This window comes from Camelus bactrianus, chromosome 19 (genome assembly GCF_048773025.1).
Source record: "Camelus bactrianus isolate YW-2024 breed Bactrian camel chromosome 19, ASM4877302v1, whole genome shotgun sequence".
Lineage (NCBI taxonomy): Eukaryota > Metazoa > Chordata > Mammalia > Artiodactyla > Camelidae > Camelus > Camelus bactrianus.
Genome location: NC_133557.1, coordinates 10,258,357 through 10,314,402, shown reverse-complemented (window position 1 = coordinate 10,314,402; position 56,046 = coordinate 10,258,357). Strand labels below are relative to the sequence as shown.

At 53.7% G+C, this 56,046-nt stretch overlaps 4 protein-coding genes across 9 annotated transcripts; 3 read left to right on the top strand and 1 right to left on the bottom strand.

Moving 5' to 3' along the window:
- Nucleotides 1-2,411: 2,411 nt before the first annotated feature.
- On the top strand, nt 2,412-10,916 carry DUSP15 (dual specificity phosphatase 15). The gene is made up of 7 exons (XM_010960889.3): nt 2,412-2,684; nt 3,381-3,414; nt 4,954-5,036; nt 7,014-7,063; nt 8,031-8,105; nt 9,263-9,434; nt 10,283-10,916. The coding sequence occupies exons 1-7, from the start codon at nt 2,664-2,666 to the stop codon at nt 10,553-10,555; spliced, it is 708 nt and encodes a 235-aa protein (XP_010959191.1). The 5' UTR covers nt 2,412-2,663; the 3' UTR covers nt 10,556-10,916.
- Nucleotides 10,917-13,351: 2,435 nt separating this feature from the next.
- Nucleotides 13,352-22,875, top strand: LOC105073638 (interferon regulatory factor 4). 5 transcript variants are annotated; one of them, XR_012500590.1, is made up of 8 exons: nt 13,352-14,081; nt 18,901-19,138; nt 19,452-19,549; nt 20,350-20,482; nt 20,602-20,667; nt 21,416-21,787; nt 22,411-22,509; nt 22,736-22,875. XR_012500590.1 is itself a non-coding variant. In XM_074347100.1 (8 exons), the coding sequence occupies exons 1-8, from the start codon at nt 13,851-13,853 to the stop codon at nt 22,844-22,846; spliced, it is 1,347 nt and encodes a 448-aa protein (XP_074203201.1). In that variant the 5' UTR covers nt 13,463-13,850; the 3' UTR covers nt 22,847-22,875. The 5 variants fall into 5 exon arrangements, 4 of the variants coding, with proteins under 4 accessions (XP_074203204.1, XP_074203201.1, XP_074203200.1 ...); XM_074347100.1 differs by having other exon boundaries at nt 13,463-14,081; nt 20,371-20,482; nt 22,391-22,509; XM_074347099.1 differs by having other exon boundaries at nt 13,475-14,081; nt 22,391-22,509.
- Nucleotides 22,789-26,695, top strand: FOXS1 (forkhead box S1). The gene is made up of 2 exons (XM_010960887.3): nt 22,789-22,982; nt 25,329-26,695. Exons 1-2 carry the CDS (start codon nt 22,933-22,935, stop codon nt 26,455-26,457), a joined length of 1,179 nt encoding a protein of 392 aa, XP_010959189.2. The 5' UTR covers nt 22,789-22,932; the 3' UTR covers nt 26,458-26,695.
- Nucleotides 26,696-35,484: 8,789 nt separating this feature from the next.
- On the bottom strand, nt 35,485-54,062 carry MYLK2 (myosin light chain kinase 2). 2 transcript variants are annotated; one of them, XM_074347098.1, is made up of 13 exons: nt 53,910-54,062; nt 48,927-49,026; nt 47,897-48,452; nt 46,743-47,044; nt 45,108-45,213; nt 44,463-44,556; nt 42,113-42,222; nt 41,886-42,027; nt 38,556-38,626; nt 38,325-38,453; nt 37,694-37,846; nt 37,415-37,547; nt 35,485-36,452 (listed from the first exon to the last, which is right to left on the bottom strand). In XM_074347098.1, exons 2-13 carry the CDS (start codon nt 48,976-48,978, stop codon nt 36,372-36,374), a joined length of 1,929 nt encoding a protein of 642 aa, XP_074203199.1. In that variant the 5' UTR covers nt 48,979-49,026; nt 53,910-54,062; the 3' UTR covers nt 35,485-36,371. The 2 variants fall into 2 exon arrangements, with proteins under 2 accessions (XP_074203199.1, XP_074203198.1); XM_074347097.1 differs by lacking the exon at nt 53,910-54,062 and adding an exon at nt 49,124-49,278.
- Between the last annotated feature and the right edge of the window lie 1,984 nt (nt 54,063-56,046).

Here is a 56,046-nt window from a genome sequence, read left to right as displayed (position 1 = left end):
CCTCTCCCCTTTAGCCTCATTCTTACCACCTCCCCTTGGCTCCCTCTCCTCCAGTCCTACTGGCTCTTCCCAAAGGCCAAGCTTTCCCACCACAGGGCCATTGCTTGTCCTGTTCCTTCTGCTGGAAATCACTCTTTAAACAGCTGCATCCCTTTTACAGGTCAGGTCTTATCTCAAATGTCACCTATTTAGAGAAGTTCTTCCTGTCCCCCGTTTTGTGTCCTCCATAGAAAATTGTGACCATTTGTAAATGCTTTGTCTATTTGCTTATTTTGTTTGCCTTCTCTCCTAGACCTGATGTCCAGTATGGAGCTACCAGCCACATATGGCTGTTAAGCATTTGACATGCGGCTAGTCTCAACTGAGATGCTCTCAAGTGTAAAATACACACTGGACTTTAAAGACTGAATACAATTAAAAGAGTGTAAAATATGCCATTAACAATGTTTAAATATTGACTGCAGACTACACATTGAAATGACAATATTTTTGGCTACATTGGGTCAAATAAAAACATCCTTAACAATCTGCTTCTTTCTAAATTTTTAATGTGGCTATTAGAAAATTTAAGATTATCCATGTGGCAAACAATTTAAATGTTCATCGACAGATGACTGGATAAAAAAGCTGTGGTATAGTTATACAATGGAATACTACTCAGCTATAAAAAAGAAAGAATAAAATAATGCCAGTTGCAGCAACATGGATGGACCTGGAGATCATTCTAAGTGAAATAAGCCAGAAAGAGAAAGAAAAATACCATATATCACTCATATGTGGAATCTAAAAAAAATGAAAAAAGAAGACACTAATGAACTCATCTTCAAAACAGAAACAGATCCACAGACATAGTAAACAAACTTATGGTGGGGGGGGAAGAGGGGAGGAAGAGATAAATTGGAAGTTTGAGGTTTGCAAATATTAACTACTATATATAAAATAGATAAACAACAAGTTTCTTCTGTATGGCACAGGGAACTATATTCAATATCTTGTAATAACCTATAATGAAAAGAATATGAAAACAAATATATGTACATATATATGTATGACTGAAACATTATTCTGTACACCAGAAATGGATACATTGTAAACTGATTATACTTCAATTAAAAAAAAAGATTATCCATGTGGCTTACATTATATTCCTATTGGGCAATGCTGGTTTAGACTGTTAGCCAACAAAGGTAGGAACCACCTTCAGCTTCCCTACCTCTGTGTCCCTAGTACCTACCATATAGTAGGTGTTCAGTATTTGTTGAATAATTTGGCTTTTATGAGAACCCTGGGCACAGAACTGAGACAGGCAGCCCAATGTGCGCTGTGAATTTGAGGAAGAAAGAAAATAGTTTTGTTTCTCCAGTCACTGCATTTCAAACAGGTTCTGTGGACTCTGTGTCCTCTGAACATTCTTCCCACAGTCACCTATTACTATAGATGGAGCAGGGCAGGTGACAGCTGAGGGAGCAAAGCTGGTTCAGCTGCTTCTATTTCAGTCCCATAGGAAGTGTCTGCTCTCAATTATTTTACATTCTCCAGCTTTGGTCCTACTAGCAGGAAGGGCTCACCTCAACACATTGAGACTTACAGTTAGGGTAGCTGCCACCCCAAGGGGACTTGCCCGGGGTCACTGCGCAGGTCAGAGGTGAATGAATAGAGCCTGGAACCTTGATCTCCAGACTCACCTCCTACTTCTTCATCCTGCTGTAGTCTCCTTTACTCCAAGGGACCCAGGTGACTCACATCCCTCTCCTCCCAAGTACTTCTAATTTATTGGGGCCCCTAAGCGGAGTTTGCCTGGTCCCAACAGAGCTGACCCAGATGGCATCATCCTCAGAGGCCAAAGTAGATGGGAGGATGGATGGATGAATGGACAGACAGACCGGTGAATGGATGGAGTGGAGGATGGGGGAACAGATTGGCTGCGTGTGTGGGGGAGGAGGATGGTTGGCTGGTAGGGTGCCTGCATGGGGAGTGGGGCAGGAGGATGTACAAAACGAAGGAATTACCCACTTTTCTCGTCTCAAACAGAATCTGAAGATCCGAGGACCCCCAGCGATCAAAGCCCACCCCCCATCACGTTTCCGCTAGAAACCCGAGACGGAAGGAGCTAGGCGTTTTGCCCCAGGGCTCGCAGGGATCTCCAGCGGAGCCGGAACTGGGATCTGAGTCTTCGAGCCCGCGTCTGGGGGGCTCTCTCCGCCCCCAACCCCCGCCCCGCCCGCGCCTGACCGTGCCAGGGTAGGGGGAGCGTCCCCGCCCCCACCTCCGGAGGTGGCGGCCCCACGCGGCCCCAACAAGCTGCCGTTGTCCCGCGGGCCCTCGGCCGGGCACACTGGGGCTTTGTCCAGCCCCCCGCCGCGACCCACGGGTAGGGGGGGCGGCCCACATGACCGAGGGGGTAGGAGGAGCCTGCGGCGGCGGTGGCGGCGGCGGCGGCGGCGGCGGCAGCGGCGACTCCATCATTTCCCTCCCTGGCCGGGGGTCGGCGGGCGGCGGCGGCGGCGGCGGCGGCTGGGCAGGCCTGGGCGGGGCCGCGGACGCCAGGCCCCCAGTTCCCCGCCAGGCTGCAGGCGCCGGGGCCGGGCCGTCAGGGCAGCTGTGACCCTTGCGCTCTCCGGGCGGCGAGCTGGGGGTGCGCCCGGTCCTTCGCCCCCAGGATCATGGGGAATGGCATGACCAAGGTAGGGGGGCGGATGGCGCAGCCCGCACCTGGCCGCCCCCGGCCGCGGCCGGGCGCCCGCCTCTGACCTTCTGGCTCTCGCTGAGTATGTTTCTTTATCTGTCTCCCTGGGACTTTGAGATCGTACTTCTCCGTCTGTCTCTCTGGGGCTGTAATCTCTCTCTGACTTTGTATCTCTGTGTTTCTGTTCATGTCTCTGTCTCCCTGGTCTCTGTCTCTGCTGTTTCTGCGACTCTATATTTTTTGCCATGTTTTTCTGTGACTCTCAGTCACCGCCAGACTCTCTTTTGGAGTTCCATTCTCTATCTCCATGTGTCTCTGTTTCCCTGGACTCTAATGCCGTTTCTGCATCCCCCAACCCCCAGTGCCTCTGCATGACCCTCCCCTGACCCTGTTTCCCACCGCCTCCTCAGAATTCCCCACCACCCACCTTGGCAAGGCCACCTCTCCCTTTGCCCTCCTCCCCCCGTCCCCTTCTCTCCTCTTTCCTCTCACCCCTACCCAAGCTGGCCTCCCTTGGTGCCCTCCTACAGCCCTCCCAGACCCTCTCAGAGTCCAGGCCTGCAAGAGGGAGGAGACTGCTCCCTGAGTCCTGAGGTCCAGATACCCTTCATGGCACTGAGAGGGGCTGCAGGCACCCCACTGGGTAGGGGTGGGTGCACCCCTACCCAACCAACCCGGCCTGTCTCTCCCGTAGGTACTTCCTGGACTCTACCTCGGAAACTTCATTGGTGAGCACTGCCCACTCTGTCCCAAGGCCATGGCATGCTCCCTGTCCCAGGCCTGCATCCACCATTCATACTCTGGCCCACACACTTGGACGCTCTCAGGAATGGGGCCGGGGGGCAGGGAAGCCGTGCCAGGCTGGGAGGGGGAAGCACTCCTGAGGACTAAGGGGTTCGTGGGTGGGGGAGTGTCCCCAGTGTGAAGGATTCAGAACTGGACACTGGACAAGTCTGCACCTGCTCTGAGCCTCAGCCTCTCCCTTAGCACAAGGCCCACTCCCACCTCTAAGAGTTTTTCCCACCTTGAGGTTCTGGGTTGAGGTCCCTTTGGAGGTGTTGCTCTAGCTGGGACACTGGGAACACTTTCCCGCACAACCTCCTCCTCAGAGAAGAGGTCTCTAGAGACTGGACTCTACCTTGGAAACTTCACTGGTGAACATTGCTCAAGGCTGTGGCACCCTGCCTGTCCCAGGCCTGTGCTAAGAAACAGGCTGGCCCCGGGCTTGGGAGACACGAGGCGGGAAAAGTCACTTCCATCTGCAGAGTATGAGAAAGCTTCAGAGAGGGAGGGGCATCTGAACTGGGGCAGGGCCTTCCCTGAGGGCTCCAGTCTCTTAAACCCTGGTCCCTTCCTCCCCGGGAGCTCCCTCGGCAGTTCACACTACATTGACTTCTGAGTATTTGGTAAGTAAGGTCTGAATCCTCTTTAAGTGTGCAGTCCCATGAGGGCAGGGGCCATGAGCTTGACCCTACAACCCCATCCCCAGCCAAGGCTGCACATGGTAAACAGTAAATGTGGTGAATGAGGAAGGGGGCATATGGAGGTAGAGGGACGTGTGTTTACTCTGATTATGAAAGGTCTGCATAGACTGGAAATCCAGCCCTGATGGCCACTGAGAGCAGTAAGGGATATATCCCTGGGTCATTTTTCATATATCTTTGTAGCTACAGGTATAATATTTAAAACAAAAATGGAAACCTATTCTGCACGCTGTTCTGTAACCTGTGTTTCCCATTTAACAATACATTGTGGACTTCCTTGCACATCAGCACAGAGAGATCTTTTTAGTGGCTGCACAGAATTCATGTATGAATATACCATTATTTATCCAGTCCCCTTTTGGGCTGTTCCCATTTTTAACTATTTCTGATGTGTTTACTGTCATAAACAGCACAGCAGAGAACACACAGCTTTCTGTGTGAGCGAACCGTTCTGCAGACAAGATTCCTAGAAGTAGAATTCCCGGGTCCAGGATATGCCAGGGAAGGGTGTTTGCGATGGGAAGAACTGTGTGGGCAAGGTTGGGAGGTGCTGGGCTGTACCTGTGGGGGCCCCAGTGGCACTACTGAAGCTGAGGGGTGTGGGAGGACCTGGCATGCTGGGAACAGGAGGTGGTGAAGGAGCAGGGAGCTGGCAGAGGGTGGGCCAAGGTGGAGAGGGGCGGATGAGGGGGAGAGCAGGGCAGTGAGCGCCCTCTTCACTTGGCCATCAGGAACACGTAAGTCGTACCTGCCAGACTAGCTCAAGCATCTTGTTTCTTTCAGATGCCAAAGACCCAGATCAACTAGGCCGGAATAAGATCACACACATCATCTCCATCCACGAGTCACCTCAGCCTCTGCTGCAGGTACTCCCTACCCCCATCCGAGGACTGCACATAGGTGGGGAGGGAGGCTTCAGACCCCACAGCACCCATGTACCAAGCACCTACTATGTGCCAAATCCTGTACTGCCTTTCTGACCCATGCTAGGTCATTTGGTTAACTGGCCTGTTTTACATTAGCATCCCTATTTGCTCCCTGTTTGGCAACTGAGGACCAGAGAGGTGAAGTAACCTGCCAAAAGTCACACATCCAGGAAGCTAAGGAGCTGGAATTTGAACACAGGCCATCTGGCCCCAGAGACCTCACACTGAACCATAAAAAGGCCCTCACAGGGGCTTCCCATTGTCCCACTGAATAGATGACTCCAAATAGATGATTCTAGGCTCTGTGTCTTGCTTGTGACCTGGGCTATGACTTCAGCTCTCTGGGCCTCCGATTCCTCGGCCCTGCCTGCACCCAGGGGCCTGCTGTGAGGATGCAGAGGGCGAAGCTGCCTTGCACACTATACAGCACGGCCGCCACCGGAAGGATTGGTGCGGTATTCTCGAATCCTGGAAGAGAAGGGGTCACGGGGGCTGGAGTTAGGAGGCCCAAGTTCACATCTTTACCACTTATTCTCTGTAACCTTGGGCACAGGACTTCACCTCTCTCAACCTCAGTTGCCTGATCTGTAAACAGGGAATTTTATAACAGTACCTACCTCACTGGGATATTGAGAGCCACATAATAGGTGCTTCACAAATTAGAGCTGATGTAATAACAGAGTTAATCATATTCTCATCCCATAAACATAGCCCCTTCTTCCTTGTCTGTTGAGGTCTATGTCATTCACTGAAGGGAAAGAACTGTGGGTGGGAAGGGGCTCTGAAGATGAGATCCAGACCAGGTTCTGTCATAGATTTGCTGTGTGACCTTGGGCAGGGTCCTCCCCCTCTCTGGGCCTTAGTTTCCCCATGTGTCAGATTTGATGGTCTCTAAGAGCAACCTCCGATAATCTGCAGCTCTCAGTGTCATTTAAAGAAGAAATTTCCAGGTCAGTGAGTCTGATTTCGCTTTATAGGGCAGGCTTGTTGTAGAGTATTTACAGTATGCAGTCACTAGAGCGCATGGGGAAGTTCTCCAGGCGTAACTATATTTGCTAATGAAATGCCTGCTGGCAAATTGAGTCCTGGCTCCAGCAGCCCGCCTTCTCACAAGCATCTCCCTCCCCATCCATCAGTGAACTTACCAGTAAGGGTTTGATAATGCCCTGCAAACCCAAGGCCAAGTGAAATTGCCAGCCTTGCAAAAGATGCAGGATTGTGTGACCTTGGGGAGAGTGAGTTACAGAGAAAGTCTGGGATCTCACATGAGGACCTGGCTGGGGGTCCCTTAGTCACTGGAAGTGGGCCAGGCCCTTGAAAAGAGCCATGTGAATATCAAAGGATTAAGAGAAGTCCTCAAGAAAAACGATTCTTGGGCTGTGGGCTGAATTCATCTTTAAAGTCTTGTTTGAAGGTTGGGCACGAATTAAAGGATGTTATAGCACGTTTGTGGGAGCAATTGCTGACAATTCGTTCCTTGATTATTTTAGTAATTAGCACATTGTTTTATAACCATAATTCATGAACTAAAACTTATCTTCATAGTTTTTGTTTCTTTTCAATCTGCGTTGCCCTTCTTACTGTGTAATTTTGTAATTCTCATATGGAGGGGAGTCACTCTAAGTGGCCCTTTCCCAAGCATTAAATAAAAGTCCCCTGGATCCATTTTGGCAAGCCCTTGTGACCCAGTCACCTATAGGGTTAGGATACCATCTTCTCAGAAGGTTCTGAAACCAGACGGTCAGAGCTGGGAGGCTCTTAGAGATGGTGTCTACCCTTTTTGGACAGAGAGGACAATAGTGGCCCAAAGAGGGGCAGGAACTGGCCTAGGGTCACAAGGTGCTAGGGAGGCCCAGGCCTGGGTCAGGGGGTACAGGCCAGGGCCCCCCACTGCCCATGTGTGTTTTGTACTTGCAGGACATAACCTACCTTCGCATCCCAGTGGCTGACACCCCTGAGGTGCCCATGTAAGTCCCCCTGGATGGGCTGACAGATGGACAGACAGCTGCCTCCTGTGGTGGTAGGAGGAGAGTGGAGGCGGTCTAAGGGAGGACAGAGAGGACTCAGGCCACAAAGCTCTCCTGGGGACCCCGGCACAGGTGGTCACCCAGATCACTTTGACTCTGTCCCAGCCATGCCCTTGCCTTTGCCCCTGGCCAAGACTCCTAACCTCCAGAGCTCAGTCTCTTCAGCTATGAAATGGAGAAAGTACTCTGTCCCTCAGGATCAGATGCCCTGGCAGGCTTGAAAGGGTCAGGCTCAGCCTGTTCCTGGCCTTGGAATTAAGGCATCTGGATTTGGGCCAGGCTTTGCCATTTTCTTGCTGTGTGACCTTGGACAAATCACTTCCCTTCTCTGAGAGAGAAAATGGGTATATGTTGGGTAGGGGGCTATCAACATCAAGGAGGCTTTCAAGGATCAGAAGGCACGGGTTGAGGATCGAAGACAGAGGCTGGCACATAATGGGGGCTCAGAAAGCAGGATTTTTGTTGGTGTTATTAGCAGCAGCACCTCCCAGCCTGGGAGGGACCCAAGCACACACTCCTGCCCTTGGGAATTTTTGCTCCCAATCCCAACGCTGACCCTTATTGTCCCCAGGCGCTCTGATTGCAGACCTCAGAGGGGTGGCACTCCTCCCACCCATTTCCTTGAAAGGTCAAGATAAACCCCCCATGAAAATGGGATCCGTTGGAGAGGTGCCCCTCCCCTGTGGTGGGATTTGCCATTATTGGCCCCTCTCCCCACCGGAAATGCCACCATTGTTGCTTCACACACGTGTCCACCTGTACAGCAGCACTGGCTCCTATTCACTGCATATGCTGGGTGACCTGAGGTCCCCAGGCTCTTTGTCTCTTGCCATCCTATAAATGGGGAGGGGGACGACTCCTAGGACCCCATCCCCCAGTGCTCTGTACCTATTGCTTTCTTCTCTAGCAAAAAGCACTTCAAAGAATGTATCAACTTCATCCACTGTTGTCGTCTCAATGGAGGAAACTGCCTTGTGCACTGGTGAGTTACGTGGGGAGTCGGGGGAGGAGGGGAAGTAAGTGGCTGTTCTCCATCCTCAACACCCCCTCATCCTACGGGGAATGCAGAATCTTCTGCAGCCTGTCAAAGTGCCTGACAGTCCACCATCCACCTAATGGAAGGCTCAGATCCAGACTCTGTCCCTTACAGCTGTGTGGCCTTGGCCAAATAACTGTTTCTTCCTCGGATTCAATTTCCTGATCTGTAAAATGGGGAAAAGAATATTGACCTGGCAGGCTATTGGGAGAAACAGGTGAGGTCATGCAGGTAGCCCAGCACTCTCCAATGGTTCCAACTCCTTCTCCTTCTCCTCCCCTCTGGCCTTTGAGGCAATAGTATAAGGCAGTGAGGAGCCCCAGCCTGGGAGACAGGACCCCTAGGTTTTCCCAGGGGCCCTTGGCCCAGTTGATTTCATTCATCCCATAACTTCTGACAATGCCCGGCTCAGGGCTGCTCTGCCTGAGCCCCAGCCACAGGGACAGCTCCTCCAGCCTTGTCTCCCACCCTCTCTCCTCCCTTTCCTTGCTCTAGCTGTGCTGGCCAACTCCCTGTTCTTCCAGTCCACCAGGAGCCCACCCACGTGGTCTTCATATACTGCCCAGAACATTCTTGACAATCCTTACCCATCTTTCAGGATTCAGCTTGATGTCATTTCCTTAGTAACCCCTTTCCTAATCCTCCACATCCCCTCCACCAGATTAATACCTCTTCCTATACAATCTCCTGGCCCCTGGACTCATCTTCAGAGCAATTATCACCACCTGAAATTGATTCCCTGGTCAGTGACTCTCCCCCAACCACACTGTAAGCCCCAGGATGGCAGAGACCATGTCTGTTTTATCCCCCAGCTATATCCCCAGTACCTAAAAAATCACAGATGATCAGGAAACGTGTGTTGAATGATAGAGTGGAGCAGTGTTTCACTCAGGCCTGTGATGTGGGAGAATGCTGGGGGGGGGGGGTGCTCCAGGCAGAGGGAACAAGAGCAAAGGCCTGGAGATGGAAGACAGGTCCTGGCAGGTTCCTTGTGGTTGGAACTCAGGATGGCAAGGGTGGGAAAACTGAAGTGGGAATGGGGTGCCTGGAGGGCAGCGGGAAGACTGGGCCTTATCTGAACCCTTGGGCGTGGGGTGTCCCAGCTTTGCAGGCATCTCCCGAAGCACCACCATCGTGACAGCGTATGTGATGACTGTGACGGGGCTAAGCTGGCGGGATGTGCTTGAAGCCATCAAGGCCACCCGGCCCATCGCCAACCCCAACCCAGGCTTTAGGCAGCAGCTGGAAGAGTTTGGCTGGGGCAGTTCCCGAAAGGTAGGGGCTGGGGCAGGGGCTGGAGACTCTTCTTATCTGAACTGAGCACTGATTGGAAAGCATGTAGCCTGTGCTTAAGACTTGGCAGAAGATTTTTCTGTGGTCTTAAACTCATGCCCCTTGAGCTAATCTAGCCCCTAGGTGTACTTGGTTTGGGTGGCCAGGTGTTTTCTTTTCCTTTTGATTTAGCACTTGAATACCTGTAGGCCAGATTATGAACCCTTTAGTTTGGCCAGGTCCCAGCACTGCCTGCTTTACCTGCCTGGAACCTAAAGGCATCTGAGCATTTGGCTCCTCTGGGAGAAATGTCCATTCCCTACTCCACCCCTGGGTCCTTGATGAGGCCAAAGCAGCTCCTTCTCTTATGCCCACTGGGCAGATAGCACATGGAGATGTCAGGAACTGAGGCCCCCCCAGGGAACAAGAGATGAAAGACAGAAAAAGCAGCAGCAAGTGCAGGAAGGTGGGCTGCTGGCCAGAGGTTTATCTGCAAGGCTGCTTTGGGAAAGAGGCAGGCAAGGAAGACGCCCTGCATGAGTGGAGTTGTTGAGCAGGGTGGGAAGGGTTTAATGTGGTCCCACCGTGCGGTCCTTGGTGGGGGGTGGGGGGAGGTCACTGTATTAGGTCTGGAAGATGGAGTGCCAAAGGGGATTCAGGGAAAGGGAAGGGACTCAGAGTGGGAGGGGCTCAATGAGGGGGATGGAGACTTGGAAGGGAAGCTAAGAGGATGCTCAGGAAAGGGAGGGGCTTACTGAGGTGTGGGAAGCTCGCCTAAGCAAGGAAGCTCTGAGGATGGGGAAGGGACCCGGCGGGTGGCCGGGCACCGACCGCACCCCTCCCCGCCCCAGCTTCTCCGACAGCTGGAGGAGCGGTTTGGAGAGAGCCCCTTCCGCGACGAGGAGGAGATGCGCGCGCTGCTGCCGCTGTGCAAGCGCTGCCGGCAGGGCTCTGCGAGCTCAGCCGCCTCCCCCGTGCCCAGCTCCTCGGCCTCCGAGGGGACCTTGCAGCGCCTGGTGCCGCGGACGCCCCGGGAAGTCCACCGGCCGCTGCCGCTGCTGGTGCGCGTCAAGCAGACTTTCTCTTGCCTCCCGCGGTGTCTGTCCCGCAAAGGCGGCAAGTGAGGATCCCGCCCCGCTGCGGCGCCCCTCGTCCTCCTGACTGGTCCCCTATGGGGGCTGTCTGGGCCTCCCACGGCCTTCAGGACGGGCCCCGAGCCTGTGGGAGCCCCGCAGCGACCTGATCCCGGCCCCTGCCCCTCTTCCTGCCTCGCTTGTCTTCGTCTGCAGTCAGTGTGTCCTCCATCTGTGTGTGTATTTCTGTGTCTGGGCCGGCCTGCTGCAGCCACCTGGTGCCTTAGTCCTTGGGCTGGGGGAGGGTGCACCCGGGCCTCCTCATTAAAGGCGGAGGGAGTGGGAATGGGTGGGTAGGGGTTGGATGGGCCTGGAGGATATTAAAGAGACACAGAAGCTGCCTGTCTGATCGTCTCCCAGTCATTCAGCAAAGGCCTGGCTGCAGGACTCTGCCTGGGGCAGGAGCCTGCCGGAAACAGGAATGGGAGAGGGTTTGCGTCCCCAGGGGCCTGAGGAGCCTGCCCGGCTCTGGGAATTGTGGTCGGGAATTGCTGTCCACTGGGCTGAATCTCACTTCCCTGACCCTCGCCCCCATCTCACCCTGGAGCCCTGGTCTCCTGAAAGAGCCCCCAGCCCCTCCTTCTCTCTGAACCCCTCTCCCCCTGGCTGAGCCCCTGTCCTCCCTGAGCCCCCTCCTCCTCCCCAGCTCCCTTCCTTTCCCTATTCACAAACCCTAGCCGGTAAAGTAGTAGTATCTCTCTCATGCCTGACTTTTTACTTGAATGAGTTCACTTAATCCTCAGGGAGGACACTGAGGCTCAGAGAGGTCAGGCAGCTTGCCCAAGGAAGACACAGCTAGACCAGGGAAGGCTGAATTTGAACCTAGGTGGCCTGGGTCCTATGACGGTTGTTAGAAAGCAACTCCTTCTAGTCTTGAAGGTTATTGGCAAGGAGGATCCACCCCCAGCTAGAGGGAATGACCCTTCCCACCTACCGTTTAAAGGGCAGCCACTGAGGAGGGAGGGTCTCAAGGCAGCCCAATAAAGCAGCAGACTGACTCCGAAGATGAACAGAGGTCATTAGAGCTGGATTTTCCTAAAGTCAAATTAACTCAGAGTTAAGAATGGTCTGAAATCACATTCATCTAATAGCCACCTGTGTGGGGTTCTTACTATGCACCGAGATTCCAGCATTGAGGGTAGAAGGATGGACGAAATAGCCTTCACCTGCTGCCCAACTTCCTGCTCTGCATTCATGCAACACATGTTCATAGAGTACCTACTGTGTGTCAGGCACTGTGCTGGGCACTGAAGATGCAGCAGTAAGCAGAACCTCTGCCCTCGGTTGCTGACATTCTGGGGGAAAGACACCAGATCAACAGATAAACAAAAGAAAAAATATATCCGGTAGTGAGGGAGTGGACCATTTTGCTATCTGGGGGGAGGCATTCCAGGCAGGGGGAACAGTGAGTGAAGAGGCCCTGAGGTAGGACCATGTGTGAAGAGCAAGGTGAGCAGGGAGCCTGTGGTCCTTCTGGCTGGTTAGTGCTGCCACCAGCCACTGGGTTTAAAATGTCTCTGTTTCTGCTGGTGTGTCTCTGTATTTAAAAACCTATCATCTCTAGGACAAAGCGAAACACCTTGAGTTGATGTTCCAGGTCCATCATGGTGCCCCACCTCGCCTTCTGTCATTGCTTTCACCACACCCTGACTCAACAGCAGCAACAATAGTAATACCGCTCTTTTACTGAGCACTCACTAGGGGCGGGGCCAAGTGCCAAACACTTCACCGGCATCTCATTTAATCCTCAAGCCACCCTATGAAGTCGGTGTTGCTATTTAGCAGATGCAGAAACCAAGGTTGGCGCCCAAAGTGGTCAGCTAGTGAGTGGTGGGGCGGAGATCTGAATCCAGGCAGCCTGGCTGTGGACCCCATCTTCATTACTATGACTCTGCCCTCCAGAAAAATGAAGAGATTGCCTGACACAATCGAGACCTTTGCTTAGATGTAATTATTACTCTTGTATTTAATAGTATGAAATTCTTCATGCCCCATTGTTGAAGTGTCAGAACTGGGTGGCTGCTAGCATATGAGGACAGAAGATGGCGAGCATGAAGGTACACCCCCTGACAGGCACACATGAGGGTTGGTGCTCCTAGCCTCTGGTCAACACTGGCTGGATTTCCAGCTCTGTGCTGGTTGCAGTGAGGGGTGGTTTCTCTCTCTTTCTGAGCCTCAGTTTCCCCCAAGTACATAGCAAGGGGTGAACAGTCTGAGCTACTTGACCTCTTTCATAACACAACCCTCCTTTGACAATTTAATGAAAGATACAAACCCTAGAAAAATGCATAAATGTGGAAAAAAATTGCATACACTTCCCTGGTGGGGAGGGGCAGTCTGTGAAATCCAAAAACTCCAGATAGAGGTGTTGGGAGGCAGTGAGGGGCACTGTTTAGGCTCTGGGGGCAGAGTCACAGGTTCAGAGCCTGGCTCTCCATGCACTAGTTCTGTGACCTTGTTATAGACCCTCAGTCTTAACAGTAAAATAGATAATCATACTCATCTCACAGGCTGTTGTGAGAACCAATGGAGGCTGCAGGAAAGGCTTTAGCCAGGCCCAGTACTGTGGTGAATGGTCAGGAAAAGGGGACTCCCTACATTTAAGGAAATATTTCTCCAAGTGTGACTCGTGGACCACCTGGATCAGAATTCCATGGGAAAACTTGCTGAAATGCTTGTACCTTGGCTTCTTGCCCAGAAAATCTGATTCTGCAGGTCTGGCATGGAGGCTAGGAGTGTGCGTTTTGTTTGTTTGTTTGTTTTTTTAACTTTTTATTGATTTATAATCATTTTACAGGAGTGTGCGTTTTAAATCAGTCTCTGCCTCCCAGTTCTGCTGGTAGCTTGTTTGAGAAGGACTATGCCTTTCCAACCTCTGTAGTCCAGGACTTGGAAAGAGACTAAGTTTCCAGTCGGCTAGGAAGAGCAGAAAACAGGTGCAGGGGTGGGGCAAATGGCGCCTCTGCCTGCCCACAGGGACTCCCCTCCAGGGACAGGCAGAACCCGGGCTACCCAACCCCTTACCCGCCAGTGGTTCTTGGCGTCCCACAGTGCTGCTTCCTACGCAAGGCCCCACGCCCTCCAGGCCATTTGACATGGGGAGGGGCGAAAGGAAAGGGCCCCCGGGGATAAGGAGCGGAAAAGAAAGCGAAACTGTCAGTCCAGACTTTCGCTTTCGCCACCTCCGCGCGCCATCCAGGTGGCCCCGCGATCCCCTGTCGCCCTGGGGTCCGGTCGCCGGGTGGCCCAGACCTGTTTCCTCCACCCCCACCCCACCGCGTCCCCGATGGCCTGCGACCCCTGGCGGAGGGACGAAGGGAAGGTCCCCGACAGCAGGCGGCCCATGGCGGGGGCCGGGGGTCCCCTGCGCCTCCGCGACTGGCTGGTGGCGCAGATTGAGAGCGGGCGCTACGCCGGGCTGCGCTGGGAGGACGCGGGCAAGACCCTCTTCCGCATCCCCTGGAAGCACGCAGCCAAGCAGGGCTACCGGGCGCAGAAGGACGCGGCGCTCTTCAGGGTAAGGGGGCGGGGGCCGAGGGTCGCCGGCCCGGGTCCCAAAGGGCTCTGCTTGCGCACGGTCGCAGCGCTCCGACCGACCGACCGACAGACGACCGACGCCCTGTCACCTCAGCCCCTCGCTCAGCTCTTAACCTCAGTCGTCTCTAGGTCGAGGGTAGAATTCTCCTTAAGGGAGACCCTCCCAGACCCTCTTAAAACAGATCAGCCAGGACTGCATGACCTGCACCATCCCCACCCCACAGGGAACTACTCCTCCCTTCTCTCTGGGGAAATTAGACCCAGCCACCGCCACCGCTGGGAATTCCCTCCACTTCTCAGCTCGAAACTGCCAACCTCTCGAGGCTTGGGGACATTGTCTGTGCTTCCCAACACCAGCCCTTCTCAGGGACTTCCTCCAGGAATACCCCAATCACCATTAACTTTCTCCAGACTGGCTCTTTCCCAACAAGATTTAAACTCAGGAATGTCTCCCAAGAGCAATAAGCAACCAACTGCATACCAGGCCACCGCCACCATCCCAAACACCGTGGCTGCCTCCAGCTCCACTACTCTGGCCTCCCCTCTCTCTTCCCAGGGTGAAGCACCTAGAAAAGGTCTTCTGGTCATCAACTCCCTCACTCATAGCCCCCTAGTTGCTCCTCCTCACCCCCACCCCCCAACAGTCTGGTTTCTCTCCCTCCTGCTAATGCCTCTAATTGCCAAGTCCAAGGATGCCATCACTGTCATCTTCTCCGACCCCTGGGTGAGTCTGTCTAGTGGACCCTCCCTCCTCCTTGAAACGCTCTCACCTGGTTCCCAGAATCTCTGTCTCCCCACCCACTCCAACCCTGACCTGTTTTCCTCCTACCTTCCTGGTCCCTACTTCTCAGCCTCCATCCCCTCTCCTCCTCTTTTGGGGCTCTATGCAATCACTCCTGGACCTCCTCCCTCATATTTCACTCTCTCCTTCCACAGCCTCAGCATGGAGCCCAATAGTTCCGACCCTTCTCTCCAAACCTCAGGCCTGCTAGTCTAAGTCTAGTGACCCCAGACCTCTCAAATTCAGCACCTCCTCCATACCACACTCGTTGGCTCCCCTCTACACACGGCTGCGTTTCCCAAAATGGGAGATGGCAGTGACTGCCACCCAGACCCTAGAGCCAGGCACCTGAACCTTAGCTACTCCCTTCTCTTCCAATCTTATTCTAATCCATTACCGAGGCCTGCTAGGCTTTTCCTCTTCTGTCCATCCACCTGGACCCATTCCCACCATCTCTTACCAGAACAATGAGTTTCCTGCTTCCCCTATCCCTCAGCTCTCCCCTCAGACCTCCGGAGGGTTCTTTCTAAATGTAAATCCTGCCTTGGCACTCCCCTACTCCAAATCCTTCCATGGCTTCCCATTGCTCTTGTGAGAAAGTCCCAACACGTTACCATGACCTCAAAGCCCTACATGAACTGCTCTTCCCTGGCCTCTCGCCATCTCTCTCGACTCCCTCCCCAACTATAGAACTGACCAGACAGTTCTTTCAGTTTCTAAATGCTTCGTGTCTCTCTCACCATGAGACTTTTGTACCGTCCATTCACCCTGCCCGGAACACCCTCTCTCCTCCACCTTCACTGGTCAACTTCCATCATGCTCAGCTTAAACTTCTCAAGACAGCCTTCCCTGATGCATTCACTTGTTCAATGCATTTATGAAGCTCTAACTTAGTGCTTCTCCCCAAGTCATCCCTAATTCCTTCTGCTTTCTCCATTGGAACAACTTTTCCTATGAATTATGAGTGCTTTGTATGAGTCTTTCTCCTCCAGCTCCCTGGGGGTGGTGACCCTGAGCACAGAGCCCGGCCCACAGAAGGAGCTCAAAAAGTATTGAAGAGGTGGTTACCTGGCCTGTCCTTTAAGTTCAGAAGTGGGAGATTCTGGGGGCTGGTCCTCCTTGTCTCTCTTTGGGGATGCTTTGATTCATCCCTCAACCCACCACTGACACATACGTGTGACGCCCTGGCCTTCCAGGACATTCATGATCCAGCTTCAACCTGTCTCTTCTTCCTTAATTCCTCTTCTCCTTCCTCCACCATATTCAGTTAATCCTCATTATTCACAGATTCCACATTTGCAAATTTGCTTACTCGCTAAAATTATTTATAATCTCCAAATCAATACTCAAGGCACTTTTGCAGCCATTCACAGTCATGTGCAGAATGGCAAAAAAGATGAGTCATCAACGTACACATTCTGACCTGAGATTGAACAAGGCGACAACTCTAGTTTCAGCTCTTCTACTGTAAATGGATGTCCTTTTGCAGCCTCTTTAGTGCCTTGTTTTTAATATTTTTGTGCTTTTTGTTGGTGATTCCACTGTTTAAAGTGGCCCCCAAGCCTATACAGTGCTGTAGTGCTGTCCACTGTTCTAAACACAAGAAGGCTGTGATGTGCCTTTCAGAGAAAATCCGCATGTCAGAGAAGTTTCTTTCAGATGTGAGTTATAGTGCTGCTGGCCATCAGTTCACTGTTAATGAATCAACAGTTTACATTAAATAAGGTGTCCTTAAACAGAAACACACATACAAGGATGTGTATTGATCAGCTGATAAAAATGGTGTGACCAGAGCCTCGCAGGAACCTAGCCTTGTATGTCCCCTAAGAGCAATGGTTCAGGGTTCGCTAACTCAGTGTTTGTGTCAATTTTATAGAACACAACTACCATGAATAACAAGAATCAACTATACATGTACCCTCACACACACACCAGCTCCAGCCACACCAGGCTGCTCACTGTCTCCTGAATGCACCATGCTCTTCCATGCCTTTGCTCAAGCTGTTCCCCTGTCAAGAACATCACTCCACCTGGCAACTTCCTACTCATCCTTCGAGAGCCAGTTTGATTTATTCCACAAATATTTATTGAGCATCTCCTGTGTGCCAAGTGCCACTCTAAGTGCTTGGGGACATAGCAGTGTCTCCAAAGATCCCTCTCTCATCGAGGTGACAGCACCCTGTGCCTTGAGTCCAGGTTACCTTTGAGTTAGAGCATCCTTAATACAGTGAATAAGTACTGCAATAAATGAGCACTGACTGTATGCCAGGTACCATGCTAAGCACAAAACACCACTCACCTTACACCCACCACAACCATGTGAGGTTAAGTATTATCAGCACAGTTTACAGACAACAAAATCAAGCCTTAAAGGTCTCACCACTTAAGTGGCACCAATATAGGATCTGTGGCTTTTCTGTTCAGTGTCCTGGGATCTCTGAGGGCAATAACTGAATGTGATTTATCAGTTAAATCCCCGCCAGCCCTGAATGTGATCAATGCGAGCAATACATCTCCAATTGTCCTCCCCTTTGACTACTCTGCTCCAGGCACACTGGACTTCCTTGAACCTATCCCACCTCAGGACCTTTGCACTTGCTGTTCCTTCTACCCAGAACAGCCTTCTCCCAGCTCTTTGTTGGACTCCATCCTTCTTTTCAATCAGACTTCAGCCCAAATGCCACTTCCTCCAAGAGGCCTTTTCTGATCACCCTCTGTAAAGCAGCCCCTCATATTTCTTATTTATGTATTTAGTCCTGCTACCACAACAGTTATTCTAATGTACTTAATGAATACCTTTGGTTTGTATGTTTTCTTGCAAAGTGGGCCATTGCTGTTTTGTGCGTATTTTTACCCTATAAGCATCATATTGTGTGATAGACTCATTCTGTGTCTTACTTTTATTTCACTCAGGGTCACGCTCTGCAAATCTACTCTTCTTCCCTGTCCATCTAAGTTGTTGCTCCTGGATGCTTCTAGATATTGCATAGACTCTATATTGGGCATCTATTACATGCACACCCCTATCTACTTTCCCAGGGACGGACACAGTTTGCTTTCCAGACCACAAATAACATCTTCTTGCCCCGGTCCCTTCCTAAGCCTCTGTGAGAATTCCTTTGTTACTGGAATCTCTGCTCCCAAGGGATGCTTATACTTATTTGGACGAGGCATGCCAGATTACCATCCAGAAGCTCTGCACCCATTCCACCCGTACCCACCAACAGTGTCCACATCCCAACTGGTTTATCCAACTGGCTAAAATTTGTAAGCTTCCAGGTGATGTCTCATATTTTTATTTCTCTGGCATTAATGAGTTTCCGCACCTCCTCCTATGCTCAACAGCTCCTGGTTTCCTCTAAACTACCCATTCTTGTCCTTTGATAAGAATTTTTTCTTTAGGGGATGCTCCCTGTTTCTTGTGGATTTGCAGAAGTTCCTGTATGTTCTAGATCTTAGCCCCTTGCTGGTTTCAGCCATTGCAGTTTTTCCTGCCTTATGGTTCATGCCTTTGAAGTTTTGTTTAAGAAGCATTCTCTGCCCCCTAGGTTTTCTCCTACATTATCTTCTATTACGTTTACGGTTTTACCTCTTACTTTTGTTTTTTTTTAAGCAACTGGAGTCCACTTTGTATGTAGCAGTAGTTAGGGATTTCGTTTTATGGCTCTCCAGGGAGCAAATCCCTGCCATCATTCTATAGTCCCTCGTCCTATTTATTTTTTATTTATCACAACCCATAATTTGAAACAGAATTATGTCCTATTAACTGTTTGCAGTGTCCTCTCCCATTAGACTTGAGCTCCTTGAAAGCAGGGACCATGTCGGTCTGGTTCCCCATTCAGTCCCTACCTTAGGCCTGGTCCATAGCAGGAGCTCAAGGAATATGTGTTGGCTGAAGGGAGGAAGGAAGAGAAGGAAGGATAGAGAGGTGGAGGGGTGGGGGGCAGAGGGGCAGAGGGGCAGAGGGAGGGAGAGGGGTAGGAGGCAAGGCAGCCCTCATCCCTTTGCATGGCATCAGCCCCCTCTCCCAGGCTCTTCCTCCCCAAATGCCCCTGCTCACTCCCAGGCCTGGGCCATATACAAGGGCAAGCACCTGGAGGGCATTGACAAGGAGGACCCCTCCACCTGGAAGACGCGGCTCCGCTGTGCCCTCAACAAGAGTGCCGACTTCTGTGAGGTGCGTGAGCGCAGCCAGCTGGACATCTCCAACCCCTACAAGGTCTACCGGCTCATGTCCAGTGGTGCCAATGGCCCAGGTACTATCCTTCCCCTGGAGGTAGTAGCTGAGGCTCTCTGGGCAATAAGGACCTCACTTTGCCCATCTCTAAAATGGGAAATGGTGGGCTTTATTGGGCTTAAACCCATGGGCTGGAAACAAAGAAGGACCCTTAAACCACCCAGTTTATCTCCCTATTCAAAAAGGAGGAAACTGAGGCCCAGAGAGGGAAGCCTTGCCTGAGATCATGTAGTGAGCTAGGGTACTCTTGCCTGGGGTCATTATCTCAGACAAGATTGACGGGGTTCCCCCTGGGGCCCAGGAAACAAGCAGCTATTTCTTATCCCACCCAGTTACCAGGGCTTGTGCTTCCCATAAAGAGGAAGACATTCTCCAGAGCCAGCAAAAGCCCCCTGGAGAAGTGACAGAGCCGGCCTGCAGGACAAACCAGGTCAGTGTCTTCCAGCCCCTGCAGCCTTGCCAGCCCAGCCACCTTGCACCCAAACCGCCCCCTATGATCTCCAGCACCCTCATCTCATCCCTCCGTCAGCTCCTGCCCAGCCTTGTCCCTCTATCAGCTCTACCTCCTACCGCTACGCTACCTCTGCCATCATTTTCAGCTCCTTCATTCTAATCTCCTTGCCTCCATCATTTCTATCTCATCACCTCTATCATCTTCATCTCTATCGCTCTGTCTGCATCAATCCTATTTTCTCACAATTCACCCTCTCTCCCCTGTCATCCCTGGGTCCATCACTCTGTCCCCACTCACCCACTCAGATCCAGTCCCCTCACTGTATCCCCTTCACCTTCATCACCTCTAGCTCTCTCACCATTGCTATCACGCCATCACCTCTATCTCCATCACTGTCTGTATCACTCCACTATCTCCACTCCATCACCTATCCCCATTCACTCATGGTTCATTGCTCTGTTCCCATCCCCCCATCAGCCTAGTTCATCCCACTGTCCCTACTACCCCCGCCATCACTCTGTCCCCACCTCTCTAACACCTCTGTCTCCTCGTTCACTCCTAGTGCTTTGCTCCCTATCACAATGAGCTTCATCTCTGACGCCATCACCCCCCACAACTCTCTCTGTGCCTTCACGGGGGAAAAGATCTTGAGCTCTGAAACCTTCAAGTCCCTATCAACCCCAGCTGGCCTTCAGTCTGCCCAGACCTCCCTCTGCCCCAGTGCAGACTGTCTGGGAACTCCCATGGCCCACAGGTATCCTCTCCCACCCTCACAGACCCTTTCTCCTGATGCTCAGGATGGCTCCAGATTAGCAACAGAGGATAAGAACGAGAAGCGGCCCCCCAGGCTGGCCCAGCAGGGCTCCCTGCCGCCAGCTGCCCTGCTCTCAGGCCCCTTGGCTGACCACAGTAAGGACTGGGTCTCCTCACCCACCCCTGCCTCCTCCCCGGTCTCTTCTGGGACCTTGATCTAGGGGTCGAGGGACCCAGGGTGAGGTGATGTCTTACTGCTTCCCTTCCTTCCCCAGGGTACCAGGCCCAGGAACCTGCACACCCTTGGGACCCCTTACCCTCTGACGACTTCAGCAACCCTGGTAAGGAATCTGAAGGCCCTCTCCTCTGACCACCATGCAGAACTGGGGAGGGCCCAGGGTTGGGGCCAGATAGCCTCTGTCTCCCACCCTGCCCAAACTCCAGATAACAACACCAGCTAACCTTTGTTGAGGGCTTAGCTTATGCCAGGCATCCTTCTAAGTTTTGCACATAGCCCTGTGAGATATACTGCCATTATCCCCATTTTAGAGTTGCAGAAACCAGACACAGAGGTTAAGAACCCTGCCCAAGATTACGCAGTTAATAATCCTGAGTAAGTTATCAGCAGGTCACAGCTCCTAAGTGGCAGTGAGAGATTAGACCCCAGAAGCCTGGCTGCAGAGCCACAGCCCTAACCATTGAGCATTTTGCTGGCTCTTTATCTGGGAGGCTGCTGTTTGTTGTTGCTGTTGCCATTGTTACTTTTTTTTTTTAATTTCTATCAGTATTAAAATATTTGCTGGGAAGAAGCTCCTACAGTCCCAAAAGTTGGAGCCTCAGTGTCATGTGTCATGCCCCCATTGTACCGATGGCCCCAGACCCTATGCTTTTGAAGCTCAACTACCAGTCCGTTTATACTGGAAGTTGCTGTTGTTTACTACCATCACCACCACCACTACTAGTAGTAGTAGTAGTATCGCTTCTCCGAAGGGAGCGCCACAAATTCCCTAGGTGGGTGCCCGGCCCCGTCGTGGGGGAGGGGAGCAGGCGCCACCAACGCCAGGCGCGCTCCCCCTCCCCTTCCCGCAGATTGCTGGCTGCACGTGCGGCTCTTCTACGGCGCGGAGCTGGTGCGTGAAGCCACGGCGCGCACGGCTGAGGGCTGCCGCCTGAGCCCGCGCGCAGCCGCCGCGGCCGCCGAGCGCCTGCTGGGGCCGCCGCCGCGCGTCGCGCAGGTTCGCTTCCCGGAGCCGCCGCCCGAAGCCCGAGTGCTGCAGCGCCTGCTGCCCCACCTGGAGCGCGGCGTGCTGCTGTGGGTGGCGCCCGAGGGCGTCTTCGCCAAGCGCCTGTGCCAGGGCCGCGTGTACTGGCGCGGCCCGCTCGCCCCGCACCGAGCGCGGCCCAACAAACTGGAACGCGAGCACACCTGCCAGCTGCTCGACACGCGCCGCTTCCTCGCGGGTAAGAGCGCGACTGCGGGGTGGCTGGCGGCGCCGGGAAGAGTGGCCGGGCACAGGGGTGGGCAAAGGGACGCGGACAGAGGATAGTGGCCACAGAGTGATGGGCTTGAGGATGCTGGGCATGAGGTGGGCATGAGAACAAAGGACATGACACAGAAGCACTGGGAGTGGGAGTGAATATGGGCATCAGGAGGGCTGGGTACAGATATGGACTTCGGGGTATGGGAGGTGTAGGCACGGGGCAGGCTTGGGGTATGGGGTGTGGAGCATAAGCATAGGACTTGGGCACGTGTGTTGTAATAGGGCCTTAAGCATAGCATGGGCATCAGAGGCACTGGGCACAAGATAGGCATAGGTGAATGGCAGTGGGCATGGGATGGGCATAAAGGCGTGGTAGTGAGCATAGGGGCTTGAGGCATGGAGTATGAGGGCCAGAAGTGGGAGCAGATGTGGGACATGAGACAGGCACAGGGACGTGAATGTGGGTGTAGGACACAGTCACACAATGGGGATGTGGGCTTACAGGATGTGGGTTCACAGGACATGGGCATAGGATGTGAGCACAAGGTAGGCACCAGGTGGGACGCCCCATCTTGGCTCGTAGAACTGCGCGCCCACCTGCAGGATGGTCGCCCAGAGCCTGAGTACCAGATCCGGCTGTGCTTTGGCGAGGAATACCCGGGGCCCCCGGACCAGCCCGAAGAGCGGCTCATCATGGCCCACGTGAGTCACCTCCCACTCCAGCAGAGAGCCACACACTCCAGTTCCCTCTAAATGGCCCCTTGCTTCTCCCTCCAGTCCCAGCTCCGCCCCTGACCTGCCGTACGACCCTCTGATCTGTAAGACCCTGCGTGTAAAATGCATGTGGGGAGGGTCTGTCACTTCCCACCGGAACAGAGGGGGCGGGTAAAGGAGAGGGTGGCTCACTGCCCCACCCCCACCTCCGCAGGTGGAGCCAGTCTTCGCCCGCGAGCTCCTCCTACATTCGAAGCGCCACGGCCAGTTGCCTCAGTGGCGGGTCCCCAGGCCCGCATCCCCGACAGCGTCACTCACCTGCTGATACAGCTGAGTCAACCCTAAGCGGCTGCTTCTTCCTGCCGTACCCTCTAAAGTCAGCCCCCAAAGGGTGCAGACCTCACCTCAGCCATGCCCCAACTGAGCAGGGAACTTGCAGTCTCGCCCCGCCCATCGCCCAGGTAGGTGGGGACAGCGGAAGCCAATCACGGCCCTTCAACTACTTAGCTGCGGAGATGGAGCCCAGAAACTTGGCGCCTAGGCAGACAACGGAGCAGCTGGGCCTGGGACCTCAGGCTTGAGAACCAAACTTGACCTTGAGGTTCTAGAAGCAGCAATTAGGGCAGAAACAAGACTTAAGCTTTTTGTTGAGAGCTTGACATGCCTATAGCGGTTTACCTATAGCATACCTTACCCGCTATTGATCCGTTATAAGGTTTGCTTCAAGCTAGGTTTACCAACAGTTAGATCCTCAGCGTGCTTTAGACTGAGACCAACCAGTAACATAATTGCCTGGCCTCTGAGGGGCTCAGAGTTTCCCACCAGCCACTAGTCTCTCTTCTTTGTGGATGAGTGGGGAGTAGTGAGAGGAGGATCTTCCCAAAACAGAGCACTTGGCCTGAACCCTTGACTTTGGATGTTAACTACAACCACCACCACCAGTGGATACTGTCTTTGGAGAAACTGAGGCAGGCCCCCAAACACAAGCCTATGGCAGAAGCCAAAGTGGGAGCCAAGAGTCCAGCCCCTCCCCAAGCCCCACCAGTCTTTGCAAACTGTAAATTGTAAGGAGTGTTTGGGAATCAGGAGGGAACCCCTCAACCATGAAGGCTATGACCCTACCTTGTCAGTGAAATCACTATTTTCTACCCCAGATATCAGACCTTTTACCTTTTCTGATTTCTGATTTTATAAGAATCGTCTTACAGATGGCAACATAATAAATCTCTTTTAGTGATACATTTTATGAGGGAAACTGTATGATTCAACAAAGGACAGAAGTCAATCCAATCACTGTTAAATTCATTCAACAAATATTTCTTGAGCATCTACTCTGTTTCAGGCAGATGCTGGACACTAGGGATAGAGCAAAACATCATAGTCCTTGCACTCTTGGGGTTCACAGCCTTTTCTCCAGTGGGGGCCCAGAAACTGCCTGTCCTCTACCCCTGCCCCTCTCAGAAGAAGCAGTGTTAAGGAGTTACAGAATCCTGAGTTGAAATCACAGCTTTCTCACTCACTAGCTTGCAAGTCATTTAACTTCCCTGAGCCTCAGATTCCTCAGCTATTCAAAAGAAGCTCTCAAGGCCTCTGATCACAGTTGGTCTGAGAAGTAAATGTTGAAAGCAGCAGGGAAGCTTGCCTGGCATGGAGAGGGGCACACAGTAGGTGCCTGCTGACCTGGTGACATGTGGGTGGGAGAGCATGAAGAGGCTGCCCTGTCCTTCAGAAGGCTTGACTGTCTGTTCTGGGCTTCGCTATACCCTTAGCCCAAGGCTGAAGCTATTGGGGAGCCTCAGCTCAGGGAGACAGTCATCAGCCATGCCCAAACCCCTACTCTGTGCTAGGCTCTCAAAGGGCATTGGATTCTGTGTAAGGGAGCCTGTTGACTCCCCACCATGGCCTGGACAGCTGCAGAGTCATCAGCTCCATTTTAAAGATAGGAAACTGAGGCTCAGCCTGGAATTTGGTTGAGAGCCTCTTGGGAGGGTGGGTATCTCTGTCCAGATGTCTGTCCTCCCCATGCTAGTCACTAGAGGGCGCCAGGGCTCAGCAAACGGGGTTGGGCTGGCCCTCATCACCATCCTAGGGGCTCCAACCAGCCTAGACCCCAGTGCTCGGAGGCCAGGGAATATTGTGACCTCCAGGGCTCTACACTGCAGGGAGGAGAAAGTAGACTATGGGCCTGGGAGGAGGAGAGGAGAAAAGGAGAATTAGGGGTGGGAATTCAAGAAGCCCCTGAGGCTTTTCTCTCAGGGACTCCCAGTTCTCTAGCTCAGGCACAGATTCTTCTCTCCTCTCCCACAAGTGCGTGAATGTGTCTGTGTGTCTGTGTGTCTATCTCCCTCTTTCTGTCTCTGTAGATTTCTTTCTTTTTCTTATTCAGTGATTCTAACTTTTTTCTGGACAGTGTGTATGTGTGGGGCTGGCTCTCTGTGTGTCTCTCTTTTTTCTGTCTCTGCCTCTGTCTTCTCTGTGTGTTCCTGTCTCCCCCTTATTATGTCCCTACCTCTCTTTGTTTCTGTCCCCTTGACTTTTTCACTGTCTCTGCCCATCTCTGCCTCTGTCTCTTTTTGTTTCTGTCTCTGTCTCGCTCAATTTCACATCCTGTCCCTCCTTGGCCACCACCACCCAGCACATATAGGCTGAGGGTCTCAGTCCCTTCCTTCCCATCTCCTCACCCCTGGCAGCTGCTCACAGCTTCCCAGTCCTGGCCTCTCCTGCCCGCCCCTCTTGGGCCCTGAGGGAGGGGGGCCGGGGAGGAAGGGAGGGCAGCCTGGCGGGCCCACCCCTTTTTGCCTTTCCAGGCTGGGAGGCTGGGCCAGTGGCCCTTTTAACCAGCCTGGGCAGGCTGTACCGGACACCGGCCCTGGACACCGTGCCTGGCCCCTGCGGTTCCGGCAGCCGCCAGCCTGGCCAGCCCAGTCAACCCAGTCGGTCAGCATGCAGCAGCAGCCCCCAGCCGGGCCCCTAGCCCCAACAGCCGAGCCGACCAAGCCACCCTACAGCTACATCGCCCTGATTGCCATGGCCATCCAGAGCTCGCCGGGGCAGCGGGCCACGCTCAGCGGTATCTATCGCTACATCATGGGCCGCTTTGCTTTCTACCGCCACAACCGGCCCGGCTGGCAGAACAGCATCCGTCACAACCTGTCACTCAACGAGTGCTTTGTCAAGGTGCCCCGCGATGATCGCAAGCCAGGCAAGGGCAGCTACTGGACGCTGGACCCCGACTGCCACGACATGTTCGAGCACGGCAGCTTCCTGCGCCGACGCCGGCGCTTCACCCGGCGGGCAGGCACCGAGGGCGCCAAGGGCCCTGCCAAGGCACGCCGCGGACCCCTCAGAGCCACCAGCCAGGACCCAGGAGCCCCCGACGCCACAACCGGCAGGCAGTGCACATTCCCGCCGGAGCTGCCGGAGCCCAAGGGCCTAAGCTTTGGGGGTCCAGGGGGGGCCTTGCCATCCAGCATGTGCTCAGCAACCCCTGATGCCAGGCCTCGGCCACCTGCAGAGCCCAAGGAGATGCCCATGCCCAAGCCTGCAGGCCCAGGGGAGCTCCCCATGGCCACCTCGTCTTCCCCGTGCCCAGCATTTGGCTTTCCTGCCAGCTTCTCTGAGGCTGAGGGGTTCAGCAAGACCCCTGCGCCCATCTTGACCTCTGAGGCGGCCATCGGGAGCAGCTACCAGTGCCGGCTGCAGGCACTGAATTTCTGCGTGGGGACTGACCCAGGCCTTGAGCACCTCTTGTCCTCAGCAGCCCCCTCCCCTGCCCCACCCACCCCTCCAGCCTCCCTCCGAGCCCCACTGCCCCTGCCAGCTGACCCCAAAGAACCCTGGGTTGCAGGCAGCTTCCCTGTCCAGGGAGGCTCTAGCTATCCACTGGGGCTGACCCCCTGTCTATACCGGACGCCAGGAATGTTCTTCTTTGAGTGAAGCCAGCCGGCCTCAGGCAGTCCCTGCGGAGCCCCTCCCAACTCCACCCTCCAGGCTGAGCCTGACTCTAGGATCTGGGGAGCGCTCAAAGGAGAAGGCCTGGCGAGGAAGCCAAGATGCGAGTGAACACTCGGCCAGCCCCCAGGACCTCTGGACAGACTTGGGGGTGCGGGGAAGCAGGGCCCCCTTGGGATTTACTCTGTGGCTCTCAGGGCCAATAAAGCCAGTGTGATGATGAGGGTCAGTTTGCTGGATGGTTGGGGGCTGAGGGCTGGAACACCTGGTTCTGTGAAGGGTGAGTGGAGTTGTGGGGTCGTGTGGCAGAGGCGGGGGACCCCGGATGGAAATATCCTACATGAGGCTTTCTCCTGCTGGGGACTTTCTCAGGGAGTTTCCCAGGAAGGCAGAGGAACGGGGGAGCAGGGGACGGGAGAGAGAGAGGAGGAATGCAATCTCACCAGGCAGGGGTGAGGATGGGCTGGGCTGAAGAGCTGAGTCTCCAGCCCGAAACTCTGTGACTCAGAAGCCCCCATTGTGAACAGTCACAATAACTGTGACCATTTGTGCCATTTATTCTGTCTCAGGCTTGTATTTATCCTCTCAGTGAATCCTATGTGCTATAGAATGTTATCCCCATTTTACAGGGGTGGAAACTGATGCCCAAAGACATTGGGCTCCCTAGCTCTGGCTCCAAATGGCCAATAAGTGGCAGAGAAGAAATTAAAACCAGGTCTGTGTGGCTCTGCCCCCCAGCCCCTGACCTGCAGTTTGAGTGCAGATGCAGGGTGGCACAGAGCTGGTGGGGGGCCTCCAGAAGGAGGAGGGCTTTTTTGGAGTCCTGGCATGCCAGGGCTAAAAAGGCATCCCTTACCCCTTGCACAGCCAGGGAACCCAAGACTCAAAGGGCGGACATCACTGCCCTTGTCTGGACTTTGCATATGACCTGAGGCTCAGGTCTCCTAGAGACTCTAAGAAAGCACTTCTCTTGTGTGGGGCAGGGGTGGCTGTGCGGGGTACAGATCAGAAGTGCCTGAGCCCTGACCGTGGCCTTCTCCAGCTGCCCTCTTGGGTGGAAGCAGGAGAAATGGATATATTCATGGCTCCCATCAGAGAAACAGACTTAGGGACCCAAAACCTCACTGTCCCTACACCTCCAACACTAGACTTGCTGAGGCAGATGGCTTTCTTCTGGAACCTCAGTCCCCTCATCTGGATCATGCGTATAGGGAGAGAAGAGAGTGGCCAGGAATACTAGGGGAACCCCATCTCTGGTCTTTGGTGTAGTAGCCTGGAGGGTCTTACGTCCCAACTGGTGACACTCAGGGGACCTGGAGACCCTTTGTGGAGCAAGCAGCCCAGTCTCCTCTAGAGGCCCCCCTCCAGCAGGCAGCCACGCTGGCTTCAGTCTCTGTGGCTCCCTCCTCCCCCAGCAGGTCCCCTGGGGCCTGGGAGGAAGCGAGCCCGGCTGGACAGCCCCAACTGTCTGGTTCCCACAGACTCCAGAGCCGGGATGGAGGGGGGAACCTGCAGGGTGGGGGCTTGCTGCGGCCGGAAGGGTTGGAAAAACGCCTGGCCAGCTGTGGAGACCCTCCCCACTGTGCGTGCCGGACCCCAGCCTGGAACCCAGAACCTGTGGAGCAGTGGGGAGAAGGAGAAGGGGTGTGTCCTGTGGCATTTGGGCTGCCTCACAGCTGAAAGGGGAGGGGAGGGAGTCGTGTGTGTGTGTGTGTGTGTGTGTGTGTGAGAGAGAGAGAGAGAGAGAGAGAGAGAGAGAGAGAGAGAGAGGGAGGGAGGGAGGGAGGGAGGGAGAGAGGGAGAGGGAGAGAGATGAGCGGAGACAAACAGTTACAGAGACAGGGACAAACGGACTGAGAGGGGCGGGGGTTCTCAGCTGGGTCAGGGAAAGAGGCCTCTGCCGGGCACTGTTCCCTGCGGTGCATTCCTGTGGAGACCTGGTGACCCTAGTCCCTTCCCAGCCTGTGTCCTGAGTTAGTGGGAGGATGGGGAGGCTGGCCCAGTGTGGGGAGCCCAAGCCTCTGCATCCTGCCCCACCCACCCCCTGAGGAGGTTTAGCATCTAACTGGGGTGGGGTCTGGGGAAAAGAAAGCTGAGCCCCCCTGCCCACCCTTTGCCATGGGGGCGAGTGAGGAAGAGTCAGCCACACCCAGCAGCACAGACTCAGCTCTCCACGCTCTCTCTGGTCCCATAAAAGAGTCAAGAAGTGAAGACAGGCCCTCAGCCACAGTCCCTAAGCTGAACCCTGGGCTCATAGCCTGCCTTGGACTTGCTGTGTGAGCCTGGACCAGTCCCCATCTTCCTGATTTCACTCCCTTTGCCCTGTGGGAAGTTTGGGGAGGGGGGAGCGGTGAGGGGAATGGGCAGCCTGACTCTTTGAATACAGATCCCAGGGAAGGTCTGACCTGTGGGATAGCCTGGAAGGGATCCCATCCCCAGAGATGCTGGACCAGGAGGCCCAGACACCATGATCTCATGTTGCCCTCCGCTTGCTGCCCAGCCCGGGGCCCCCACCCACTGGGCCTTTTGCCCTCGCATTCTTTCCATGACCAACAGACACCCTCTGGCTCCTGCCTGGCCACCCCCACCTGATGGGGTAGACAGTGCTTAGCAGAGATTCAGAATGCCTAAGCTGGGCTGACCCAGGAGAGCACCTCGGCACAGATGGGGAGACCAAGGCCAGAGAAGGTAAGTGACATGCCCAAGGTCACACAGCAAGGCAGGAGCAGGTCTCCCTCTGCTGCCTCAACTATATAGCTCATAGGGGACAGGGGCCATCCCATCTGACTCTCCTCACTGGAGGCTTGTCTGTCTCCAGGAGGGGATCCCAGCCCCCACTTCTCCTCCTCAGCAGGTTAGAGCCAAAAAGGATGTCGAGTGGCCTTGTAGCATTAAGCTAAATCAAAATCTAAAATGGTAGAATCTGTAGTATTTCAGAATATTCCAGAGTTTTTAATCACAGCAGCTCAGATTCTTGGAATATCAGACTTGAAAGGGCGTCTCCTGCCCAATTTCTGAATCCCCTCCACACCAAGCGGTGCATATCACGTGGGCTTCCAGGAAAGGGGAGCCCGCTGCCTTCAGAGCCGGCCCTTCCCACCCCAGTCTGGCAGCTTGGAAGGGCTGTCAGGAAGTTCTTCACCTGCTGGTCCTTTGGTGTCTGCTCTCTCTGCCTCCAGGGAGGCTACTCCCACCCATAGGGCTGGGCCTTCCTCAGCTGGCTCCTCCACCCTCCACATCTTATCTCCCCGAGCCTCTCCCACCCACCCGCTTCCTTCCCTGGTTTATGGCATTCCGCTGCCCAGCATGCCAAACTCCTTCCCACACCCCAGACAGCGCCTGGGCCAGGGTGGGGAGACCCTCTCCCTCGGAGGGCGGGCACTCTGAGGCCACCACAGTGATGAGGAAGACGAGGGAGTTTCTGCCAACCAGCCTGGCAGGTCGGCCTCCTGGGAGTATACAAACCCAGGAATCCAGGCGTCAGCCAAAGCATCCCCTCCCTACCCAGGCTCCCATCACCCCGAAAAGGCCAGGCTGCCAGAGGCAGTAGGTACAGCAGCTAAGAGCAGGGGATCTGGACCCCAACTGACTAGGCTGAGATCCCAGCTGTCACTTCCTACCTGTGTGACTTTGAGCAAGTTGCTCCCCCTCTCTGTTGCTTCCCTCATCTATAAAATATGGACACTAACAGTCCTGACATCCACAGGGTGGTTGTGAGGATGACGTAAATTAATACTTGTAAAGTACTTAGAACAGGGTCTGGCACATGGAAACTGCAATGTAAGTGTTTAAATTAAATAAATAAATATTTGGGCCCCAGGGGCTTGTCTCCTCAACCTGATTTACTCCCAGGGGGAAGTCCAGCTGCAGCGGTGCTGGGAGGATGCAGGGGGAGGGAAGACCATTATACACGGCATACTTTGGCTTCAATACCTGGCATCTTCACTTCCTTGCTGTGTGAGCTTGAGCAAGTAGATTCACCTCTCTGAGTACTGGTTTCTTCATCTGTAAAATGGGGTAAGGATTTCCACACCCAGAACTGGCATGCAGGAAACCTCATCTTGCATACCACGTGTACGATTCAGTCAACAAGAATGAAATTGGACACCTGAAACTAATATAATAACCTATGTCAACTATTAAAACCTAAAACAGCCCGGCTGGCGGGCCTTGTACCCTCAGTCCAGTCCTCTCTGCCCTTTTTGTTGCACGTGGCAAAACCTCTGTCCCTGCCAGTCCAGGTCCCGGGGTGCCTAATCCCCGTTCCCACTCGGCGGGTAACTAGGTGGTGACTCAGGGAGGCAGCTGGTGGGGCTGAAGGAAGTGGTTCCAGGCTAAAAAAAACCCAGAGACCTATTTCGTCCCACAGTCGGTCAGAAGCCTGCCTGTGGCCCCTGGAAAGGCCAGGGCTGCCTCCTCCAGACCACAGTCCTCAGGGTGCCCTGATCTCTTCTGGGAGACAAACAAGAGTCTGACCCTCTGGCCCTGAGTTAAGGCAATCTGACTCCGTGGTGAGTGTCTCCACCTGGAGGCCTTTGCACGTGCTGTTCCCTTCACCTAGAATGCTCACTCCCCACTAGCTGATTTCTCAGCTCCAGAGCCCGAGTTAAATATCACTTCCTCAGAGAAGCCTCCCCTCAACCCCTGGTCTGATAGAATGCCCCTAGGTTTTTCTCCACCTCTGCACCGTTTGTTTTCTGCACCCAGCACGTGTCGCCATGTGGAATGATGCATTTCTGTGTGTATGCACTTGTTCTTGTGTCTCTGCCTTAGGACACGAGCCTGGTGGTGGGGGCAGGGGCTGGATTCTGCCTTACTCACTTCATCCCCTCCCCTAGCCCGCAGGCCGGCATGTAGCAGGCCCTCAATAAAAGTTTGCTGAGTGGACAACTGGATAAATCCATTTGCCATGGATTAAATCTCAGAGAACCCCCTTGGGGCTCCCTGGCACATGCAGAGCCAAAGGCCAAGTCCTTAGAGGCCTGTGTGATCTGGCTTCGGCCCTCCGCTCCCTCACTTCAAACAGCCGTTGCACCTGCTCATCCTTCTGCTTGGAATGGTCTTCCACAAATACCCACAGGGCTTACTCCCTCTCACCCTTCAGTCTATGTTCAAATGTCCCCAGAGAAGTCTCCCTGACCATCACATCCCCCATCCGCCCCACCAACACCATCTAAATGTATTACTGCCGCCCATCCCCCAGCAGAATGAAGCTCCAGGAGTCCAGGAATTTTGGTCTATTGGCTGCTTTGTGCCCAGCACCCAGGGCAATAAGTAAGGGCTAGAAAACTTGTTGTGGACCAAACAGAAGCTCAGCAGCCCGGGCCAGGTGCTCCACCTGCACATCTCATGTCACTGTTGCCTTGACCCTGGGAGGCAGGTATTATTATCCCATTTTAAAGACAGGAAACTGAGGCTCAGAGAGGGCAACTAAGTAGACATGAACCCTATTCTGCCTGACCTGCACCCAGTCTCTCAGTCATCAGCCTGGAGGTGTGTGATCTCTACAGCTCGCTCCTCTGGTCCCCACAGTCCTCACAGCCCCTCTAGCAGACCAACTTCCACCTGGCCTCCCTGCCTCCAGTCTCCCCCTCCCACTCACCAACATCGCTGGCAGCAGGGATCCTTTTAAACCACAGATCTGACCATGTCTCTCCTTCATTCCAAACCCTTCCATGGCTCCCTATGGCCCCAGTTCAGCCTGGCATTTGAGGGTCCTGCCAACTTCTCCAGACTTATTTCCTGCTCCATCATATGCTAAAGCCCCACTGACAACCTTGTTCTCAGCTCCAAGGCTTTGGCGCTGCCTGGAACACACCCTCTTGCTCCAACTGGAAAAGACCTGCTCCTTACTTGCTCTCAGCTTGGCCATCACTCCCACTGGAGAGGAGAGAATTGGAGCTAGTGTCTTCTTCCACGCCCTTCCAGCTTTACTATGATCCTCCCATCTCTGGGGCTCCAAAGGCTGAGAACTCCCTGAAGGCCGGGACCATGACTAATTCCTCTCCAGACTCAAGGGCCAGGCCCAGAAAAGGGACTCAACACATAGCTGTGAAGTGATTGGATGTGTCTGAGGTCAGGCTGCCGGCTTTGCATCCTGACTCCACTACTTACTGGCTTGGAACCCATGGACTTACCTGTAAACTCCCTGGGCCTCAGTTTCTCTACCTGTGAAATGCTGATAATGAAAATACCCCACTAACAGGGTGGGGATGAAACACATGTATCCCTGGGAACCACATGGTACAGGGCCTGGTGCTCAGTAAATAACACCCATTAGAGTGAAGGAAGAACAGGTGTGTAGCTAGCTGTGCGAGCAGGAGTTGGGTCCAGGTGGGCACATCCTTCAGGACAGCCCTGGCTGCTTCACACCCTCGGGGCAGCCCTGTCACTGGCTGAATCTTTTCCCACAACTGCCCTGTTGGGTCCAAGGTGGCCGGTGGAATTCAAGGCCACTGGACGCCAACAGGAAAAGGCAGCGTCACCAGCCCTGGTGTAATCCAAACCAGATGCGGCCTCAGACCCATGGGGGTGGTCACTGTGGGCCTGGCCAAGGCCCAGCGGCAGGAAATAGTCTTGGAGGAACGCTCTCTGGGCTGGGACCCGTGGGGAGGAACTCTCCTATTGAGGGTGTTAACCCTTCTGAGCCCACAAGGGGGGCCCAGGACGCTGAGCAGGAGAAGCTTGTGGCCCTGGCCCCCTAACACAGAGCACCTTGCAAGGAAGTTAATGTCAGCATCGGGATGGGCACCGTGCAGGGGGAGCCCACAACACAGGCACCGTGGTGGCAGGGCACACCAAGAAGCAAGGTGCAGGGGATGCTCACAGCCTGGTACTCAGGACTTGTAGAACCCCAGATCCAGACCCAGTGCTTCTGGCTCCAGCTGGTAGGCCCAAATGAGCATGGATTTACCCCCTCCACCAGGGCGGCTCCAAGGCTGCTGGGGACGGGAGCTCTGGTGAAGGCCATGGGGCTGGACCCAGGCTTGCAGAGAGGTAAAGACAGTCCCACAGCAGGGGCTGTCACCCCAGCTTTCTCTTGGGTGGGCTCCGAGGCCCCCATCATTTCCCCCTCCATATTATCAAGTCTGTAGCCTTTACTTCCAGGGAGCAGGGGAGGCCCAAAAGGCAACTGATGAATCAAAAAGAGCTTTCTGAGATGTACTCCCAGGAGGGGATAGGAACAGAGGCAGTGATTAGCCCTGTTCCAAGGTTCCGGCGGGCTTCCTTCCCAGGACATGTTAATTTGCTGTGTAGCCTTGGGCAGGCCACTTTCCCTCTCTGAACCTGTTTCCTCACCTGTGAAATAGGGTGAATGAGCACCCTATCGCACCTCTCAAGTGTCACAGTGGCCCTCAGAGTGGCAGAAGACAGTGGGCTGAGGCTGTCATTTGCTTATCTTCAGGGAAGAAACTGAGGCTCGAGCTGGGAGTCGGGAGTCCTGGGTTCTAGTCCCAACTGTTGCTGTCTCTGTTGAGGGGCCTTCTCGCTCTGGCCTCGGTTTCCCCGGCTGGATCCAGGCCCTGTATCTCTGCACTGGCTGGAGCTCATTTCCTTACCCCCCCACGATGGTGGTGACTCATCCCTCATCATCACGCTGTGTGGCCAAGGCTCAGCCTGGGTGGGGGCCAGCAAGGGCGAGAGAACTCAGAGGAAACCACAGGCCTGGCCCAGCTAGCAGGTGGCGGGCGGGCGGGCAGGCAGGCAGGGATCCACAGCCCTAGGGGCCTTGTGCATAAGCACATCCTCCAACAAGAACCCAAACCAGGCTCCCCAGCCCCCACAAGCCCCAAATGCAAACCCAAGCAGGCTTAGACATCAAAGGCCCCTATAGCCTGCCCCATGTGACACCTGCTACAGTGGGACTCTGAACCCATCTGCTGGAACAGGGCAGGGGTCGGGTTGAGGAGCTGGCCTGGCCCTCCAGGCCAGGGTCCATGGAGGCAGGGAATAGAGGAATAAAGGATCAAGGTCTCCTTCTATGATTTCTCAGAGGCAGACAGGGTAGCGGTTAAGAGCATGGGCTCTGGGTCCAGACCGGGTAGAAATCCTGGCTCTGCACCGACTAGCTGTGTGACCCTGAGCAAGTGGCTTAACCTCCCTGAGTCTTGGCTTCCCCATCGGAGAAATGGACATAACGCCTGCCATGCAGGGTGACTATGAGCAGTCCGTGTGATCACAGAGCTGGGCCAGGGCAGGCACCCAGCAGGCACTCAGCTCAGTGCCCGTGAACTCTCATCACTGCCATTCCTGCTGGAACTGCTACGCCCCCAGCAGGCCGCCCAGCTGCCTCACTTCAGCCAGTCCACAGTCATCCTCGCAGCCGGAAAGCTGCACCCTATTAGGGTTAATCTCTCTTGCCCTCTGGGCTGCCCCGTCCAGCAGATGGCACCCCACCCCCTGCACTGCAGGCCTGGGGTGGGGCGGTCTGGGGCCCATGGGAGAAATGAGAAAACAGCTGTCTCCCACAGGACTCAGCATCGCACACCTGCCCAGACTCCTGGCTCCACCTGGAGACTCTGCTTTCGGCTTAGACACTTTGTTCTGTGAGAAGCAGGGTGGGTTCCTGGGCAGAGCCTTGCTCTGGGTGACCAGAGTTCATTCTAAGCCCCAGGTTCTGATTTGTTGACAAGCCTTCAACTTCCTTCCCCTCTCTAAGCCTCAGTTTCCCCCTCTGTAAAATAGGAATAATAATAATATCTACCTCATCACCTTGCTGTGAGGTGTAAATGAATGAATAAACACACAAGCACTTGAATAAAGCCTGGCACACAGTCATTACCCATGAACGTTGACTGGTGCTGTGACCCTCCCCCACTCCCCCAATGAGCAAACTGAGGCACAAAAGGGGGTAGCCACTTGCCCGGATTACGTGCTGGGCAGCCTGGCTCCTGAGGCTGCTTCCAGAGCGACAACACTGCATATGCAGTTCCACTAAAGTGCCTGGCCTGCAGAAGTGCTTGGGGAACAGTGGCCGACTGTGACCTCACACACACAGAGAAGGAGGCCACATACAACCTGTACATTTATTTACAAGGCACAAGCTGAGAGCAGGTTGGGGGCTGCCCCACAGCCTCCCCACTCCTCCTGGGCCTGCCAACCCTATCATCTGAGGCTGTGGGTGACCCTTGGGATGGGGGCCCAGAGTGGCTGGGTTGGGCCGGCCTGGCCCTCAGGCAAGCTCGGGGGTGGTCTCCTCTGTCCCCCAGGCCTCTCCCCTCCCCCTCCACCAGACTTGGGCTGGGCGTCCTCTCTCTCATCCTCTCTCTCACTCGCAGTTCCTGTGTGTTGGTGGTCGCTAGGAAGGTGGGCGGAGGCCGGGCCCAGGCCAGATGGTGTGTGCTAGGCCTTATCTGTTGGGAGTGGGGAGGCGGACGGGGGCATAGAGGTCCTTTTTCACAAAGGCTGCTCTGTCTCCCTTGGCAGCTGGGCCTTAGGAATCAGCCGTCTGCCTTCCTGCCCCACCAAGGGCCTCCCATCCACAAAGGCAGAAACCCCACAAGCTGGGACCCCCCCAGCCCTCCCACTCTGGCTAGGAGCAAGCCCAGGCCAGGGATGCCCCAGGTGAGGCCAAGCAGGGGTCACCGAGCAGCAGTTCTAGGAGGGGGAGCTGGGGCGGGAACCACAGGGCCTTTGGCGTCTGGGCTCTGGCTGATGGGCCAGAGCTCTGTCTGGGGAGGCATTAGCAGGATGGAGTCAGGCCACATCCGAGGCAGCTCATGTCGGGGAAGCGGTCACTGCACGGGGGCGTGGGGAGCCCCGAGCCTCCCAGCCTGGCGCTGCCTTGTCCTGGCCAGCCTGCCCTGGGGACCTGGCCCATCTGCTCCGGCTTTCTGGGCTGTGTGGCCTCAGCCCCGACCACCGTGCGGCTGCGTCCAGGCATCAGCTGCTCCAGGGGCTCAGACCCCCAGAGCCATCAGTGCCCCCGAGCTGCTGATCTTCTTGAAGCGGTTGGCAGCGCTGACAGCAATGAAGTTTTTCTGAGGGATGAAGGAGAGAGGTCCCAGTCAGCAATATGGCAGAGGAAAAGCTGTAGGGCTACTGAGTGTCTCCCAAGGTCCCCTTTGTTCCAGGAGGGCCCAACGCCAGGGTGGGTGCAGTGCCCTAAATGGCCACAGGAGGCGCCATGACACTGCAGCCTCCTGGATTCCTGCTCTCATTCAACAGATTCATCAGCCAACTTGAGCACCACTCTGCTCAAGACATTCCAGTGGTTCCTATCGCAGTCCAAGTGAAAGATAAATCCCTCACCATGGCCGAGTCCTTCCATGCCCTGCCTCATGTTCCTCTTCAACATCTCCTCTACCCTCTTGCTTATTCCAGCCTCACTGGCCTCCTACCTGTTCTCTACACTTGACAACCATGCTTCTGCCTCAGGGCCTTTGCACCAGCTGTTCCCTCTGCCTGGGACACTCTTCCCTCCAGTACCAGCGTGGCTCAGCCCTCACCTCCTTCAGGATTTTGTTCACATGCTCCTTCTTAGTGTGCCCTCCATGGCCACACTATTTAGAAGAGCAGTCTCTCCTTGGCACTCCTGAAGATCTTTATTTTTTTCTAGAGCCCTTCCTTAAGCCCTTTTAATAACTCCCCACCTCCTACTAAAAGTAAGGCCACAAAAGACTGAAATCCTTGTCTCTTTGTCCATTAGTGTATCCCCGGTGCCTAGAAGTAGTAGATGCTCAAGAAATATTTGTGAAATGAGGGAGCAAAGGCTGTGATGGAGTCAGAGACCTTTTCCTGAGCCCGAGCCACAAATGGATGCCTTTCTCAGGGTGGAGGGAGTGGGTAGAGGGCCACCACCCAGTGCAGGAGCCAGCCCAAGACAAAAAGAGAAAAACTAATTCTGTTTTCCAGACAGAACCAGCCAAGGCAGGACTGGTGGGGCCAGAGCTCTTCCTGCCCTGTACCCCCTCCCTCCTCCCCCCCACCAGCCCAGTGGTACCTTCCAGCGCCTCTTCATGAGGTATTTCTTAAGCAGGATCTGGGACTTGAGGCGTCGGTTACAGCGCTTGGCTTTCTCTGCCAGGTTGTTGAGCCAGGGATGAGCAAGGCACTGGGCAGCATTCATCCGGGCCCTGTGGGGAGGGGGCGGTCCAGTAAGGGTGGGTGGCATCCAGTAAGGCACCACCCTGCTGGCCTTCCAGCCCGGTTACCCACCCAGCTGGCACAAGCACACACTGGGCTTGCACACACGGGGTTCGTGTCCTGGGGTGAGCCTCACCGCTGGTCCTTGACGATGAGGTTGGAGACAAAGTCTTTGGCTTCATCTGACACAGCCTCGAAGGTCTCCTCATCAAAGTACCAGTTGCCCGATAGAACATTGTTCAGGGTCTCCGTGTCATCATCTCCCAGGAAGGGGGAGAGGCCACTCAGCCTGGAGGGAGAGGATGGCGGTGGGTAGGGAGGTGAAACTGGGTCAGGGATGCAGGCAGATCCTAGGAAGTAGCACGGAGTACTGAAAAGACCCCAGCCTCTCAAGTGAGACAGACCTGGGTTCAAATCTGGCTGGGTGACCTTGGGCAAGCCACTTTCCCTCTCTGAGCCTCACTCTTCTCATCTGTAAAATGGGCTTAATCATCCCAGCTTCCCAGGGTTACAGTGAAGAAGAGGAATGATGGGTGCACTGGGACATCAAAGGTCTGCTGTCCAGAGCCCTGGGCTGGGATGCTATGCCTTGGGAGGCTTTGGTTTCTCCATCTATAAAATGGGTACAAAGTTCCCTTTCGTGGTCCTCCCTAGCACTCCCAGTGCTCAGCAAACCCCTGACTGAGGGAGTGGGTAGGTGGAACCAATCTCGGCCTCAGCCGCCCACCACATACCCCCCGTAAACACCACGCTCTTTCAGGACTCACAGCATGTAGGTAATGACCCCCATACTCCACATGTCTGTCTTATCGGAGATTTGGTCGTAATTCACCACCTCAGGTGACAGGAACTCTGGGGTCCCAAAATTCACCTTCAGCTTCTCATTGGGGTTATACCTAGAGGTGAGACAAAGAGCTCAGGGAACAACTTCCAGCCATTTCCAGGCACCCTCTAAGCTTCTCCCTGTCACCCATCCTCCCTGCCCACCAGGGTGGTACCTCCGTGCCAGGCCGAAGTCAATGATCTTCACCAAATGGCCCGTGGTGTTGACACACAGGATGTTCTCTGGCTGAGAAGAAGGGGGTGGCCTGGATTGACCTCTGACCTGGCTCACCCTCCCTCCCCGTTCAAGTCCACCCAAGTCCCAGGCTCCCTGGAGCAGAAACCCAGGCCACCAGAGTGGACAGCCTATTAGGGACCCTCGGACCTGCCTGCTTCAGGCATAGAGGAGAATCCGGAGGCCTGAGAGGGGCTTTTCCAGGGAAGGAACCATCTTCTCCAGGCTTCCTTGTTCCCCACCCTCAGCATCTAACAAAGCACCCAGTAGGTTCTCAGCCAAGGCTCCCAGGAAGCCTGTGCCCCAAGCACAGGGGAGCATGAGAAGTCACTGCAAGTCTAGTCCCTCCCTCTCTGGGCCTCCATTTCCTCTTCATGTGACACAAGGACACAGGGCTAATCTGAGGTTGTAAGGCAGAAACTTTTTAAGTAGTTAACAATGTTTAAAAGGCAGATTTTACACAAAAACTCTGATTTCCTGATTTTTCAGCACCTCCTGAAATACTGGAAGCCCCAGCAACACGGCCACGCATGGCTTGAAGTGAGTTGCTGCTGACCTCTGAGACTGGCCAAAGGCCTCCACCTCCGGACCTGGCCATTTAACAGACTTTTGTTCTTCGTCTGCACTCTGTGGGCATCTTTTTAGAGGCCCCACGACAGGCTTTTGGAAGGTCCTTTCAAACTACTGTGCTCACTCAGAGCAGGACGCTAGTGACTTCAGTAGCTCTACCTGGTGTTCTACCAAAACAGGGAAGGAAAGAAAGGCCCCAGCTGGTAGGGGAAACAAGGCAGATCCAGTATACACACACACACACATACACACACACAATGGAATATTACTCAGCCATAAAAAAGAATGAAATAATGCCATGTGCAGCAATATGGATGGACCTAGAGATGCTCATATTAAGTGAAGTTAAGTCAGACAGAGAAAGACAACATACAATATCACTTACACGTGGAATCTAAAAAAAAAGATAACAAATTTTATTTACAAGCCAGGGACAGACTCACAGACATAGAAAACAAACCATAGTTACCAAAGGGGAAAGGAGGGGAGAGATTAATTAGGAGTTTAGGATTAACAGATACACACTACTATGTTAAAATAAACAACAGAGACCTACTTTATAGCACAGGGAAGTATATTCAAATTCTTGTAATAAGCTATAACGTATGACTGAAACATTATGCTGTACACCAGAAACTGAGACAATGTTGTAAACTGACTATACTTTAAACTTTTTTTTGAGGAGGGGGTAATTAGGTTTATTTATTTATTTACTTACTTAATGGAGTTACTTGGGATTGAACACAGGACCTTGAGCATGCTACCAATTGAGCTATACCCTCCCCCAAAACTGACTATACTTTAATAAAAAAAAATTTTTTTAATAAAATCTTTTTAAGCTATCATGGTCTGAAAATACATGTATCTATATGTATATATATTGAAACACTTTGCTTTACAACTGGAACTAACATTGTAATTCAACTACACTTCAATTTTTAAAAAAAGACCAAAAAAATTAAAAAATAAAAAAAGACAGACTCAGACCTCCTTCTTGGGGACACGGGACTTCCTGAGAATCCCTGCAGCTAGAGGCCTGGGCAGTGCCTTCAGGCTGTGGTTCATCCAACTTACTTGACCATGAACTCTTTTACTGATGAAAAACATTGCTGTCCTGAAAAAGGCACATTCTAGGATACAGAAACTTAATGTTGAGCTTCTTCCTAGGACACTGCAGTTTAATCGGGGTCCCTGCTCTGCCCCAAAGGAAGTGGCTTTCACGGGAGAATGGCAGGTGCCAAAGCCACCGTGCAAGCATCGGCTCTGTCCAGAAACTCAGGAGGTACCCTCACTCCTTCCTTTCCCTCTGCTCTCCCACATCTAGACCATCACAGGTCAGGCAGGCTCTATTTTCAGAATGTGTCCATCATCTGACCACTTCCCATCCCTCCCCCACTGCCATTGGTTCCAGCCCTGTCATCTGTCTCCTGGCTTATTATGACTGCCTCCTAAATTCCCTGCTGCCACGGTGGCCCCATAGATACCCATCTCCTTACCCTCCCTTGTCAGTGAGAATGGTAACAGCACACCCAACCCAGTGGGCTGTCGGAAGGAGAACCCGGAACAGCTCTGAGCAGCTCTGAGCCCTAGTAACACGGAGTAGGTGTCAAGCCCCAGCAGCAGCATCTCCTGCTCCGGTCCCAGACTGCTTCTCCAATTTCACCTCGTGCATCTCCCCATTACTCTCAGGTATTTTTCCATAACACTTTTAATGGTCTAAAATGACCTAATCATTTTGTCATTATTGTAGGGATGTCTGTTTCCCCCACTGACCTGGAGGCTCCACAGGATGGGGGTGTGTCTTCATCATCCCTATGATCTGGCTCGTGTCCAGCACTGCACCCAAGAACAGGTGCTCAGTATGTATTTGTCAAATGAATACATGAAAATTCTATGCACTTTGCTGATAGGTGCTAACCCACCTCAGTGTTCATATTCCATCTTCTCCTTGCCTTGCCACTTACCCCACAAACATTAACAACTGTTGTAAGGACGGGGGAGTACCCGGCACTCATGGGGCTCTCCGCCCTCTCCACGCCACGGCTGACGTCTCCGACAGCCACTGCCAGCTGATCAGAGTTGGGATCCATGAAATCTACTTGCTCTCCCTGAGTTGCTACGGGCAAGGTACCAAGCAAGGTCAGAAGAGGGGTATAAATATTCTTTCCCTAGAAATTTTTGTTAGCGCCTACCCTCTGCGTACGGCCACACCGATGCTGTACTTATCGATGTATCTTTTGGATTCCCCTTCCAGAGCATAATCTCCACGAGGGCAGGCATTTTTGTCTATTTTGTTCACCGCTGGATCCCCACCACCTAGAATACTGACTAGCACAGAGTAGGCCCTCAACAAATATTTGTGGAGCAAATGAACTCACGTTCACAGGGGCCTGCACTGATGTAGGCGCTTTTGCAACACTTGTCAGTAAGTTTTATCTGTGAGACACTGATTGTGAGGCTCACAGGACTTCAAGGGACCCTTTCAACAAATACTTAGCACTAAACTAGGAACTCCTGAGAGCTGGGACTATGGCTTTTTTGCTCTCTGATGTATCTCCGGCTCCTGGTACTTAGTGAGTGAGTCTACAGATGGAGGGCCAGATGCAGGAAGAGAAGGAGGGGTAGGAGGCTGGTCACAACACTGATTGCAGATGATGGGATGCTGCTCCTGACCCCTCCCAGGAGGCCCCAACCCCAGTACCTTGAGGTCCAGGTGTAGAACCCTCATCTTGTGCATGAAGAGGATCCCGTCGCAGATCTGCCTGACAAACACCATGGTGTCCACCTCAGTCAGATGATAGTCCTCATCCACAATCCTCTCGAAGAGCTCACCGCCCTCGATGCTGTGTGCACAGACCCCTCTACAGGCTTGTTTCCGGGCCCACTGTCACCCCCACCCGGCCCCCAGCCCCTGGGGCTGGCACTCACTACTCCATGAACAGGACGATCTCATGTGGGGTCTCGATGGCCGCATAAAGCTGAATCAGGTTGCGATGGTTCAGCTGGTTCATAACCTCGATCTCAAGCTTCACCATTTCCTGGGGACCAGGGAAGTCAGGGGTACCATCCGGGATCGTCACTCCCTGCCCTCCACCTGCCACACCTGCGTCCTGGACCAGACCTAAAGGACCTCGCCTAGACCACTGCCCTGTCTCCTCGTCCTCACTGGTCTCCTTGCCTCCCACTTCTCTCCACTTTCAAGCCTGTGCCCTCACCACCCCCATCATTCCTGCTGAGACATCTTTCCTTTGCTGGTTCTTCCCTCCCCCTGCTGAATATTGGGCCCCACCCTCCCCGCTCAACACTCCCCTCCCCACACTCTCTCCCTGGGCATTCTCTTGAAATGCCCTGTGACTTGAAATTCCATCCAAATGTGATTGAGTCTCAAATCAGACACCAATATCTCCAACCACCTAACTGCCATTCCCTTGGATGTCTGCCTGACAGGCATCTCAAATTTCTCGTGTCCAAAATTAAATTCTTCCCCACAATTGAGTTGCCCCAGCTTGCCCATCAGCAAAAGGAGGTCACTCTTCACCCAGGTGGGCAGGACAAAAAGGCAGGCGCTGTTCCAGACTCCTCTCTTATTCTCGCTTCCTTCCACCCCACACCCAAGCCATCAGTAAATCCTTTAACTCTGCCTTCAAACTAGATTACAAACCCAGTAATTTCTCACCTCCTCCACACTGCCTTCCTAGTCAAGGCCGTTATTATTTGTCACTTTCAAAAAGTTGGCCAGCCAGTGGTCACATTCATGGCTTGAAATCAAGCCACCGGTAGGAATATTTACACCAGGGAAATTAGCAAATGCTATAGATCAGGCGTCTCCCCAGACCTGTGCCCCCAGAGCATCACATCACTGCCTGGACTGCTCCGTTTCTCCCGTTATTCCATTCCTTTGTTCATATCCCACCTGGCACACCACTTCCTCAGGGAAGCCTAACCTCCCCACCTACCTGAGCGGCCCCATCGGCCCCATACTCCTTGTTCCTACCTGGCTTGACTTTCTTTCCTAGCACTTCTCCTCAGTTCCTGACTCCACACTTTTTCTTTTGGTTTGGTTTTAGTTGTCTGTCCCTCCTCTGTACGCCAGTCCCTGAGAGCAGGGACTTTCTGGTTCACTGACATTTCCCTAGCACACAGCACAGAAAAAGTGCCCAATAATGAATGAAGCAATAGCTGACTCCAATTCATTTACACAGCACATTTGTCTTGAGCACTGACGCTGAGCCAGGTCCATGGTAGAGGCCTGGGACCCAGCTGTCAGTAATAAGGATTCAGGCCCTGGCAAGCGGGAGCAAGAGAGAGAGACAGAGTCACATAGACAATCTGTGCTGTTCCAATGTGCTCAGAGCCACCATGAGGAATTCAGGGCTCAGCCTCCCTCCAAAGCTGCTTCTCATGCTCCTTCTGGGCTCCAAGCCTCTGCAGGTGCTGTTGTCTCTGCCAGAAGTGCCGGTCACCTCCCTTCTCAGCTCCCCCGGCCTCAGCTCAAGGGTTCGCAGCAGGCACCTGCGCTGCTGGCCCTCTGGCCTTTCTTCCACAGTCCCCTCTGCTTGGCGCTCTCTCCCCTGCCTTCCCTTCACCACTGGAAAACAGCTTCTCCTTCTTCAAAGCCTTCAGTCAGGAGACAGCTGGTCCAGGAAGCTCTCCTGACCCCAAGGGTGAGTCAGGGGCCTCCTCTGTGCCTCCTACTCCCATCCCGCCCTTTCTTGAATTACAGCTCCCACTGCACCAGGCCACTAGGTCACCACCACTCCTCGCACACCCGACTGCCTCACTCCGTGTGAGCCTCTGCCTCATTCACTCCTTCCTTCCTTCCTTCCTTCACTCCTGAGCAAACATTGCTTTCGGCCTCCTCTGAATCAGGCCCAAGCCAGTGCTAGAGGCAAAGCCCTAGAGGCCTGTTTACCCTGGGGCCCCCTGAGGGCGGGGACCACACTGGCTTCCCCTCGGGATCTCCAGCGCCCAGCACAGGGCCAGAGCCTGCGCTCTCGTCAGCGCTTGATGACTTGAACCAAACAGAGGGCATGAAGGGGAAATGGCTAGAAGGGGAGGTCCCCAAGGTAAGTTCACTAACTGAGGGGTCTGGTTTATGGCCAGAAGCGTCAGGCCCCTGTGGCAGGGCTGTCTCTCTGTCCATCTGTCTATCTGTGTGAGGTCTTCGGTGCATCCAGGTTCACACACCAGGTCCCAGATGCAGACACGTGGGTCGAGGGAGGTAAGAAGCACCCACTTCAAGGATCCCTCCCCCTCCCACACAGCCAGCCCCCACTACCTTGTCTTTGGGTGTCTGTTTCTTGATGACCTTGGCTGCCAACTTGAGGCCTGTGGCTTTCTCTACGCAGGTACAGACGGCTCCAAACTTGCCCCTGGAGAGGGAAGAGGCTGGAGTGAGGGAATTCTAGGGGGCATGGGGTAAGGGGATCGGTCCTCAGTTCCCTGTGAGATGGGAATGCACGTCCCAGCCAGCTCTGACTCCCTCCTGAAACTGTGAGCCCTGCTGCAGGGACAATGGCTGAACCACACCAACCACAGGCCCAGGAAGGATAAGCTCATCAAAGGATGGCCCCTGAGATGCAGCTCACAGGCCCTGGGCCCTGAGGGCACCTTTGGGACTTTTAATAAGGCAGGAATCACCTTGAGGGGGTCAGTGTGGTGCCTAAAACTGAGACAGACAGGAAAATACTATGTGCTTCCCATGAGAAACACTGAATGACCGATGGTGTGTCTATGTGAGCGACAGTGAGACGAAGACACGCCAGCCATGTGATACCCTGCACATGACAAGTGCAGCCACATGGAAGAAACTGTGTCCACGTGGCTCCTGTCCAATTGGGGTGTGTCTGGGCCTTGTGTTTGGACCTTGTGTGGAGGAGATGTGAGGCCCCAGGGGCCAGGGGCTCAGGGTCCTAGCTCTCACCCGCCAAGCGCCTCCTTGGAGTTCAGGCTGAATTGACTGTTGACGTTCCCAGTCCTCAGCTCCACGATGCGGTGGGGGAAGGGAGCGGGGGGTGGCGGGCAGTCATCTGGGGAGCAGAGCAGAGCCATCACAGTCAGTGCCGAGGCTGCTGAAGATTCCCCCGGATACCAGCCCCTCCTGCCTGGCCTGGGCCCCATCCAGAGAAGTTCATCGAGCGGTACTTGGGGGACAGCTGGCTCCAGGACAGGGGCTAGGGGCACAGTTTCCAATTTCAGCTCTGCCACCAACACACAAAATGGCCTTGGGAGGCCTCTGCCTCTGTCAGAGAGGAGCTCAGCTTCTCCCGGCACAACAGTCGGGACGGCTGATTGGACTTCTCGGACCCTCCCACGTTATAAGGTATGAAGGCTCCATCCCAAGCTATGAGCATTTCCATTAAAGAAAGAAAAAGGCAATTGTAATGGTGGAGTGCCAGATAGGGGTTACTGTGTCTGATGGGGTAGGCCATGAGACCTACCCACCCTCCCCTCTAATAACACCACAAGCTGTCGCCACCTGTGGAGTGGGTGTCCAATCAGGACCCAGCCCAGGGGTGGGCATGGAGGAGCCAGGGATGGAGATGTTTGGTAAGGAGAGCCTGCCACCTAGTGACAACCATGGGGAACAGCAGGCCCTGGCCGAGGACAGCCTGAGTCATCGGGAATGGAAACCTCTTTATAAATAGCAAAAAGCCGCAGGGAAGCCGGGCTAGTGATAAATCAGATGGCCCTTGGAGGTTGTTCAGGTCCATCACTCGAGGATGTGATTTCTGGGTGGAGTGGGCCCGGAGGTCTGTGCCGCTGTTCAGGGGAGGAGGCAGGGCTCCTGGCTGCCGCCCAGCCGCCAGGCCCTCCCACCCTGTCTGGGTGGCACTGTGCCACTCACCAGGCAGGCTGGCAGGTCTCCCAGGGCACCTCGGCCTGGAGGAGGGGGGCTGTCAGGACACTCTGGGCTCTCCTGACCCCATCTCACCCCACCCCCCAGCCCTGCCCAGGCCCTTTCCCTATTCACCTGGTCGCCAAGCTCACTCATGCTCAATGGCTCCCTGCTCCCTGCTGAATAAACCATCATCACTTAAGGCCACTCCGCAGTCCTGCCCCATGTCATGTGCCCAGCTTCCTTGGTCACCACTCCCATATACAGACACCTGTGCCCCTTAGTTCATGAACCCTCTATGGCTTCCATGACCTCCTCACCCATCCAGGATACAGTTTAACTACCAAAGCCTGGCATTTGAGTGCTTCTACAGATTGACTTCAAATTCCACTGTCCAGAGAATTACTCCAATATTCTGTCTGATTTTTTTTAACCCATTTTAGCTTAAGTAAAAGAAAGTAAAAAGTGAGCTCTGGAGTCAGGCTGTCCTGACAGGTTCATATCCTGTCCTGGCTATGGGGTTGGGGCACTCCACTCCCCTTCTTTTTCCCCATCTATAGCAGGGACTAGACACTCGCACTTCCTGGGACTGGGTGACACTTAGATGAATTGGGCTGGGTGAGGTGGCTCAGAGTGGTTCAGTCCTCTAAATCGAAAGGCAAGGGGAGACATGGCGAGCCCCCTCCCTCCTCCCTTGGCCCCAGGGCAGCCCCAGCCTACCCAAAATCTGGAAGCAGTCCTCTTCCCTGGGTGTGGGACTGAGGGCCTGCTCCACCTCCGATCTCTCCGAGGGAGCAGCCTGGAACTCGATCCCCCTTGGGGTGTCCCCTTGCACCTTAGCCTGGTCAGCCTGGCTTTGAGCCTCCTCTCCTGCTTCCTTCTGGCTCCCTTCCGGGGTGTTCTTCTCTTCCTCTGCTACCTTGGCTGGCCCGGGATCCGTGGGGCCGGGGGTCACAGGGACCCCTTCAAAGATGAGCTCTGATGCCTCATTTGGGGGCTTCTCAGCCAGCAGCTTCTCAGGGCTAGAATGTGAGCATACAGAGGTGACGCCCTCAGCAGCCACAGTCCTGCCGGCAGGTCTCCCAGAGCCTCATCTGAAATCTGGAGCTAATACAGCCCTGCCCCCCACCCCAAACCGCATGGGCTAATGCATCTGAACACAAAATCAAGGAACGTTAGTAACACCATAAATGTCTGTGGCTGTTATCTTGACTATCAATGCATTAATAGATCATTAATAACTATTAAAAGGATGGTTGATCTGGTTAACCAGTATGTGACTACCATTAGACAGGTTAAGTAGCTCTTGATTCATAAAACTGTGGCGATGCAATGGATTAATGTATTTAATGATATTAATTTATATTACCACATAATTCAAACTGATATGGTAAGTGTTATTATTGTGCTTTATAATGAATATATCATTAATAACCTCATTAATATGATTGGCACTCAGGTAAGTATAATGGATTGCATCATAAGACAGGTGCTATATTATGGTTATAAAAGTAATAATCTATCAGTCTGGTTATTAGTCACCTTTCCATATTATATCAATAATTATACTAAGAAGAAGGGTTATCTTTTCCTCCTGACATCTCAGTCCTGCCGTTGGCAAGACCCCAGCTCACGCGGTAAGGGGAACACTGGACTCCAGGTGCCTAGAGAAGAGGTTTTTGAGGAGCTCTCTGGCCTGACATTCCAGGCTTCTGTGAACTATCACAAAGTCCTGGTTTCTGCAGGAAGACCACGTGGTCAGGTTGATACCCAAACTCAAAGTCAGAACTACCCAATCCAGCCCTGAATGTGATAGGGCCTGAGGCAGAGGGGCCTCAGGACCCTTTCCCAACTCCCGGGCAGGGGCCATTCACCTCGAGAGGGCAGCAGGGCAGCTGGGGCTGTGCAGAAAGGCGGGTGAGCCCCTCCTGGCTGCTGACTGGCCCTCTGCCACCTTCTTGTGCGCCTTGGGTTCTCCAGGGTCCTGGCTGCCTGGGGCCCCCTGCTCGGCATCAGGCTTCTTGACACTGGCCTTGGCGGTCGCAGTCTCCTGGGGCAGGGCCGCCGGCTGCCCAGCACTGCCCTCCGCAGGCCCCCCACCCAGGTTGCCTTCTCCCTCAGGGCCCTGGCTGCCGGATGAGGGTGGGGCCAAGGCACCATCCCCTTTCTCTGGGGCTGGGACTTCAGCATCTGTCTTCAGCGTGAGTGGAACAGGTTCTCTCTCTGGGTCTGGAGGGCCAGGATCCTTCTCAGGGTCTGGGGGACCAAGTTTTTTTTCTGGGTTTGAGGGACCAAGTTCTTTTTCTGGGTTTGGGGGACCAAGTTCTTTCTGTGGGTCTAGGGGCCCAGGATCCTTCTCTGGGTCTGGGGGCCCAGGGTCTTTCTCTGCAGCCAAGGGTCCTTCACCTGCTGCCCCTTTAGGTGCCTTGTCTGCAAAGGAGTGAAACACCAGTCAGAATCCACCCTTCCCCTCCTCCTTCCCCAGCCAAGCCGGGCAGAGACCAGCTCTGGGCCCAGGTCCCCACCCATGCCACAATTTGCAAGTGCTTGTCCCACTGAGCCCCTGAGGCCACTCAGTGGGCTCAGAGATGGGCTACCAGGACCTCAGAGGCCGTGTGTGGGAGGCTCAGGTCCTCTGGTGGCCCTGATGCCCCTGTCATCCGTTGCTGAGTGTTTAGGTGCCACCCAAGGGGACTTTACATTTTCCCAGTCTCTCCAGGGAGGGCTTCATGTAGGCCCTTGGCCCAGCCTCACCCCGTCCAGAGATCATTCTGATTTCTGGGTCCTCTGTGCGCCATACAAAAAGGCCTCAGGTGCAGAACTCCCACTGAAGAACCAGCTCAACTCTGGATTCAAACGCCCCTTCCCAAGCTCCTCCCTCCATCTCCTGCCCCAGCTTGGCACCTGTTGACAGGCTCCGGATTTCCAGCTCGACTGCTCCATTTTCTGTCGCCATGAGGTAGGGAGGCGTGTGCTTCTGCTTGTCTAACTCAAGTCTTTCTTGCTGCAGAAAGAAGAGAAAGGTGTGTCAGCCTGCTGGATTCCTCCTCTGGTCTGGCTGAGAGGAGGCCAAAGCCAGCTGACTGAGGGGAGAGAGGCACCTGGAGCAGAAAGGGGCAGCCTGGTGTCCGTCTGTCTCGCAGCGGCTGCCCGGGAGCAGTCCTGGGGCAGTTGTAAGGGATGGGGCCGGGTGGGCAGAGGCGGAGGCAGGGGCGCAGGCAGGGGAGGCGGGGACGGAGGAGAGGATCTCTTACACCAGGGGCCATGCAGCTCGGACTGCCACCACCTGTCACTCTTGGCCCCCGTTCAGAGGACACGGCATTCTTCCCGTGGACCGACTGGGGGGAGAGTGGTGTTGGAACAAGTGGGAAGAGGGAGGGGGCACCTGGGGCCCTGGGGGAGCAGTCTTTTCTCAGGCTTTGCCTGGTATCCCTGGCTTGACCAGGACTGGGAGCCAGGGGAAGGGGGGACCTGGAAGAAGAGGGGCAGGCTCTCAGGCCAGGTTCCCATTTTTTGAGTGCCTGCTATTAGGTTTATCCATTTTGTCTGAAAACATCATCTTGATAATCACTCTGTGGGGAGCTTTCATCCTACTTTCTAGATCAAGATGGAAGGATCAAAAGAGTGAGTAACTTGCCCAATGTCACTTCACAAGGAAAGCAGTTTTGCCAGAAATGTCTTTCTTCACAGCCCAAGGTCCTCTCTCTTCCCTAAAATTTCCCAGCCTGTGTCTCCCTACCGGGTACCCCCTTTCTGAGTCTCATAGCATTCTGAAAGTTGAAATGCTTCCTGTCTGTACCTGGGTCCCCGCCCTCTATGTGATTGTCCCCACAGCACGTTCTGGTTGAGCTTGAAATGTTGGAACCCCATCCTCTGGGCTCCTTCAGTTCCAGGCCGATCCCACCACTGACACTGTCTGGGAGCCCCTTCAGGATGGGGGCTGTATGTGTCCCTGGCACAAAGTGCACTCGCCAGTCAGAGTCTGGTGAGTGGACTGGGTCTGTGGGGCTACTCTACTGTGACAGCCCTTGCTGACATCCCCTCATTACGACTGTAGTTACTGAGCACATATCGAGTGTGAGCCCACAGAGGACCACTTAGGGCTCAGCCAAGGGCTTTCCCCAGCTCACTGGATCTTTACAAGGGACTCCAAGGGCCAAGAGCTAGACCATCTTACAGGTGCGGGAACTGATGTTGATAGAAAACCACACAGCTCTTAAGTAATTTCAAACTATCCAGGTTCATATCCAGATGAGACCAAAATTCAGGCTGGGACAACGTAAGGCTCTTTAATTGCTACACTTGTTACTGTTATGATTCCCAAATAATAACAAGCATTTCTTGAACTCTATTGAACGGGCCAGGCCCCGTCCTCCATTCAGTCCTTCCCAAAATCCTGCTGAGCAATGGCTGAGGAGCTCTGGCCATGAAGCTCTGAGACTAAAGACCGTGAGGCTTGGGCAGATGCCTTCACTTGTTTCTTCATCCGTAGGACACGCACCTTCCTCACAGGAGGAGGTACGTAAAGCATTTAGAACAGTGCACGGGGACTTAGTGAGTGCTGTGTAAACATCAGCTCCTTCATCCCCGTTTCACAGATGTGGCAGGAAAACTGAGTCATGGGGCAGAGTCACAGAGTTGGGCTGAACCAACTAACTCAAGGCTCAGCTCCTAACTACTCTGCCCCGTTGCTTCTCTCCCAGGGTGGCTGGTGGCATTTGCTAAGCACATGTACGCAGTGTGCTTGGCCCAGTACCCACAGCGGTGTGGGGTCTCGATAACGCGGACACCCCAGGCAGGGGCTCAGCTGTCCCTGTAGGCGCCTCCGCAGTCCCTCCTGCTGAGAGGAGAGCCTGGCCTGGTTCCGGATGCACAGGATTGCCTGCTGCCTGCCCGCCTGCCTGCCTGCCCGCCGGGGCTGAGCTCAGCTCGGCCAGCTGCTCCCTGGGAGTCCCCAAGCTTCTTCTCAGAGCTCCCTTGGACACACAGGGGTGGGGCACGGGGAAACCTCCTCCACCCAGCTGGGGGCTGCCAGAGCCCCTGCCCACCCTTCAGAAGGGGCTTGCCCGCCCTGCACCAGCTGCACAGCCACCCTCCTTGCCTCTACAGGGGCAGGGCAGGAAGTAGGGCAAAGCCAGGTCCAATTAAAACCGTCAGGGGAATTAAGGTCAGCAGGATGCAATTATGCCTGTTGGATTTAACAAAGCCAGAGGGAAGGTTTCTCTAGCCAGAGTTCACGGCTCCTTAGGCCTCTTGCCCTGGAAGGCTCTGCATTCCAGAAGCCCGAGCTCCCGGGCGCCCCCATCCCTGGGAGAATTTCTTGGGCATGGATGGGTTAATCCCACGCTGGCACTGCTTCCCTGGCTCCTGGAGGAAACAGACCCAGCCAAGAGGCTTTAAAAGGACCGGCTCAGAGGAGACATTTCCCAGCCTGACCCTCTCCCTGCTCGGCTGTGATGGAAAATCCAGGGAGTTGAGCAACGACATTTCTGAATCCAAAGACAGCAGCCAACTCCCCTCACGACTTTCCCTCCGGTCCTGATATGGGAGCCACTCAGGGCTGTTTTCTCTTGCCCTCTCCCACCTTGGGCTCCCGAGCCCGGGGCTTTGGCAGCGCCTCTCAGCCCCTGGGACAGCCCTGGTAAGGCTGCTGTCCTTACCGCAGGCCCTGTCCTTCCCTCCAAGGCTGGTAAGCAGAGATCTATAGGACATTCTGTGTGGCCAACTGAATGTAGATTTCTCTGGAAGTTCAAATGACACACTGTCCCATCCCAGAATTGCAGAGTTTTATTGCTAAGATTACTTCTGAATGCTCCACTCTGTGGCAAGGACCAAACTGGGGAAGAGCTATAGAATCACCACATAGTGCATTTTAGATGAAAAAAGGCTGTAAAATCATTCATGAAGCAGGATCCTTTTTTGTTGCTAAAAATATTTATAGAGAAAATATTTTAAGGGATATGTGTGTGTGTGTGTGTATGTGTGTGTGTGTACACACACATACACAGGTGTAGGAGTAGAGATGATTTTTATTTGGATTTTGCAAATATTTCTGATTTGCAAATTTCATTTGTAAACTCTTAGAAGATTAATAAATTCCATTTGTAACTCTTAGAAGATTAATAATTCAAAACATATCAACATGATACAAACTTGTGGTTGCCAAGGGGGAGGCGCGTGGGAAGGGACAGACTGGGAGTTCAAAATTTGTAGATACTGACAGGCATATGCAGAATACATAAGCAAGATTATACTGTATGGCACAGGGAAATATATACAAGATCTTGTGGTAGCTCACAGCGAAAAAAAATGTGACACTGAATATATGTATGTCCATGTATAACTAAAAAATTGTGCTCTACACTGGAATTTGACACAACGTTGTAAAATCACTGTAACTCAATAAAAAATGTTTAAAAAAAACATATCAACATGGACACGTTATTTCTACAATTCAACACAGAAAATGTTAAGAGCTACATAATGAGATACATGGGCCTTCAGAGGCAGAATCTTTGGGGCAGAGGATCAGGAATGACAGCTGACGGCATGGCAAGGGCAGGCTTTCTTGGTGCCTAAGCCCTGGAGTTTGTTTAAAATGGGGCCCCAGAAATCTTTTTAACCAGCATTTCAGGTGGTTTTCATGCACTCCCAAGTTTGAGAAGCTGTGAGCCATAGGGCCAGCTCTGAGGCACTACCGGCAGAGTGCTTGCAGGACACATAGTCTAACCTGGGCTGTGTTCTCAGCCCTGATGCCCGGGGGAAACATCTGGAGAGCTTTCCCAACTCCTGATGTCTGGGCCCCTCCTGAGCTCAATTAAATCAGAACATTGGAGGTGGGGCCCTGAATGTTGATATTTTTCCAAACTGCCCAGAAGATTCTGATGTGCAGTTAGGGTTGAGAGCCACTGCTCCGAGGCTCTCCCAGGGCAGGAACTTCACCTGTTTCCCTGGAATGTCCCCACAAGTTAGGGTAAAGTGGTGCACGTGGCAGGTGTTCCCTTCTGACTTGTACCAACTGTGCACTGTCCCGGTGTCTGGGGCTCTGGGGATCAGGTGCTGGCTCAGAACAGACAGGGACCATGTCGGTCAACCTTATATCCCAAGGACCTCGTACAAAAAGTGGTGCTTCTGTTGTGAATAATAATCGTTGTTAATATTTATTGTGCATTTACCGTGTGCCACAGATATTAATTCCTTTAATCTTCACAGCAACATCATGAGATAGGTATTATTATCACTTCCATTTCCGAGAGGAAACTGAGGCACAGAGGAGTAACTTGACCAAAGTTTCAGAGGTAGGATTCCAGTGGGACCAGAATTTAAACCCAAGCCATCAGGCTCAGAGCCCTTACTCTTAATTACTACTCCATACCACAAAGTAAATGCCTGGTGGAAAATGAATTTGTGGATGAGTGAAGAATTCTCAGATTATGTCTACAACTTGGTGGCCCTAGGGCCTGACATTCAGTAGGTGCTCTGTAAATGTTGAAGAATAAATGCTCCTACTTTGGTAGGGCCCTGGGACAATGAGAAACCAAGACCGGCCACTCCTTCATTCTTTCTCCCTCTCCCCGATCCCAGCCCAACTTCTCCGCAGCATAAACAGAGAAACCAAAAATAGCTATCTAATGACGTCAGAGGAACAAGGTCATCTGAAAATTGCCCATGGCCACTGGACACCTCCCTATAGGATCAAGTAGCAGGAGGGTACCCCAGGCTGGTGCAGCTGCTGTTCCAAGAACAGGAAATGTCCCAGGAGCAGACTTGGAAGCACTGCTTCATGAAGGCAGGACCCATGGGGGCGGGGGACAAACTCAAACATACAAAAGAGAAGCAAGACCCGAGTACAGAGTGCAGACCAGGAGAAGAGTAATTAGACTTTACCTGCACTAGAAGTCACTCCCACCACACGATCCCAGGAAATGACTCAAAAAGCGGGGAACGCATGTTCTGTCCTGGTGCACGGGATGGCTTCCTGGTCTATCGTTGTGCTATTTATAACACTTCAGGTCCGTCTGCTGAACTGGGCTACCACATGAGCCGGGGAGTGCACGGCAAGCCCTGAGAAGCCGCAGGAGAAGAGGGCCCCATCTGGGATGATGAGTGCCGTCCAAACAAAGAATGAGGGGTGGGCTGGGGCAAAGCACCTCCTGGCTGCAGCCGCTTGGCACTTGGACCCCCTTGGCAATTGTTCAGGCTTGCCGAACCTTGTGACTTAATTGACTGGCAGCTGCCACATCCCTGACAGGAACCCAAGCATCTGGCGTGGTCTGAGAGGCCTGCTGGGGGTGAAACGGAGGAGAGAGAACCTCTCCCAGCCTCTGGGAAGTGTAGCCAGAGGTTCCACAGCAACATCAGGCTCAGGGAGGGCTCCAGTCCAAACTTGCTCCAAAGTTCTGAGTTGCTAGCCCTGGCAGGTGACAGAAATAATCTCTTCTTCACCCGAGGGGCTCTTTGATCAAGGGTCGCTCAGTTCCCCAGAGTCAGGCCCAATCCTCCAGGAGCTCCTGAGAATGTCCATCCCCTCAAGGAATGCAACTGGGGTGGTGGGAAGGGCACCTGAGGGCACAGACTTGGGTCTAAATTCTGACTCTGCCACAGCAGTGTGACAGGGAAAGTAACTTAAACTCGGAGCCTCAGTTTCCTCACCTGTCATATAACTTGTTGGAAGGACATAGGGGAAAGCATTCTTCCTCCATCTTTATTCTGGTAATGGAGTCTTGGCTAAGGGAATAAACTCCTACTTAACCAACTCAGCAGCTCTCCTGGGTAACATCAACAGGCTGCACAGAAGTGGCTCTCTGGGGAGCTCAGACAGGAGGCGTGTTCTTCCCCTCCACATAGGCTCCAGGTTGGCCTGGGTGCTGAGGGTCACAGGAGAGGACGGCTGCTGGCTCCCTGGCCTACGGGGCCTCTGAGGTGGGAGACCCATTGTCTACCAGGACAACATCTCCTGTCCACCTTCTGGTGCAGTGGTCCTCACCCTGGAGGGCTTGTTAAAACACCGCTCAGGAGGTCTGGAGTGGGGCTGGAGAATTTGCATTTCTAGTCCCAGTGATGATGATCTGCTGGTCCGCAGGTCACACTCTGTAGACCACTGCCCCAGAGAAAAGTTCCCCAGCCCAAGTTGCTGAGTTTCCTACCTGCCAATTCCTACCCATTTTCCTGGGGCCTCTGGTAGTAGGAGTGCTTTGGTATGTATGTGAGGAAAACACACTCAGACCCAATGGTCAGTACAGCTAATATTTCAAGGAAAGGGAGATGCACAAAGTGTTAAGCTGTTTAGGGAAGGCAAGCGGGTATTGGCAGCCCCTCCCAAATCCTACCACAGACCTGCTGTGTTGCTTTCTGTATTCATCCCCAATCCCTTTATTTTATAAACTGAAAGATACTGTATAAAATATAATGTATTGTTATCAGTCAACTAACTGCTGATATTCCTAAGTGCTACCAAAGCGTCACATGGATTGAGGTTCCATGGGGACAGAAGTGGCTTAGTGGTTTGGGCAGAAGTGAAAGTCAGGATTGTTCTGTCGCATTCCTGACACCATTAATATTAAAACATTCCCAAGTATGAAACCATTAAGCTTCTTAACACTTCTAAGAAACCAATTCATAAAATATGAAGTGCACTTTACCTTTTACCAAGTATTTTAGCCTTAGAGGGAATAATCCTGGCCAAACCTAAACTCCAATTTTACTTGCCCTTTGTCAACTGTTACTTTCTTTTAAATTGAAGTATAGTCAGTTATAATGTGTCAACTTCTGGTGTACAGCATGATGTTTCAATCATACATACACGTATGTATTCATTTTCTATTGTCAGTAACAAGTTACCAAGAGGGAGAAAAAGTCTAATACCCAAGTAAGAAAGAGGGAGCCGACAGTGTAGACGTCAACCTCCAGCCCAGTAAGAATGAGATTACTACGAGCTCAGACTCAAACCCCTCACCTCTCTGGCTTGCACAAACTCCCCCGGAGTCTTTCTCCTGAGGAGTCTCACTGCTCCTCTCACTGGTTG

Bases quoted from the DNA above. Each gene is read 5' to 3' on its own strand.
- FOXS1 (XM_010960887.3), top strand. From the start codon at position 22,933: ATGCCCCAACTGAGCAGGGAACTTGCAGTCTCGCCCCGCCCATCGCCC. The intron at 22,983-25,328 runs GTAGGTGGGGAC...TTGCCTTTCCAG, and splicing joins TCGCCCCGCCCATCGCCCAG to GCTGGGAGGCTGGGCCAGTG.
- DUSP15 (XM_010960889.3), top strand. From the start codon at position 2,664: ATGGGGAATGGCATGACCAAG. The intron at 7,064-8,030 runs GTAAGTCCCCCT...TTTCTTCTCTAG, and splicing joins GACACCCCTGAGGTGCCCAT to CAAAAAGCACTTCAAAGAAT. The intron at 9,435-10,282 runs GTAGGGGCTGGG...TCCCCGCCCCAG, and splicing joins GCTGGGGCAGTTCCCGAAAG to CTTCTCCGACAGCTGGAGGA.
- MYLK2 (XM_074347098.1), bottom strand. From the start codon at position 48,978: ATGGCGACAGAAAATGGAGCAGTCGAGCTGGAAATCCGGAGCCTGTCA. The intron at 44,557-45,107 runs GTGAGAGCTAGG...TTCCCTCTCCAG, and splicing joins TCCAAGGAGGCGCTTGGCGG to GGGCAAGTTTGGAGCCGTCT. The intron at 38,454-38,555 runs GTACCACCCTGG...TCTCACCTCTAG, and splicing joins GACTTCGGCCTGGCACGGAG to GTATAACCCCAATGAGAAGC.
- LOC105073638 (XM_074347099.1), top strand. From the start codon at position 13,851: ATGGCCTGCGACCCCTGGCGGAGGGACGAAGGGAAGGTCCCCGACAGC. The intron at 14,082-18,900 runs GTAAGGGGGCGG...GCATGGCATCAG, and splicing joins AGGACGCGGCGCTCTTCAGG to CCCCCTCTCCCAGGCTCTTC. The intron at 20,483-20,601 runs GTAAGGACTGGG...TTCCTTCCCCAG, and splicing joins AGGCCCCTTGGCTGACCACA to GGTACCAGGCCCAGGAACCT.